The sequence below is a fragment of the Agelaius tricolor genome, unplaced genomic scaffold (genome assembly GCF_023055355.1).
Source record: "Agelaius tricolor isolate 1412-34295 unplaced genomic scaffold, bAgeTri1.0.p SCAF_45, whole genome shotgun sequence".
Taxonomy (NCBI): Eukaryota; Metazoa; Chordata; class Aves; order Passeriformes; family Icteridae; genus Agelaius; species Agelaius tricolor.
The window spans coordinates 3,888,978-3,961,066 of NW_027269305.1; the positions used below are offsets into that span (position 1 = coordinate 3,888,978).

The 72,089-nt window shown below is 42.7% G+C and overlaps 1 protein-coding gene across 2 annotated transcripts; it reads right to left on the bottom strand.

Moving 5' to 3' along the window:
* Positions 1-27,767: 27,767 nt before the first annotated feature.
* On the bottom strand, positions 27,768-38,022 carry SHOX (SHOX homeobox). Of its 2 annotated transcripts, none has more exons than XM_071455181.1 (5): positions 37,749-38,022; positions 34,331-34,539; positions 29,830-29,887; positions 29,651-29,739; positions 27,768-28,013 (listed from the first exon to the last, which is right to left on the bottom strand). In XM_071455181.1, exons 1-5 carry the CDS (start codon positions 38,020-38,022, stop codon positions 27,768-27,770), a joined length of 876 nt encoding a protein of 291 aa, XP_071311282.1. The 2 variants fall into 2 exon arrangements, with proteins under 2 accessions (XP_071311282.1, XP_071311281.1); XM_071455180.1 differs by having other exon boundaries at positions 27,768-28,035; positions 29,643-29,739.
* Positions 38,023-72,089: the final 34,067 nt, after the last annotated feature.

Below are 72,089 nucleotides of genomic sequence, written 5' to 3' on the forward strand. Positions count from 1 at the left end.
ACAAAATCATCTTGCAGGAGTCAGAATAATTGTAAGTACATAGTTTGGAGTGTTCTGATTTGGACTTTTTTTCCCCTAACCTCTCTAAATAATCAACGTCTCCTTTGCTCCAGCCAGTTTTTTTCTGTACCATCAATACAACACTTTGCTACACCTTGATCTTTAGCTCTGGCATAGGCAGCACAACTTAAGAGCTTCTTCATTTAAGTTCAAATTAACTCTCCTCTTTCTGCTCCATTTTTTTTCCCTCAAAGAACGCCTATCAACCTCTGTGACTACTTTTCACATACTTTTTAATAACTTAGTAGTATAGTTCCTGAAACAGGATTTTATGCAGGGGTAGTAGCTCCTCTTGCACTGATTCTTATCATGATGAGCTGGGTTTGCCACTATAATTTTAATCTTTATTACTTTGTGTAGAATCTCCTCCTAAGTAGTCAGTCTGAAACTCAAGGTCCTTAGCTCACCTCAGAACACAGATTTTAAGTTTATTTGCAAAATATACTAATGTTGAACTTCAAATAATTGGAAGAGCGAGTCTGCATCTCCAAATCTCTTCCAGGTTCAGGTTCAATTTACAAATCATCCATTTGAAGTTGAAAAAAATAAAAGTAAGCTGTGAATTCTCTGGAGTGTTCACAAGGTCATTTTCAGTAACAGCAATAAGTGGTTTGCAGTCGATTTCAGCTAATAAAATAGTAATAGCTAAGGCCTCCCACAACTAAGACATGAGGTCTTTTACAACCATGCCAAAGCCTCCTTTTCTATCTGAGCTTATTAACTCTCATTTCCTGTTAGCATCTACTATTCATAAACCACTGGTCTCTCACTGTGACCACTCTCCTGCAAGAAGATTGCACTGAAATCCCAAAATACTGCTTTGAAACACCTGTGGACAATATAGTTTTGGGCATACCATCCTCCCAAATTAATTCCTTTTACTTCTTAGACTTTTTATTAAGGTCAGGCAATGTCATTGTGTAGGAGCATTCTCTATTTATTTATTCAGGCAGCAGTATAAGGCACAATTGTCCTAATGTAATCCATCATTCCCAGAAATCTACTATTTCTTTGTCAACTGCAGTGGTTTCACTGTTACCTATATGTCTTGCCAAATAACCTTCTTTCTCAGGTGTGTTATTTATGTTACAGAAAATTTACATTTTGCTGGCATCACACTAACCCAGCAGCTTTGGTTCTGTTCCAGGATGCTCAGAGCTTCCAGTTATTCTCTTCCAACATTTCAGTTTCTTTTACTGTTTTTCCCATATTAAAATATCTTCTACGGTGCCCCAATTTCTTCCGTGCTATCAAAACTTTTTATTTTTGTTATACAAATGGAATGCTGAGCACAACGTAAATGGAAGTCTGAAGAAACAGGGTTTTCTCAACAAGACATGGAAAACTCATAAAACATGTGCTGTGTTTTTCCAAAGACTTTCCCTGGAATCCTGCTGATACATCCTGCATACAAAATAATCTGATATTAGACAACCAGAAAATTATCCCCTAACTGCTGTGGCTTTTTTTCCTTTATTCATATTTATTCAATTCCTCTTGTCTATCCAGACAAAAAACATTCTGTCCCTCTTTTTCTCTGGAGAGAAAATCTTTATTGGAGGATAGTGTACCCACAGCTCACTCTCCTATGCTTTTCATGACTGTTGGGGTAATAATCTCACCCTTTTTTTTTTTTTTTTCCTTCAGAGGAATGGAATATGAATAGGAAGAGGGACTGGAGGAAGGCTGACTCTCTCCTCTGATGTGTGTTCTGCTCAAAGACAGCTTTCTCCCTAGCTAGTGTCCTCTGATGCTTCCTCAGGTATACTGTCCTCCTGTCCTCTCTCATGAGCACATTGCCCTGATGAGAACAAAGTTTCGACACATTATTTTTTTTCTATAATGAATGCTCTTCTCCATAAAGTTAATACAGACTGTATCTGTCCACTTTATTTACCCTCAAGTTAACTTTAGTTGCTATTATCTTACCCCTGTAAACCTCCCCTGACTCTACATTATCTGCTTCTTGTCAGGAGGATAACATTATTTCAATCAACACACCATCATGTGCACCAGTATCCAATTTAAAATGAATAAATGTCTTACTTGCTTTCAGGGTGATAGTCCATTCATCTTCTGATGAATTGCTCTTATGAAGAATCCCCCAGAGCAAACGGTGCTGTCATTGATCTCCTGTATGCTGCTTCTTACACACTATTTCACAGTGATGTAATCTAGTGCATACATTCTTCCACTTTATGGCTTGTGCTCTTTTCCACACAATCTGCAGGCCCAGATGCTGCTCTTGTAGCACTCGAATTGTAGCTTCATCAAGCATCTTTCTTTGCTCTGTTTTGGATTCTCAATTATGTCCTCTCCTTTATTCTGAACTGGGCACCTGGTTAGTTTGACAAACTCGAAGTACTTTGTCAAGAGTTATTTCATGATGTTCTGATGATTTGTTCCAGATCCACTCACAATCCCCTTTGTAATCAGGCTCTTGCTTCATTAAATTGTGAAGTTTTCTCTTCAGGCACAGACTCTCACTGTTATAAATTTCACCTTCTTTTTTAATACAGCCTGCTTTAAAATAAATTAAAAAAAAAAAAAAAAAAGTATTTCAGAGTAAAATAGGCCAGAACACTTTCACAGTTAATTCTGACTGACTAAGTAACTGGAAACCAAAGGAACCTCTCAGGACTTCAGTACAACCCATTGTATGACAGCTATTATCCTTTAACTGCCTTCCCTTTTGTTAGCAGATAAAGAGTATGGGGTCATTCACATCTTCTGCTATCCCCCACTCATCCGAAGTTTTCTCTGCTGTGAAATTCTTCATTGCTTCATTATTCCACTTGAGATGCTCTCTTGCTTCGTTTTTATTTTCAGCATCATCAGTTACATCCTGGTGATTAATTTGTGTACAAGGAACTGACCTGGTATCCTGCCCGTTTCCCATTGCTGTTGACAGCTGCATCACTTCCAAGGCTCTCTACCAGATTGATCGTCTGGGACCCGAAGCCTTTACACGCCCTGTGGCTTTCCAGTGCAGTGGCTCACAAGTGCCACACTGACAAGGCTGGCTGACACCTTGAAGGAGTTTCTAAGGCACAGAGGTTGCTTTCCTGCCTCAGGGGATTATAGAGCCTGAAGCCATATTAACTGTTGAACAGATTTTCCCCTCAGATACTAGGGTTTCTCACAGCCGCTGGATTTGTCTTCTGCCCAAACCTCACAGAATAAGTTTCCCAAACAGGGAAACATTCCTCCTTCTTGAAGGTCAGTTTTCCTACAGTGAAAGAAATTTCTCTTCTTCCTTCTAAACCCTCAGAAGATCTAGGCAATTCTTCTCGTCATTTCCTAGGTGTGCAAGCCACATTGCACACATTTTTTAAATCATAACAGTTTTTGGAAGGAGTGGATCTGTTGCATGTGCATAGGGTCTGCACACATCCAGTAAACCTGCTGCTCTCAACATGCACAGGACATGGAGCATCTGGTCCTAGATCAGTGGGCCAGTAATAAATAAGAAAGACAAATAAACTCACACCTTTGGTATAAAAGAGAAGCAGGCAAACACCACAACAGATACCTCAAAGTGGGAAAATATCACTTCCCTCTGCTTGTCTTTGACTACATCTTTATCATACACTCCATGGAAACCCCAGGCTTGCTGCTTCTAAAACTATCTCACCCTTGTTCAGGATGACAGATCTCTGAACATGATAAGCAAGGCTGAAACTGCATCTAGGTCCAAGCAGGTTGTCAAACATCTGCAAATCCATTCTATATAAAAGCAGTCTTCAAATTCCATGTGGTTAGAATTGCCAAAAGACAGAAGGGTATCATCTGGAAAACTTGACACAATGTAGTTTTAAGCAGAGCCAGGAGAAAGGGAAAAAAAAAAAAAGGGAAAATTACTTAAGTTACCACTTATCTTGCTTTTTATTTCTGAAAGATTTTTGGATGTGTTGTACACCTCAGTGATATGCAGGTAAACATGAAAGATCCATATGAACATCATAGATAGGCTTATCTGCAAATTATAAAATCTCTGAGGCTGCTTCAAGAGCTGGCACAGTGAGTAGCCCTGCAAATTTTTGTCTTTTTTTCTCCCAACCACATAAATAAAGCTGTTTCTATATAATTACTGGGAAAGATGAGCTCCTGCCAACAGGAGGGTTGTACACAGATTTGGTTAAGGCACTTAACAAACCAAAGCTGAATTTGAAGTTAGCCGACAATAACACCTCTCTGAAAAGACTCAGTGAATTCATACCATCATAATCACTTTCTCCAGGTTCTCATGGCACCTGATTATGACTAAAATCTTTACAATCAATCAGAAACATACTCCAGGACAGTGGAGAAATTTACACAAAAATTTTCATCTCATGGATTCACAGTAGCTGCTACTATAGCTTTGTTCTCCCCACTGTAAATTCAGTAGGATTTACACATAAGGGCTAGTCTCTCATCTGTCTGTGGAATAGTCATGTCTTTCAGGGAAATAAACTATCAGACTTAGCCAAGTTTTCTTTCTCCAAATTCCATGTTCTCATAATCCCTGCAGAGCCACAGATTCCAAGAGGAGTGCTGCTATTATGGACCAATGTGAAGCCATTCTTCACTCAGATTTAGGACTCTGGAAGTACTTTTCTTAATCCAAAACAAGAAGTCAGATTAAATTTTTCCTTCCAACCCTGACCAAATCCATCACTTTAAACCTTCACAGCTTAAAAGTATTAAAGTTTTGAATTTGTCAGTGTTCTCCTGAGTGACCGAGAAAGCTGATTATTTCAGATTGGAACTGCATACACTATTGTGTCCTTAACAAAACCAAAAGAGAGTGGTTTTACTGACATCATTCAAGGTACACTGTGATTATGCTGGCTGAAGATATAGCCATATATTTAGTACCATTTTGACATAAAAACTTGCTCACAATTTTTTTTCTTTTTTTACTTAACTTGAAAAGTTTACTGGCTGGTCACACGTGCACAATTGCAAAATGACTAATCTTCAAAATGAATCTTCCAAATGTCAGTGTTAGTTCCAAAACATATTTGTCATTAAACTGACATGGCACATGATCATTTTTACTGCCAATGGACCATTTTAGAGACTGAGTGAAAACAGGATTACTACAGAGATTTTCTTATCTACTATAAGCAGTTTAAATACAGGATAATTTGTATTCCTTCTTAATTATCAAAAAAACTTTTGCAAAGTCTTCAGCTTAAGGTTAGAGACACCTAAAAGGAAGTTTAGAGCTTTGTCAATTGCCTTCACTATGAAATATTTCTCAGAGTTTGGCTTTAGAAGAAGTTTTTAAAAAGTAGACATTGTATTACATGGTATGGAAAGCCCTGTATTTGCTCTGATGGGGAAAAGGGAAGAACAGTCCTACCAATCCTACTATTACCATCTAACTCCTAGCTTCAGAAGAGAATAACACTTTAGGAAGTATAAAAAAAACCCCAAAATACTGTATGATCTGATCCTTTCTTGTCCATAATGCAATGTCCTTAACAAGAGAGTTTTGGGGTCCAATCTTCTCAAAATGCATACAAGTTGCAAATTATTCCTGACTGTCAAAGCTGTTAATTGTAATACATAGGCAGCACTGACTAACTAAAAGTCCTGTGGCCAGCCTCATATACAGAGAAAGCTGCCTGTGCAGCATAGGCCTTGGCTCATTCAACAATGCCCTCTGAGATGAACCTGGGTTCATGGGCTGGTTTTGATCAATACCAAACTTTTTCTCCACCCTTGCTGGGGTTCTTACAGAAAAAAAAAAAAAATACCATGTCTCCCTACAGGTTTTACTCATTAAAGTATTTAAAGGATTAAGAGTTCCAAAGAAATTTCTAATTAAATACAATAGATGTAGAGGTCTATGACATTGAAGCTTCATTTGGCCATCCATCAACATTTCATAACCTTAAGCACATTATCTTGACCAGCAATGTGAAATGTGAATGAACTAGAACACTGACAAGGTTGAGCCCCAAGAGATAGAGAAAAACAAGAGGTGATGGGAAAAGAGCTTGCTGAAAAGAGATCTAAAAGAAGAAATAGAATTAGACTTTCTAATGTTGGCAAATAAGATAAATGGACATGAGCATTGCAAGTTTTATTATCTTTGAGGTTTGAAAAGAAGAATTTCTACCAGGAGGGAAGAACTGTCTCTATTGTTCTCAGATAATCATATGTTAAAATACAAAATACATGACATAATAAGGGAAATTAAATGGCCTTCCAGTGCTGAAACTATGCCTGAAAAATTACTTATATCTCTGTTCTACCCTTAAGGTAATTTTTCTGAACATCATGATCATAAGTGGTAGCTCCAGGAAGGGAGGAAAGTTAATTCTAATGAGGCTGGGGCCATGGGCCATGCCATGTATGCCAGAGAGAGAACTAAACTATGACAAACCTGAGGAAAACAGGTGGATTTTTGCTTCCAATTCCTAAATTGTCTCTTCTTAAGTCATGTCATATTCCTACTCCAGTCAGTAAATAGCTAAAATCCAGCCCTAAGGCAGGGTGGAAGGCAATGGGTTTTGTTAAATAATAAAATAATAAATATTATTAAATATTTGGATGGTCTGCAGCTGGCAATGTGACCTGGAAAAGAAGACTTCAGTCAAAACAGTCAAAAACACTCCTTCAATCCATAAGGTCTTCAGAAATTTCCAGCTGAGCCTTGGTTTATTAAAAGTGTACCTAGCTCAATAGTCTTGCTAGACAATTCATACAGTTTGCTCACCTAATCCTTTATAAGTGAACAGGGAATGGTCTTCAGACAACAAGATAGTTAAAAGCAATACCCTTTTGTTGTTTTTTCTTAAATCATAGCAGTCTGCCCTCACTCACCTACTTTCCTGGATGCCTCTGAAGCATGTAAGGTTTTCCCTGAGTCATACATGAGTTTAGCAGGGTCTTAGCCAGCCCAACATTTTGGGAAGCATCAGCCCAGGACCCTTGTGTAGTAAAGCCAATATTACGAGCAGTGACAATTCTGGTGCTGCTATAGAGTGGATCCCACTATGGAAGGAGACAGGATGCAGCCTGTGGCCTCCTCTGCTACTAGGAGAAGCTACTTGGCTCATCTGACCAGTGGAGTAAAGCAATATTGGTTTAGGACATATGGAAAAACTAAAGGCAGGAAAAGTATGATTTAATAAAAAGTGATTTCTAGAGTGCCTGCTACAGACGCATTCAGCTGTACTGCATAAAATGTAGAGAAAGATTCCAGATTTTTGTGCTTTATTCGGTTTTAGGTGTTTTCTCAGCCTGCTGGATTTCTCAGTTCAGGTTTCGGTTGCTTTAGAGATTCAAAATTGTGCTTCAATTTTTTTCTTTCTTATATAAATTCCTACAAATGAAAAAGAGGTTTTTTTGTAACAGCATTCTTTCTACAGCAAATATTTTGTTATGTTCATCAGGAGTATGACAGACACTTCATTACTAGTCTCATCAGCTTGAGGAGGTGGGATTTTCTCCCTCAGAGGCTTACATCTAATACAAAAGATTTAAGGCTTGTGTTCTACAGAAACAAGTCTGGCATTTATGTCATTTCCAGGAATCAAATCATATTTCAGCCACATATATGTTGATCTGTTGACCTTGAGGCTTCATTTACAAAAATCAATGGGTTTTTTATGACTTTCAGGCACATGCTTTCCCTCAGAGGAGGCTGATGTGAAGACTATGATGATCAGCCCATGTTTTGTCGGTGTCCTGAAAAAACACTGGCTACCTACCATCCCACCCATCCACTGGTGCAACACAGTAGGTGTCTGTAGCTGTGTCACCAACCATTCCCAAGGTGGGCATACTGTGTTATCTCTGGTAAACACATATTTTGATAACCCTAGCAATTGCCTTATAGCTCTTATACATTTCCATATTGCCCAGGAGCATGCTTAGTGGCCTGAAGCAGATGGAGCATTTCATGTGCTCTCTCAGGATGCTATTTTGTCTCTGTCTCAGTTTCCCCACCTGTAATATGTATTATATTTCCTACTGAAGGATATGGTTGTCATTAATTTTAAATGTGTGTGAAGCATTTTGAAGTTGAAAGGTTTGAAATAGCAGGTTTTTTCTCAAGTTTAGCTTAAGAAAAATTGAGAGTGTGGAGAAGGTGTGTTTTAGCTCCAAGGAGCAAATAAGAATCACTACAGCAATTGTGAAGAGAGGCAGGCTGTATAATGAAAAAGCAGGTCCCTGAACACAGATTCAAGTAACAGCTGGAATTGTATTTTCATGGTATTTGGAACCACTTTAGTGCATTGAATGCAAATATTCATACTTTAAGTAAGAGGTTTTTTGTTTGTTTTTTTTTCAAAAACACTGACTAATATAAACATCCAAAGAACAAATTATAATCCATATTCACAAGATAAGCTTTTTGCACTGTTTATTAAAGTTTCTACACCTTTGATGAACACCACTTACTTACAAAATCAGAAGGAATACCACTGAATGTCTTTGACTAATCCTATATCATATGTCATAGTCAACATGATCAAGTTCCAGGAATTAGTCATGGCACAGTGACTCTGGACTGGAGATTTTGATGAAGATTCAGATGCCTAAACTTAGTGGTTAACGTCATGTGTGACAGTGGTCACAGGGGTCTTTGGATGAGGGAAGAGACGAGGATTTGACTCCATATTTCAGAAGGCTTGATTTATTATTTTATGATATATATATTACATTATAACTATACTAAAGAATAGAAAGAAAAAGTTCATCTCAGAAGGCTAGCTAAGCTAAGAATAGAATGGAATGAATAACAAAGGTTTGTGTCTCGGACAGAGTGACCAAGCTAACTGGGCTGTGGTTGGCCATTAATTGTAAACATCCAACAATCACAGATGCACCTGTTGCATTCCACAGCAGCAGATAACCATTGTTTGCATTTTGTTGCTGTAGCTTCTCAGCTTCTCAGCAGGAAAAATCCTAATGAAAGGATTTCCATGAAAAGATGTCTGCGACGTCGTGGATGGCTACAAATATCAAGGTGTCAATCTAGTCTCTGGAGAGACCTGTGGCAAAATAGCTGCCATTTCTGATGCTCTGAAGTATCCTGCAAGGTGCCAGATATCCCACCAGAAGTTCCTTTGTGTGTCTTACATCAAAACTCACTTGGAAGTCTCATGTACCCTATAACATCTCCCTTTGTAAGTGAGTCAGTCCCCAAGTATCTGTTCTAGACTCTGTTGAGTGAATGAACTCACGTGAGCGTTGGGCTAACACTGAAATATTCACTGTCAACACCTACATGGAGGCCAGGCTGTATCCCATTCCAAGCTGCAGCCAGTCTCTGGGATTTAACTATGTTGTTGTTTACACAAACCAGCTTTCCCAAACTGTGATTATTTGGCCTTTGTTAAAGAATTAATGGAGTATTCATATTAGCACAGTTCCTGGGAACTACAAACTATTCCATTTATTTTAAAAATTGGATCTTTTCACCAATTCCACTGAAGAATACTTTTGATATTGCTAGCGGAACTATGTGAGGTTGGGAGAGTATAGGGGACCCAGTAGGCAGTGCTGGAAACTGCTCTTCAGTATCTTCCTCTGGAAGAAATGGCTCTCCTCCAGAGGAAAAGGAGGTTCTGTTACTCCTGCAAATTTCAATGAGAAAGGGTCCTTTCTGTAATCATAGCAGAGGGAAAAAAGAGCTTCCAGCTCATTCTTCCAGCTGTATAGCAAGAAAAGAAACCTCATTCCTTTGAAACTTCCAACAGGGAAGCAGATCATAATGTAGGTGGAGTTAAAAGCCAGAATGAAAGCTTTTTGTGGTATGACACTGTCTCTTAACTGCTGTCACAGATATTGTTAGTACAAGGCAGACAGAGTTATTTTGTATCCTTTTGGAAAATCTTTATCAATTTCTCTTGTAATAAAGATCTGTTTTAGGAAAGGGGAGGTCAGCTTTAGAGTTCTGAGTGACATGCACCTAACAAGTTGTTTAAGAGGTGTTGCTCTGCTAGCACTGTGTCACTGGCTCCAGGACAGCAGGATAACGTTTTGGAAACACAGCACAAGAAACCTGCCCCTTGAGCCTCAGCTATTCACCCAGTCCCACCCAGCCGTGAATTATGGTGGGACTGTGTAAAGTCCCATTCCTGCTATTCTGCATCATGATACCTTATTTTGGACTCAGAATGTGCTTGTTAGAGGTCTAGTGATACCTGAAAGTAACCATAACTGAGATGAACACAACTTCTCCACCAGCAGAAAAGAAGGAAGTGGGAGAAAAGGAATGGAAATGAGATAGAATGAGAAAAATCAGTAGAAAGTACTGATTTCTACCCAAACTTGTGCTCACTGGAGCTCAGTGGTCATATTATTCAGGCCAACAGGAAAACCTGGAGAAAAACTGTTGGAAAGAAGGATCACAGACATGCGCTGTGCAAGGAGAGGTGATGACTTTTGCCCCTCAGGTAACCTTCTTTTCTAGATATACAAACACCCCAGACCAAAGCATTGAAGTACTTTCCCACCCACAATGAAATCCTGGGTCTTATGTCCAGTGTAACCCACTTTTCCTCTAAAAGTCAAAAATTGCCATATTTTGTTGATGGGTCTCAAAGAATGTCAAAAGACGTGAAAATACTTGTGCAGTCGGACAGTTCCTGAGTGTGTATCTGTCTGATGAGACTCTAGAATGAGACCTAACCAAAGAAGTGCTATAAGAAAAAAAAAACATTTGTTACATTTGCCTGATATGTCATGATATGGGAGGTGTTGTTAGGGCAAGCATTAGACCTAGGATAACTCTCAGCCTATCACACATTTTAGTAGGATGTCAGAAATCTCCAAGAACAACAGCATTGCACAGGAGCTGCTGATAGCTCCTCAAATGCAAAGATTATTCTATTTTTGATGATATGCGTCTGTCAATCTCAGAGCAAAATTGAGCCCTTAGGGCAAAATTCTTCTCTCAGATCCACACATCAATGGGAGTTCCCCTCATTCAGGAAGAACAGACTATTGGAGGTGTGAGCTGCTGTGTAGGTCAGGATAGAAAATTTTGTCTGTAGTGTTTATTTCTGAAATAGTAAATTTAAGATATAAATGTAATTTTCTGTGATAGAAAAACATTTGAACAAAATCTAGATCTGCCCTACCACACCACAGAAAAACATACCACATCCACAAACAAACAAATATTTAGCTCAAGGGTCTGGAGTGAAAGAGAAGGTAAAATTATGTCTTTAGAAAAACTGAATATATCAAATTCTTCCTCTAAATGTTGAATTTCTTCAGAATGAAAACACTCTTTGTTATAACAGACTCACTGGGGACCAGGTGCTTGAAGATTTCTGTAATCCTTCACAAGGTGAGAAATCACATTCCTAGTGCCTTCAGGCCTTTACAGGCTGTCTGGGCACGTATGTAAAGGAGAAAAGCCTCATTCCACCACGCTCACCATGAAGCATGCCCAGCATATAAAATGGAATTCCTTTGTCCAGAGGGGTTGATGAAGAAGAAGGGTCACTAATCTAGAGTAGCCACTCAGCAGCTCTGGAGCCACGCTCCCAGTTCTCTACAAGCCAACACTGCATGTAAATTTTAGGTTAAACATATTAAAATACATAGGTACAAAGAAAGCAGCCTGTCAGGGATTTAGGTTTGGAATTGCTGCCAAAGTGTGTATCTGAGCCAGGTCTATGTTCCCTTTATACATGTCTATCCTTGCACGTTTCTTTAATGATAAAATTAATCCCTTCACAGTGAAATGGTAGAGAACCCATCCCGCCTTTTAATTCCTAATTCTCTCTGATTTCAATTTTGAAAACTAACAGCTATTAAAATAGTGTTTAAAAGAGTGAATTGGGGCATATATCCTACAATGACTCCATGAACTGGTGTGAATTTCACCTGAAAATTCCAGGCTGCTGGTGCCAGGTTTTAATGCTGGTGGTCTGATTCAGTCTTTCTCTCTCACTTCTGCTATTTCATCTCTTTCAACATCCTCCTGCTTGAAAACTTCACTACTCATTAGTCACTATTGAGATCATTAGCATGCAGCCTTGGCTCCCCACAACTACCATAAACAAAGATATAAAGTGCTTTCTCATGTTTCTTGCTGCGGTTTTGGAAGCAGTGTATATTGCAAGAGGGTAAAGGGACCTACAGCTTCAGACAGATACAGTACAAGCAAAACAGCAGCCAGGGACAACACCTAAGGCTTTGGAAAGATGTCATTATTTTGAATTATTAACAAGAAACAATCTAAGTTAGAAACTCTACTAATGTGCCTGTAGGAACCACATACCCCTAACACAAATGTTTATGAATTAGGTAAGCTTTTAAGTACTAGTTAAATAAATATTCAGCTATAACCCATTCTGCCTGTGGACATGCAGCTAGAAATCTTTGTTATCCTGCTAGAGACACCATGGATATAAAATGGTAACAAGGACAGCTATAAAAAGTTTGTATTCTATTTCCACTTGAGAAATGTCAAACTTTATTTTTGTTAGTGTCTCTCTGGAAAATATTTCTCTGGCAGTTTTTTAACCATAACCTGAGAAGAATATTTAATTGCAGGAATAATCACTGTTGAGTCAAAATTAACTTAATACTCATTAGTTTGACTGTGGCAGTACTTCTTAAGTTGACTTGTAAAATTTGTGCAATGAATTATTGAAAAGCCATTATTGAAATAACCTCTTATTTTCTAACATGGCTGCTTGTATTTTCCCATTGAAACACAGCATGCATCTGTTGCCATAGATACCATTATTTTCTGAAATAAACATTACTTTTTTCCTCATTCCTACATCCACATGAAAAAAAGCTAAACTATGACACCTTTTCCAATCATATGTATAGTGGGCACAACAGTTATTTAAATAATAATTTTATTAAGGATAAAAACCTATCTTACCTCAACATGCAGACATTTAAGTGACATGAGAGATGATAATTCTCAAAGTTTATTAAACCAAACACAGCATGCAGATTTACAATCTTTAAAGGAGTGACCTTTTTGGGACTCTTGTCATTGTGCAAAATATGAGAAAGAGTAGTTTCACTAAAAAAATTTGGGGGGACAGGGAAAGATCTATATGTAAAGCAAGTTTTCCACAGTGTGCTTCTTTTCCCTCTGGTGTTCTAATCCTGGGGTCTCTGAACATTTGGAAAGGAACCTTCTATTCCATGGCTGGGATGAATGTGGGTAGTTCCATTTGATTAACTGGCAGTCCTTTTTATCCTTGTTCTCCTGCAGCACAACGAGTTTGGGTAATTTTCAAATATCTCGTGTACAATTTCCAAAAATAGCACTCAGTTCAAGGACTTTAGAAAACTGTCCACAGGGACAAATCTTGTCATGTCTGTGTTACAGTAGCCTCATGCACTAGTTCTGAAGGAAATATGCTGTCACAAAGAAAATATACTTCGAGCAGTAGGGAGGAAACTAAATTCCTAGAGATTGCTTCTCTGTCAACCATTATACATGCAAAGCAGGCGAAAAGAGGACAAAATAAAATAACACCACAGAAAATAAAACACAAATGTCCATATGAGTGAGTAGAAAAAGCATCATACAGGTTTAGGTTTCATCCTGATCCACTCCTGACTATGATCAGGCAGGTGTGCAAAGATAACAAATGCCTATAACTGAGACCAAAAAAGCAGCCTGGAATGAAGAGGATATAAATCAGCAGTGTTCTTGCATCTTTAGTAGAACCACACTGAAGTATGCAAGCAGCACTCAGCCTTTATAGTGTTATAAAAGATATGTGGATATTCCAAACATTTATTCTGCTTTTTAAGAGCCCTTCCTCAAAGTGCAAGCAACAAAGAGCAAAAGCAGGCCAAATCAATCCCCAAGCACCAAAGCAGAGATGTACCTTGCAGCATACCTCAAAGCACAAGGGATTGGAACTATCTTGAACCACTTTAGCAAGTAGTTCCCAAAGGGAACACCTTGACAGCAGCCATCTTTTATACACTGGAAAGTTTTCAGGGTAATCATTCTTTACTGACCAATTGAAACATCAAGAGAGACTTGGACTTTTATGTAGGTGAGTCTGGAGACATGCAAGGCTTTAAATGAAACCAACTTAATCAATATCAACAGAAAACAAACAAACACTTAGTGTTGAGAACAGGATGACTACCAACAAGAAGCTCTAACATCTGGGTCCACATAAGATGTACCTCTATTTGCAATACATTATGGTGTTCTATAGTAGTTTACAGATCCTAGCTAGCATTACTCTCCCTTCACACAGGAATAAAGACACCTAGATCAAGGAGCTGTATCTTGCTAGGCCCTATAAACTCTATAGATTACAGCCCAAGTGGAAGGCTGAGACTAGACTAGCTTGTGACCTAGCTGTGCTGTGGTGCATGATAACAGTTATGGCTGCTACTTTTCAAAAATTCAGTGTTGCTCTGGCAGTGAGGGATTTCCATCACCATTTTTGAGGAAACTGTGAAAATTTATGCAATCTGGCTTTATCTTATTTATAGAAAGACCACTACAAATTACAGTTACCAAACAAAATTGGATCTAGAGCAAGTATGCATATAAAAGGACTAAAGCAACATCAAGTAACTCACTCTGTCACCCAGAGAGACATTGATAGGCTGGAAAGGTTGGCCCATGCAAACTTGATGAACAAGGAAAAGGACAAGATGTTGCACCTGGGGTGGAGCTATCCCAAATACAAATAACAGATGGTTGGAGAATGGATTGAGAGCTTCCCTGAGGAGAGGGACTTGGGAGATGTTCATTGGTGAGAAACTCAACATGACAGAGAACACAATCTTGAAGTCCAGACAGCCAAACACAGCCTGGGCTGCTTCAAAGGCAGTGTGGCCAGCAAGTCAAGGGAGGTGATTGTCCCACTCTGCTCTGGTGAGACCTCACCTGGAGTGCTGCATCCAGCTCTGGGGCCCCATAAAGGATATGGGCCTGTTGGAACAAGCCCAGAGAAGAGCTTCAAGAATAATCAGGGAGCTGGAACATCTCTGCTAAGATGACAGGCTGAGAGACTTGGAATTGTTCAGTCTGGAGAAGAGAAGGATCCAGAGAGACCTTATAGCCCTTTCCAGTACATAAAAAGGGTCAACAAGAGAGCTGGAGAGGGACATTTTACAAGGGCATGTAGTGGAAGGACAAGATGTAACTGGACTACATTGAATTCATTTAGATAATAGAAGAAAATTCTTTTCTGTGAGGTTGATGAGGCACTTCCAGAGACTGCCCAGAGAATATATGGATGCCCCATCCCTGGAAGCATTCAAAGTCAGGTTGGATGAGGCTTGTAGCAACCTTGTCCAGTAGAAAGTGTTACTACTTATGTCAGGGACGTTGGAACTAGATATCTTGAAGGTCCCTTCCAACCCAAACCATTATATGATTCCTTGATTCTGTGAACTAGGAATGCATATAAATAAGAGCTATTAAAAGAATCTGAGAGGAACTATCACTTGTCAAGAAGAGTAAAAGGCATAGATTCCAAGGTAAAGTGAATGAGGCCCAGAAAAAGACATTTACCGTATCAGGCCTAAGAACCTGCTTTTTCTCAGTTCTTCAGATGAATATAATTTTGACAAAGAACTAGCATTTGCACACTTAAAGGAGATAAGTGATTTGAACTCAACAGCATCTTCTCCCTTATTTTCCATTATTCTTGTTCATCAAAATTTCTCCAGATCTCATGTTATGTTCTAGATTATAATTTATTCAGGGAAATATTAATGGAAAAAAATTTCTTCCCTCTTCTTCTCTGTGAATAAAATGCTGAATCCTTCTCAAAAAAAATATATTAGACACCATTGAAGGCCCAGATATGACTTGTTTATAGCAATAGGGATGAAGGGACAAACAATAGCAAGGCATTGATACATGAATCCTGTGCCTCTGCTAAGCAGAAGGGCTCCCATGAACACATCCTAGTTCAAGCCCTGGCTCCCACAACTTCTCCAAGCTGGACTTGCAAAGCCATGGACATCTACCTAAAGCAGCAAACATGCCTGCCCATCACTAGCCAATGAAAGTTATGCACCCCTGTAGAAGTGAAAGTCTCAAATGCTAAAGAAAAAGTACCAGGGTCCCAGAAATAAAACATTCCTTGAAAATCAGACTCAATCCTAATTCTACCATACTGAGAAATAGTTCAATACTTTATGAACACTACAACCTTCCTTTTATAGCAAAGACAGTAACTAAAGGAGGAGCAATAGCAACCTCTCCATTAATAATGGCTGGCATCACCTGTAAACATTTTGTCATGAACAGTAGTTCTAAGGCTCAAATGTACAGAAAAGTCTTTTCATCCACAAAAACCCATACACATTAAAAGTCCTTGGCAAATGTGGTCTAAAATAAATTAAGTTAGCCCTTCAAGAAAGCCTTTATTTTTCAACCAGTGACAAAACATTCATTCATTTCACCCTCTAATGCCAGGTTAGAGTTTGCACATCTAAAGAAACCACTTTAGATTGGTGCAGCTTCTGTATTTCCCAGATGTTCCCCTTGCTTTGAGCTAGTTAGCTTCTTCTTGCAGCCTAGAGTTCTCTACATCCTGAACATTTATATAGTCAGTGCTAAATCCCAAGTGATGATGGAGAACATTTCACAATGTATGGGTCACACTGGGATACATCTGGATGTGCTGGAAACAAAAGGGGACTGGGACTAATTTTCCCAAGTAAAAATACAAATTTGTCTAAGGTGAATGCAGTTTGTTGGCCACAATTATTATCTGTAAGTCTTTTGTATCCATTAATATTGCACACAGACTCAAGTTGCACTGGAGCTTTTGTGAGATGGGAACCTGCCTCTTAACTGATGTCTAATCAGAAGAGGCTGTAAAGCTCTTTCCCTCAACCTTCCCTCACTGCAGTAGGCTCAAAGCCCCATAAAATGGAATCATCTGTACATTTGGTGTCAGTGAGTTTGAGACCCCATCATATATCCCATTTGTCCAAGTGCTGTGTAAGCCTCAGGCACCATCCTTCTCCTCTTATGAGCATAGGTTCTTTTGTAACTCAAGTGACCTCTAGACTTCAGAAGAGAGTCCAGTGTCCCAGTATTAACAGGTCTACAGTGTATGCTGTCCAGCTTTTTATTTTTGATTTGAAAAGGCATGACTATGGACATTGTGTGTGTAAATGTTGAAGGAAAATGTTCTCAAAGCTGAAAAAAATTAGCATTCATTAATTCATTAAACAGCCAAAAGTCAGGAAGTGCCACTACTGGCTTTTACTGTGCTATCATATTCTACTCTCATGTGTGTACACATTATGATACATTCTGTAATTATATAATTTTTTTTTTTCCACAGGACCCCAGCTTTATTCAGTGCACAGTGTTCAGCGAATACAGCAGTTGCCCATGCTTTATCCTCATGCTTTATTTACTGCACATCCTCTGAACATTGCATTGAATATTGAATCACTTGTTGCCTCATGGGTTTTGTGCTGATGCTCCCAAAACTAGTATATCAGTGTACTATAAGGATTAATGAATTTATGGTCACAATCCTCCTATGTACACACTAGGAGAGTGTCACTCCTATGTACACATTAAGAGAGTGTCATTAAACTATTTTATAAACTAAAGCAGAAGGACACAATGATCTGCCTGATGTAAGACAGCAAGTCAGGGGTATATTGCATGAATCTACACTGCCTTATAATGCTGGCTTCCCCCCTGAAGTCCCAAACCTACATTGCTTGTGTTAATTAGAGTCACAACAATCAACACTGGGCACTTCTGTAAATCATACTTCTGGTCTTGTGACCTTAACATCCAGAAAGCCACACATTCAGTGATATCCTGGAAATGTCTGGCTGCCTTCAGTGTATCAGCTTGGAAGTCTGCAGCAGGCTAGATCCGTCTCTCCTGCATGATCACTAATTGTGCAGATGATAAAGTTAACTTACACCTATTGCTATTTTCCTTCATTGTCTACATACAGACACCTACTGACATCTCAGACAAGTGAAGAATACTCCTGGAAGATGTTTTCCCTCTCTACACATCCCAGTTCATTCCTTGAGCACAGTTTACCTCGTGCAGAAGCATAAACAGGGGTCCTGTGACAAGAATATACATGGTAGGTAGAACCATAAGGGGTTGCTTCATTAAAGACTCTAAGGCTATATATGTGGCAATTAAAATTCTGTTAAGTTTTAAGGGACTTGTGTTTTAATTTTTCTTGTATAAATGCATCTAAATCCTTCATCTGAAGAGGTCATTTTGTAACCAGAAAAAGAGGAAAATTGGAAACTCCATGAAGTCTAGGAAGTCTATTGTACAAAGCTGATATATTTAGGAAATATTCAAATACCATATTGAGCCCCACCTAGGGAAAAAAATAAGATCATTCTTTTCCCAAAAACAAAGGAAAAAAAACCCTGTAGAAAAGCAATTTGCAATTTAGTACACTATAATATCAGAAATCACAGTAGGGAAACCAGCTAGATTGAAAATCATAGCAGAAAGGTCATTTGCCTGCTATGCCATCAAAGTGGCATCAGCTACAGTCTTGGGCTACACTTATGCACAAGTAACCCATGTCTACCCTATTCTGCACAGTATTTCCCCAGGATCAAGAGCTTTAATTTCTCAGCAACTCCATCTGTTCTGATAAAGTCAGAAAAACACAGACTGTAGAGTCCTGTGCTAATATATTAGTCACTGAGCCATTGTAAAAGGAAAGCTTCCCCTGTGAAGAAAACAAAGCAGTGGAACCACTGTCCTTTGTGCAGAGGAGGACACACAAAGGAAGCACGTGGAAGAGACTTGTCATGGAATTGGACATGTCAGCCCAAAAAGAGATGTCTGCAAAGACAGTGTCTACACCTGAGCTAGTCTGCTAAGGCACACCTTAATATACTCACCAGAGGTCTATTTGCTTAAAGTATCTGCTTGCTTCAACTGACAAGTTCTGATGTGGCTGGCTGAATTGGAAATATGTGAAGATAAGCAAAATGAAACAGATGCCTAATTTCTGTAATTCAATCAGGCTAGGAAGGGAGCAAGCCTCCCAGCCACAGAGATCTGTCAGGTGCCAGGCACACACACAAGTAGAACACAAGGCACATAGAGAAATTAAATGTGGAAACAGAGGACCTGCAGCCCTCAGGCTTTAGCAGAGTTTGAGATGTAGCCAAGAGTCCTGTGTTAAGGTTTTGGAACTAAGTGCTTAAATTCCTCTGAAGTCTAACTTTAGAGTGAGGCATTAAGTCCCTTTTTTGGATCCAATTTTCTGACCTTGTATTTTTATAGCCTCTTGGTAGCAATTATAAACCAGCAATTAAATGTAAGATTAGGATCATTACCCTTAATCATATTGGTAATGAAGTCTGAGTATTTGATTCAGGGAAATGAAATTACATACATTTCCTTTTGTTCTGTTATCCAATCTCTAGTAATTTACATGTGGTCCTTGAATGTAGCTCTGTCTTTCTGTGGTTGCTCCTGCAGACTTGAGTATACAGATTTCTCTCTAACTTTAACTGGACTTTTGGATATGCAGGCAATATTGGACTGAACCACACATACTGCTAAAATTTCCAGAGTTCAGGGGTATTCATGCCAGCAGATACTCAACCCTGTTTCCTGTGTAGCTCCTCATAATTTTCTTTTCAGATGTTTCAGTTAAAAAAATAGGAGTCTGAGAAAAGCTACTCAAGAAAGAAAGGAAATTTTACTGACAATTTGTGAGGAATTCGTTACTGTGTTTATTTTTATCCAATTAAATTTAGAGTGATCCAGAGACTGTAGCCAAAAATGCCAGTGGCTATAGGGTCAAAGTATAAATTTTTTTGAATTAAAAATAAATTTTCCTGCAAAGAAGAAGAAAAATATACCCAAAGACAAGAGAGAGGAAACTTCCCTCAGAACTGTCAATGATTTCAGAAAGGAATACAACAAGTAGCCGCTGGAAAAAAAAAAAAAGCTAATTAATGAAAGTGGAGAGGAAAAAATTCTCTTCTTAACAACCAAATTGCCAAAAGAACTTATCGCTCTTTTCAACATGTGAACTGAATATGAATAGACAAAAAGTAAAATAATTAAAGCACATTTGTTCCTAAATGGCTAGTGGACAGTCTTCTGGTGAAGCTAATCTTTCAACACACACTGTTATGTTTTGTATTTTTTTCTGATAACTCTTACAGTATGTACTGCTGACAACCATATATCTTTGCCCATGTATCTTTGAGCTACAAAAAGGAAGGATTAATTTTCTTATAATAGCCTGTCTCTTACATAGTTATTGACAGGAAAAACAGGATGTCAGTTTGTGGTGCTGGCTTAGAGAAAAACAGTAATCATGATGTGGGAATATTGCACCAACTGCTTTCCAGTTTTGTTCCATGTCAGAACTCCAATAAATGCAAATACTTTCAGAAAATGCAAGGCTGAAAAAGGTATGTACAGGTTCTGACTTCAGCATACACAGCCAGCTGCAGACAGGAAAGAATAAAGAGATTCTGGGAGAATTTGTGGGAAGTACTGGGATATGAAACCACCCTTTATCACAAGGCTGATAAAGTTTAAATGCCATTTATGTGTCAGATAAACTGACTTTCAAACAAGAAAACTGACTTTCTAACCTGACTCTTGTGACTAGTTTGGAAGTTTAGAACCTAATTCACAGACCTAACAAAAACTTCAAACCAACAGTTTGTTTTGCTGCTGCTGATGAAACAAATGGCACAGGGGAGCAAGAGGATTCCCAAAATATACTTTTCAAGATCAGAGTGCTGGATTACAACTATAAAGAATAAAACTATGGGAGAAAATTACATCTAACATACCAACAAGCAGGGACATGGAAAACACTCCTTAATCACCTGAAAAAGAAATGCCTGATGTAGTGCCTTTCCTATTGATTTGAACAGACAACAGATCAGAGCCATCACATACAATCCCTAGGATGTTCCACTAGGAAGGCTCCTTTATTCCTCCTGACATCAGGGAAAAATTCTTATCTCTTTAAAAACATAGGATACCAAACAAAATAAAACAAACAAAAAAAATCATATTATTATTAGATGGGTACAAAAATAACTTCTAATTAACCATCACTAAGCTACAACTTGCTCTGTACAATTTGCATAAAAGCCAATGATAGACTCATAAGTGAAAAAAATGACTACAGAATAAGATGCACAGCTTTGATTCCTTGCAAGGAGAAAGTGAATAAGGTGCTTGAAAAAGTATTAAAGATAGAAGAAAAAGCTATGTTTTAGCAAGGGGAAATACCTTGTTATTCACATTCCCTTTGGTAGTACTTATTCTGAGTATCCGTTAACACGTGACTACAAATATTTATAAGTTTATTCATATCTCACTTTTACAAGATGTACATTCATATCATGTGATTCAACATAATACACTCCAAAAAATGGAACTCAACATGTCTGGTGAATTCATGTAGGAGCATGCTGGCATAATCAAGACCTAAAAAAAGGTTGTTTGCTTGTTTCTTTTTCTATTCCACAATAGCAAAGGGGTACAACCTTTTAAGATGAGTTAGGTTTGAAGGTTTTTTGTTTGTTTGTTTCATTTTAGCAATCCCTGAAACGTCTGTAAATCAGACACACTGTGAGTACATAACCAAAATAATGCTATGGTACTGCAAATCACACTGGCTGCTCATACTTCTGCAAAAGCAACAGGGTTTTAAAATATAAAAATAAATGCAAAGCATTGTCAAATTTACACTCAACATAATTAAAATAATACACATTTAGAATTTTCAAACAAAAAATAAATAAAACATCCACATACATTAATACAAAGAAACAGAGATATTTGCCTGTCTTTGATGTAATTAATACATACCATAAGCCTAGATTCATGAAAGTATTGTCTTTCAATAAATATCTTCAGCTTCAAAATCTGATATTTTCTACATTCTTCAACTGATTTTACTTATATATCAATTTTCAATATAAGGCGTATGAACTACATTGCATTTCAATTATTTATTGGAAATCAGCAAATTTACTAAAATTAGGAACCAACTTTTAGCATCAAATCTGTCTAACAGAAAGAATTAGAGGGATATCTGGCATCACACCCCTTTTGAAGAATGCCTCAAACAGCAAAGCCTGTGGCCTTCCACTGACCCGGCCAGAAAAGCCAGCCAGCAAAAATAACCAATACCAAATTAGCCACAGCATTACATTGACAGGGCCCATGCTGAACCTCTTAAAGAAGTGAATTTAGAGATGCCATTTTACAAGCACGAGGTGTAAAGCAGAAGGCTCTATTCGCCTCTGAAGGAGAAGAGATCACACTCTGTAGCACATCGCACTTCTTTTTATTTTTTGTTTTAGTTTCCAAGCAATGCCAGGCCTTCTCCAGCCCTATCACATCTAACTGCAATCAGTAGAGATTTTCAAAGGACCAAATGAGAAGCTGTTGCCATGTTATCCACAGCTGTTTGAAAACTTTTTTTGCCATGAAAATGCTGTCACATCAGGGAAAGAAAGCAACTTAATGAGGTGAGAAGGTTGCTTACAGATGAAAAGTGGGGCACTTCAACCATCCTTTTTAAACAGGAACACAAAAAAAATTTCCAACCACATTGGCTGTGTGCATTTTATAGAGTTGTGTAAAATTAGCATTAACAAGAACACCACCTGGATCATTAGCTATTAGATATTATAAAAATAAACACATTTCTAAGAAAGACATGTCATCTCTTTTTCCTATACTTTAAAAGTTGTCCTCAAACTGAAGGGGGAAAAAAGCCTGCCATCTCCAACGCAATAATACCTCCAAAAACTAAAATTATCTGGTTTTTTTAAAAAAATTACTTTGCCTAGCACATTTAAACAAGCAGAAAACATGCGTATTTTTTTTGTCACAAAAAAAAAATCCATAACCTGGGCTTGCCTTAGGGACCTGGATTTCTGTACTACTACATGTCTATTTTATTTGAGTCAACAGTCCCAATGTGTCAATGTTATGTCAATTCAAAATCATGTCTTATTATTATTTTATAGGCAAACATAGGACTAAAAGACATCGCAGATAAAGCATGCAAAGAATTGACATCTGTACACTTGGTCTGTGTGAAAAATTTATAGTAGGGGAAGTTGGAAATCAGAGTTTCCTAGCAATTTGTGCATGCTGTTGGGAACCTGGAAATTTGGTTTTAGTCTTAGCACTGACACAACTCGGCCCCATTGAGTCATAAACAAAACTCCCACTGACAGACAGGGTCAGAGAATTGGACAGTAACTTCATGTTCTGTGGAAATAACTTACAGGCACATTCTGACACTCCAAAACACATTCAAAGTGCCCTTTAAAACTTTTGCTGAAGTTGGATCCAGAGTTTAAATTTCAAGGAGCCCTGGCTATGTGAAAGGTTGTCTACCACCACAAAGCTCATGTCAGATTATGATCTGGGGGATGCTGCTACATTACAAAAACAAAAGTAATCATACTCACTGCTGACAATGGGTGATGGAACCTGGCCCTTCATTTATATGCCTTAATTTCTACAAAAATGGGGACAATAATCTTGCCTAGTTCATAATGGGTGAGGATTAAATAATAGACATTTATACAGTGCTTTACAAATGAACATTATATAAGTGCTAAGTATTATGATATTAACCAAAATGTCACTACATCTATATGACCCTACAAAGCAAAAAAACTTTCAGTATAATTTTTTTCACATATTTCCAAGTCAAGAAAAATGAGCCATGAAGTCAACTGGCTATTTTGGTACAAATGAATGAAGCATTTAAACTTATTTGACAGTATTTAAAAAAAAAACCAGAATCTATTCTTAATCTATTCTTTCCATTATAAAGGTGCCCATTCAAGGCATGATGCCTTTTTTATAGTCTTGCTTATAAACATCATTATTCATTTGGCATTCGTTCAAGTTTTTTTTCAAATACCATACAAATCTTCTGAGAAGGATTTTTTAGCAATCCACATATGCTAAATGGAGGCCTCCTTCAAGGAAATTCTGCTCAGTGGCTGCTGTTTTGATGATCTTGGAAATCCCACTTCTCAAATCAAAGATTACACAAAGATCAGGCTGGATGATGGTGGACAGTAAATGAGGCTTGGCATGCCTGAGAATCTCAAACAATTATGATACTTTTAAACTTTAATAAGCACCTCAGGACCATGACTATGTTTTCTTCAACCTCCAACCTACTTAAGAGAACAATTAAAAGCAAAAACAAAACAAACAAACAAACAAGAAGAGACCACACATTAACAGAGATGGAGTAGATGCTTTGGTCCAAATCCCAACTTGTATGGATCACTGGAGCTCCACATGATGAATGGAGCCACAGTGACTTACACTTAGAGAAAAGTCCAGTCCAGTACATGGTAGGCCAGGTAGGATGCCTCATTTCTTCCCAGTGATGTAAAGATGACAAGAAGAGGAGGTCACCTGTGCGTATCATCCAAAACAAGGCAAAGCTTTTACACCCCCAGCAATGCAATTGGCCCATTCAAGAAAGCAAAGCAGAACCAGTTTTGGCAACAACCCCTACACAGTGCAGCTTTTCATTTCCTTTCATGCTAAATGAAAAGCAAGAGCAGCATGAATCACCTTGGTAGATTCCCAGCAGCACCCTGCCCATCTCCCCAGGCTGAGCTGTGGTACCTCCTTCAAAGCATCCTAAGTTGATAAATCTTTCCACCTTCTTCCCTTCTGTGGTAGAGAGCGAGACTGTCCTTGAGACATCCACTGAAAGCACTCAGAAAAAAACTAAGAATATTTAATTCTGGAAAGATGTATGCTACACTACCAGCCTTGTTTCATCTTAGCAGGGAATTGTATTCATGTTGCCGCTGTGTTTTGAATACCATAAAAAAGTAAAATTTCTGAAAGAAATGTACGGGCATTTTTTGCTGTGTTCGTATCTAGTAGAATAACAAAGGCAGAAAGTTATTCCTTCCCATACAATGTGGATGCATCCTGTATGTGTATCCTGTAACATTTTGAGATTGGTAGCACTTCTCAGCATCTCACTTGGATGTCTGAGAAAATTCACATCCCAACCCTACAACTTCAACAAGTTCACTCTATGGAATTATTTGAGGATAAAAATCACTCCTTTCTGAAAGTCCTGCATTGTTTTGCAGGACTTCAAATTAAACATGTAAGCCTCTCTCAAACTCTCAGAAGAGGATTTGAAAGGCTAACAATTAGATTAGAGGTACAGATAACAAGCAGTCCCCATTCAGTCGATAGCTCTATGACTTTGGTCTTCAACACCATGTATCTAATTCTCCTTCGATGGCTGTGGGTGTCCAGTACAACAAGTTACTTCCTTTAGCCTAAACCATCTTTGTACTAATGTTTATTATTTTTCAGATCTGCATTTTAGAAGTGCTAGAACCACTCCAAATATTGCTCATTCTAGCCAGAATTTCATGCATCATCATGAATAACATTTTACTTTCCAGACAATGTTTTGTTTCAATAAGAAATTGTTAGTTGCCTGAGATTTAGTCTGTATTTCTCAGCAACAAGTATTCATATTCTACCTTCATATTTTGGCCTTGCTTTAAAAAGGTACTAGACTTTCACAGAGAGGTAAAAAAGGCAGGCAACTTTTATCAGCCCCAGCAAATCCAAGACATTAACTACTTCTCACATAATAAAGAGAAGGGAAATGGCACAATTTTGACGTTCCAGAAATTTTGTTTGCTAGAAAATATCAGAATTTGAAGGAGAAAAAAAAAAAAAAAAACCACACAAAAAAGAAGAAAAGTCTCTAAAAATTATCCTAAGCATGAATTTTTGTTCTACAGTAATATTTTGGATTTGATAAATATCAGCAAAAGCCAAAACTAGTAATGGATTGCTAAATGAGACATAAAAAGCAGGCCTAATAATGGTGCTATTCAGAGGATAACCTTCCATGAACACAGACCTTGGTAGTGAAGGCAACAAATAACTATCTTGTTAGACGAAGACAAGACCACTATTTGTACCTTCCTCTCTCCTCCCCAGCAAAAATTTTTTAGAAAACCCAAACCAAATTAGAAGTGAATAACAGAAAATAGTAAAACTGGGGAGGAGGGTCAGTAAACTCAGACGCTTTGGTAATACAATTTAAAGGACTTCCCTGCTCTCCATCCTTGCTGGATTTGTAGTAGTTTCTTTGCTTAAGCATTAGTTTAATACTTGGTGTCCAAATCACAGGCAAAAATTAAAATGGCCAAATATTGAACTTGTCCTCTTCTACAGAGCACTTCTATGGGTTGTTTTAACTTTTTTGGATTTGTTGTTGTTTTGCTTTTTTACCTAAAATCATGTGAAAGTGTCATACAGATTTTTCAGCTTGCTTCTGAGAAATATGGCACATTAAGTTGACTAGAAATCATAGTGTCTCCCTTTTCCCACATGTGATACATATAACTTTACCCATTCCTAGAAGACTCGGACTGTCATTTTGGCAAGGAGCTGCAATGCACCAGTCTGAGCATAAAGGATTTAAGTTATGGATCTTGCAGAATTGGTTAATAATGGAATAAGTACGGCTATTTTTTTTAATCTATAATATTTACAGTATTGCACTTTACTGCACTTAATTGCATCTCACTAAAATTAATGCTGCATCAGTATTATGCCTTAAAACCATATGTCCATCTTTGTTGTATAATTCATTCTTTCTACATCCTGTAAAACAGTGAGAGTCTGATTCAAAGATCTAGGCATTTGGGGGAAAAAATGAAAAACTGACCAGTTTCTATGGCACAATACATCTCTTTGAGTTCACGTAATTCTGGCAAACAGGTGCATTTCTTATTGTTCCCATCTTTCAAGTTATCGCTAACAATTAGTAAATTCTAGTCTCTTTTTTTCTCCTTTCAAAGGACATAGCCATTTGAGACACACACTTTTTTGTTATTGCTGCTCTTTGTTTTTTTTTTAGGAAAGAAAAGAAGGAAAATAAAAATCTGCCTTGCCTCAGATCTGAAATTCCACATTTAAATTCAAACCAGTTCTGCAGCAGCAGCAGCTCCTCAGTGATGGAAGAGATTCATGGCAGTGAAATAATACTGTTGGCAACAAAGAAATGTCATCTTTAATGGAGACCAGCCCCAAGGATTTATTATTTATTATTATTACTATTTGTTTTGTTTAGTTTTGTTCTAATATATTTCTGATCTTCAAAACGTGTTTAGTTTGACACATGCACAAGGTAGCAAAACTGACAGCAGCAGATGACGTTATGCCGGAGCGATCACTTTTGCCAGGGTCAAAAATCCAAAGTGTCCCCAATGTTCACAGATTAACATAATTTAGAGATCGTTTCCTTTTTTTTTTTTTTTTTCTCTTTTTGTGATTTTTTTTTTAACTCTCTTTTCTCTCTCCTCCCACCTACTTTGTCCTCCGAGGAGTCTCTGACTGGCGGGTGCGTGTTTGCTGCTGGCGTGTGTTGTGTCCGGGGCCCCGCGGCGGGCGGAGCGTCCCCACCGCGCCACGCGGCACCTCCCGGCCGCCGAGTCCCTGGGGCCGGCCGGGCCAGCGAAGCGGCGCTCGCAGACCTCGGGGAAGGGGAAAGAAATAAAAACAAAACACAAAAATAAAATAAACCAAAAAAGAGATAAGGCGGCAGGGCGGCCGGAGCGCTCGCTGCTCGCCCTGCAGCCAGGGAGGAGGAGGATGAGGAGGAGCGGAGGGGCAGAGCGGCGGTCCGTGCGGGTCACACGCCCGCCCGCCGCGGGCACCCGGGGCGGGGTGTGATGGGGGGCTCGGGGCAAGCGTGTCAGAGCCCCAGGGCCTCGGCGTGCTTCCGGGCCTTCAGCCGCAGGTCGGCGATGCTGGAGTTCTTGCTGTTGCTCTTGGCGGCGGCGGCCACCACGGCGGCGGCGGAGGCGGACTCCGCCAGGGAGGCGATGGGCAGCCCGAAGGGCGGCGGCGGGAACATCAGGTAGGGCGCGTGGGCCGCCAGGTGCGGGTGCAGGTGCGGGTGCGCGTGGGCCACGCCCTCCAGCTGCAGCTGCGCCTGGACCTGGGCGGCGGGGCAGAGACACGGCGTCAGCCCCGAGCCCAGGGACACACGGACACACGGACCCCCGGGACACGCATCCCCAGCCCCGACCCTTCCCGGGAGCCCGGCGGATGGAAAGACCAACTTGTGAGCGGAGTGTCCCCCGCAATCAGGGCTGCAAACCTCCGCTCCTTGCTCAACCGAGGGCATAGAGACACGCTTAACCATACTCCTGGTGGTTTTAAATAAATAAATAAATAAATAAATAAATAAATAAATAAATAAATGCGGCCCAACGCACGGGCGCCAACAAGTGCTAAATAGCTAATTTTTTTCTTTTTTTTCCTTTTTTTTTTTTTTTTTTTTTTTTTTTTTTTTTTCCAGGGATGTTTATTTATACCTTGCTAAAAACTCTTTGGCCGTGGGTCCCTGCTATACCCGGCTAGTGTTTGCTTTGGAGCTTTCTAGACCTACACAAACACATTGGGTTGACTGAGAGATTTCAGCTTCGGGTAGGTTCGGGGAGGAGTGGGGGAGAGTTTATTTATGTATTTAATTATTTTGGTCCAAATATGTCTTTTAAAAATCAATACAATTAATCTGTCAGCTCCACGTGTCTCCGAGATGGAGAAGGTGGTGGAGGGTCCCTTTGGGCTGGAAAAAAATCAATTCCCCGATTAATTGACAAAAAAAAAAAAATAGAAAGAAAAGAAAAAAAAAGAAAGAAAAATAAAATACCGACGGAGGAAGAGTTACAACCGGCTAGAAGCGGAATGGAATTTCATCGCCCTCGTCCCGGTTTTCCCCAGCGGCCTTCCCCGGGTGGCTGCGCCTCGCTGGGGCACGGACCCGGCCCCGCAGTGGCGTCGGAGTCTGCGCTCCGCCACTGCCCCTGTCCTGGCTGGCCATCAGGGTGGCAAAGCATTTGGGAGCAGGCTCCCCACCTCCGGGGTGGTCACATCATCGGAAAAGGACCGGTCTCAACAGCCCGCCCGGGAATGAGGAGAGGAACGCAAGGGTCCGCATAGTGTTTCCCCCTCCTGGTTTGGCCCAGCGGGTGGAGGAGCCGCCTCCGCCGCGCTCTCCGGGCCAGGAGGAGCCCAAAGTCCCCCGGGTTGCTCGGACCGAGCCGGGCCGGCCCTCAGAGGGCGGGCGGGCTCGTCCGGGCACTGCCGGGCCCACCCCGCCCGGGGAAGGCGCTGCGGCCCCGGGAGCCCGGTGGGGTCTGCGGGCGGCCCCGGGAGCCCGGTGGGGTCTGCGGGCGGCCCCGGGAGCCCGGTGGGGTCTGCGGGCGGCCCCGGGAGCCCGGTGGGGTCTGCGGGCGGCCCCGGGAGCCCGGTGGGGTCTGCGGGCGGCCCCGGGAGCCCGGTGGGGTCTGCGGGCGGCCCCGGGGCCGTGTGCCAGCCCATGGCACGGCGGCGGAGGGCCCTGAGCCCCGCCGGCGCCTCCCGGGCCGCGGGACCCCCCGCTCCGTCCCGAGCAGCGCTGAGCTCCCGAAAGCCGGGCGGGGGCTCCTTCGCGAAGTTTTACAGCCTGTTTTTAATACGTGCCAACTTCTATATAAATGGCACTTGTAAACGTGTCCGGCTTCCTCCCGTGCAAACGAATGGGGGTCGGAGCTTGCTGGGGGAAAGTAAATTAAAACCGGAGCTAGCTACCTGTTGGAAAGGCATCCTCAGGGCTCCCATATTCACATAGGGGGCTACTCTGCAGGCGTCTAAATGGCTGGCGGTTCCCAGGATCACACCTGCGGAGAGACACAGGGCCGGGTGAGAGGCGAAGGCGCCCCGGGGCTCCGAGGCCGCCAGCCCCCGGCCGGTCCGCACCCCTAACCCACCTTTGTGCATCTGGTTTTCCTGCTTTCGGCACTTTGCTCTCCTGTTCTGGAACCAGACCTGTGAAAAGAAAAAGCAAACAAAAACAAAACAACAAAAAAAATGGAGGTGGCCCAGGCAGCTGCTGAGGGAGCATTATCTCAGGAGCTAGGGATGGAGGGGTGAGGCCAGTGACTGCACAGCTTTGCTGAGGTCTCCCCTCGGGAGCAGTCGAGGGGATGAGCTCGGCCCCAGGCGGAGGGAGCCCCTCTCTGTGCTGCTGAGGGGCTGTTCTGGGGGAGCTCCTGCTCCTTGTTGTGGTCCCTCAGTTGAACCCAGGAGTTGGACAGCACTCTCGCAGAGGGAGAGACCGGGAGCCTGCCGCTCGGCACCGGTCCCGGAGGGCCCCGTGTCCCCTGGGCAGGCAGTGGCATTCCTTCTGCCACCCGTCTGGAGCGACACTTACAGTAAGACCACCCGCAGGACGGAGGGGACACTCGTACCCTTCCCAGTCATCCTAAACAGCCCGGGAAGAGCCAGCGTGGGCCAGGTCAGACTCCGGGGTCTGGCCCCCAAGAGACTGGAGCTCCTGCCCTCTCCCGAGCTGGGCTTAAAATCGATGATCTCTGGCAAGATGCGAGACGCTCAACTTTCGTGAAAAGGTCTGAATCATTCCCCGTTCCCTAAATGTTAAAGAAAACAAAATCCGCTTCTGCAGACCTCTGGCCAGACAAGAGCAGCATCTTTTGCAGGCTGGGATGTAAAGTGCTCCTGCCCCTACCCGAGGAACGCCTGTAATCCGATAATGCTTCCCCAATTCCAGCCGTTCTCACTCAAACAATCGAAGAACTTTGCAGTTGCCACTGCGCTTCCCGTGCCTCTTTTCCAGGGGCATTTCAGACTTTCATTACTTTTTCCCTTCTGCCGTGCTCGAATAACAGCTCGCCCCAAAACATCATCAGAAACGCGGGCCAAAATATTTTGCGGATCCTTATCTTTACACCAAAACCTACCGAATATGGACAAACATTGACTTTCACCGCTGATAAAATCTTGTGGCTAAGTAAACACCTACAACCTTTGATGTTCTTGCACTTGCCAAGAGATCATACGGTTAATTAATACTAACTGCACTTCCTACATCAAATTTTCCCTTCAAGCTTTCTTCAATTGCCTTAATGATGGTCATTTACAACGGAGTAATTAGTGCAAAGAAAGGCTTCCGAAGGCATTAATTACCTCGGGTACCTCAGTGATTTTCTTAAGTAGGAATTGGCCTTCTCTGATTTAGCGCACCATTTCTCCTGCCTAGGGTGTCTGCGGGGGAAGCGCGCAGCGGGCGACTGCGGAGCGCAGCGGGTGCGGACAGACAGACCGACGGACGGACAGACAGACAGCCAGACAGATAGACAGATAGACCAGACCCACCCACCAGTCCTGGTTCCTGTCCCTGATGGCTGTCGCCAGCTCAACCCTCCCCGTGCTAAGCGGGCATCGCTGCCGCCCCGCTGCCCTGCGCAGCACAGCGCGGCACAAGCACAAGCCAGCCTATTTTTCCCTACCAGCAACACGCAAATATTAGCAACATGCATCGCTTCTCCTTTTTACTGGACCGTTAGGGATTTATACACATGTACAGATGTATTTAAATATAAGCATGCAAAATATTATCGAGCTGTAGCGACAATAATACATCTTCTTTTACTGTGGTAAATCCTTGCAGGAAATCTCCTTGTATGTATTCCCCATGCCCCCCCGCCTCGACAAAGCAGTGTAAATTGTCAGAAGAAATTTAAGCAGCGTTTAAACAACTTCTCTTGCAAATCAGAACATCTTTCAAACCGAAATTATATTTAAATCTGGAAAACGAAGTGGCCTTTCCCTTTAGCTACGAAAAAATAAGGTTATGAGGAATAAAAGTGATGAATTATCCACTGCATTAAGCGATAATAAATCAGGCTTGGTGTGATTCGCGATCAATTCCAATTAGTCATGAATATGCTAAGTAAAGCACAGTACACTGTTTTAGACAGTTATTTCTTCATTAAGGATCACTCAGTGATTTCTTTCACAAATGCTCTAATCTGATTTCCTTTTGATTTCCATTAGAGACAGTGAATAATGACATTTAATTTAGCCCTGCACCATAAACCCAAAGATATTTGTTGTAATTGAATTACTGCCTGCTCCTCACTATGGTCTCATAACTTTCAATTATAACCCTGACAGCTGGGTGATATGAGTTTCCAGTACAACACTAAAAATAAAAGGTTAATAAGGACTAGCTACCATAGGAGCTTCAATTTATTTACAGCAAATTTCCACGCTAAATTGAAACTATATCCTTTAACAGCAAGGGACAAGAGGTTCAGATAGGAATTAGAGAACAATTCTGAAAGTATTAGGGGGGAAAAAAAATAAAAAACAAACCTTTCCCTTTTCTGCCTTTTCCTTTTTTTTTCTACTTATTGATGGATATTAACTCTGTGCTTATTTCCTAATTAATTATCCATTTTCCCACTATTTCCCCCTTATACCTATTTTATGTATAAGGATTTTTTTAATCCACACAAACCTCTTTTATAAAATTAATAAATACATTTTTTTTAACCTCAGTCATAATCTCCTCCTGATTTTTTGCAGGGCTTTATTTCTTTTATTCTGTATGTGTGTGCTGTTTTAAGATCTGTAAGCACTTGAAGCACCAATTTTCCTGTAACTATGAACATCCTGTTAAGGTGCTCCTCAGTAATAAAGTACTTGAAAGAAAGAGTGCAGAATTCAATTACAAGTAATTTATTTTTATAGAAACAGTACATCAAGGCCTTGGAAAGATATTACAGAGCCCAAGTAAGAAGATCTGGGAAGATGACATAAGAGTTGATGTCCCCTTCAGCAAAAGTTTAATCTTTTCATTAATTTATATGGTGTGGTTAGATCAATCTTCCAGGAGAAAGTAGGCCAGCAGCACTCTGAACCCCTGCAATATTCCCTGCAAGCTGCCATTCCTAAGGCGTGTGCCCGGCACCATCCCTTGCCCTGCTCGGTTTGTACTGAGACTCAGAGGAGCTCAGGGGAGAGTAAAACCTTAAAACCTTGAAAGAAGAGAAAAAAAAAAAAAAAAAAAAAAAAAAAAAAAAAAAAAAAAAAAAAAGAAAAGAAAAAGGGAACGAAAGCAACTTAGGTACTTCATTTATTTCAGGATCTGCCTCCAGGAGACAATTGTTTAAAGCGAGGTAGTGGCTTGCTCAGGCAAATGCTGGCTGAGCAGTGTGCTGTCAGCTTGCCTTCCACACCTAAGGAGGGGCTCCAACAGACCCCTCTCCCCACTCCAGCTCGGGGCCGTGTTTCCCCACTTCCCGCTGTGCCCCGGGAGTGAGGTCAAGGCACGGAGCCTCCGTCTCTGCCCACAGAGCCATACCCTGCCCATGAGTAGCTACCCGCACACTCCTACCCGCAGGTATACGTATACATGGGCATCTCTTATCTCCAGGGTGTCAGGACGTTTTGTTCAGTGGAGGGGTTGCCTTGCTGACTTTTTCTTTTTGAGTTTTAGTTTGGTTTGTGTCTGTTAGGCCAAGTATAGAATTTTAATCCAAGAAGAGATTTCCTTCAGGTTTCTCCTGCTCTGGGCCTGCTCAGAGAGCCACAGGTTGATCTTATTTTTTCTAGGTAGATTTTTTGTTAATTATTTCTATGTTGGGGTTTTTTGTTTGGTTGAGGGTTTTTGTTTCTTTTAATATGACATCTGTTTTGTGGAAGCATTCCCTAGTTGGCTTGGGGGAAGAGGGAGTATTTTTCCTCTGCATCAAACTGAAAATCAAATTTTAAAATAATCGATGTGGAGCCACCCAAACAGACAGCTCTGGTGGCCCCAGGACTACAGCAACCCGGATCTATTTTCAAGATTTCGAAGTCTAATTGGCATTTAGCTGTCTCTGAAGTGGGATGGGAGGGACGGGGGGAACCTCCACCAGATGGGGTGGCATGCATTCATACGCTTGCTGTGCGAATCAGAGCCGGCACCTTTCCCCCGGCTCTGGCTAATCCCGTCCCTCAGCACTCAAACTGTCTAGCCTTATTCAGGCGATTGTTTTCTGGCCTTTTCCTTTTTTTTCCCCCATAATGGCCCCATAATAGAAAAAGTGGGAAGAAAATAAGGATTAAGGGAGAGTAAATGGCACGTTTGCAAGGAGGGAAAAAAGAAATTAAAAAAAAAAAAACAGTTGTTCAGTTATTAGAGACTTGTCAACACTATCACCACCCAACCACCCTACCCTACACATATACCAAAAAAAATTTTAAACCACCTTCCTAGGAAACGCTAGACAGGGGCAGATATTCCCAGAGCAGAATAACTGTTTGGCAGGACAGGTACAGCAGACTTGCAAACAGCTTTCCCATCACACGTGTCACCTCTGCCTTCACCTCCCCGTTCTGCATGAAACGGGGCACTGTGCTAGGATCCGCTGGCAGTTGGGAAGGGAGGCGAGCACATTTCCAGGAACAGAGCCTTTCTCTTACCTGAACCCTAGCTTCAGATAGTCCCAGCCTCTGGCTTAGTTCCTCCCTCATGAAGGCATCCGGATAGTGAGTCTCATCAAAAAGTCTTTCCAGCTCGTTCAGCTGCTCTAGTGTGAAATTGGTTCTGCTTCTCCTTTGTTTAAGCTTGGTCTGTCCGTCTTCATCTTCTGACTTCACATCTTCCCTCTTCTCTTTGCATTCGTAGATCCCTGCCGGGAGGGGGAAGAAGAAAACGACGCTGAGCCTCCCCTCGCACCTCTTCGAAATTCTCTCACACAGGGGTCTCCCTCCTCCCCTCTTCGTCCCCAAACTCAGCACAACTTGCGGGTGCAGCTGGCGGAGGGGGCAGGAGGTCCCCGGGCAGGCCCTGGAGGGCGAGAGGGGCTGAGCTGCGCTACAGGCTCCGCGCCGGGCCGGGGGCAGCTCGCCCCAGGGCCGGAGGGAGGAAGGGAGCCGCGCTGCCTTGCCTGTCTGGTGCCCTGTCAGGAAAACTGTACAGATACATATAATTTTATTTTCTTTCCAGGGTTAGGAGGAAGCCGCTGGTACGGGCAGTTCGGGGAAGGGGTGGTAGGAAAACCGCCGGCCCCCCGATACCTCCAGGCAGTGGGAAGAGGTGGGGGAAGGGGGTTTCTCCGGCGACGTTTTCTCCCAAAGAGGGTTGTGCAAGAAGCTCCCTACCACTGTCATTGTGAAGCCACGATGATAGTGTTTGTCTCGTAAAAGAAACTTTCCCTGGGCATGAGACAGAGACCGCCCGTCTGTCTCCTCCTCAACACCCCTCTTTCCCCCAGAATACCTGCCAGCGGCTCGAAACCCCGGGGGAGGCGGTCCCTGTGCGGGACAGCGGGCTCCAGGGCCATGGGTCACCCCCAGCCCCTCCGGAACAGCAGGAACCCTCCCAACCTACAGGGACTCCAACAGGGCTCTGCGACCAGAGGCAGCCGCTGAGAATGCTTGTCCCGGGCAGAGGGGAGGCTGTGGGGGCAGCGGTAAAACAGTTCCCCTTTTCTGTCTTGGGTAGGGAGATTTCTTTTGCTTCGCCATATTATTCCCTACGTTTTTATTATTATAATTTCCCCGCCTTTTCCTTAATGCCGGGAGGCCTAAGGCACTGTCCTTCTTTCAAACCCAGCTAACGAAAACAGGAAGGGATGCTGGAGCGAGGGACACCACTTTAGGCTGAACCGGTTCCTCGGGATCCCCTGCCTGCCTGGGGCGCCCGCCGGGTGCGCATCCAGCGGGGCACCAGCGGAGTCCCGGGACGAGCCCTCCCTGACTGCCTCCTTTGTCCTGCCTCACCTTCTGGGTGGTATGGATTTCGGGGGAGTCGCATCTGCGGATGATCCCGAATTAATTCCCTTTTTCCTCACCAAGTACACAGGTATTATATACGTATATACGTATGTATACACACACAGAGAAATGTGCTCATGGACATATATTAACCTATGTACTTAGGAGCATCCCAAAATGCAAATTATAAACTGCAAATCGTTAGTTAGTTAAACGTAATAAAGCGTTCTGAATCTAGGCTTAAGTCAGGCCGGACCCAAGCCGAAGCATTCGTTTTCACTTCCAAAATGAAAACTGTCCCTGGCCGTGATCGTTCCTCCGGGCTCCGGGCTGATACTGGCTGCATAAAACTTTGGGGAGGGTCTGGCCTCCGGATGGGGAAATTCGCTGGTTGGTTTTAATGGCGTTTTGTTCTCATTTCTCCTGTAAAGGGAATCCCTATGAAAAGACGAGGGTGCTAACCCAGCAAATGCCTAGGGAAAATCAGGCGCGTTCAAAAGCTGTCTCTTTTCCGAGGCTACAGCATGTCCGTGATAGGTATAAAATATTAACTAGCATATCGGTGGGACTGAAATCACACGCCGGAATCAGTTGAAATTAGACTGAAACCTGGCATGAATTTAAACTGTCACAAGCATCTCAGCTCTTTCCAACTCCTCCCTTCCATCCCCACCCCCAGCCCCTCTCCGTAGATTAGATTAGCTAAATATACAAGTCAGAATTTCGATTCATGAGAAAAAGGGGAGAGTAGTAGAGGGGGCTTTTTCGTTCTTTCTCATTCTATTTTTAATTCCTGAAGCATGCCCTGCTTTCATTTTTTTTTTTATCATCTCCTGCATCGAATTATTCCCTTAAACTGAATCTCGTTTTTCAGTCTCTCGACCAGAGAAGGAAAATAAGCAGAGCTGAGTGGTACTGGCTTGTGCAGAAATATGGGTAATATTCGGGAGTACGGGATTATACCTCGTTCTTCTGTTTGGGGAGCAGGTAGAAAAGAGAAGGATATTAAACAAAAGTTTGGGCTGTAAATTAAATCTCCCAGTGTTATATTAAACAAGATCAAACAGTAGGAAACAGCTGAAAGGCTGGTTGTTGTTCCCCAACCTATTAACCGGTTTTTATTACCCCAAGCTAGCCAGTAGCTCCCCAGGCAGGTCCACCTGTCTAACTTGCCTAGAGACACTTTCTCAACTTTCTAATCCCCCCGTCCTTTTAATTCTCTCCTTCCCCTGTGAGTCTGTGCGGGATTTTTAGCTGTCTTGGTTTAAAAAATATATATTTTTTAAATTGTCGTTGTCGTTGTTGTTGCTTAGAGAAGGGATGGGGTCGGCGGGGTGCCGTGCTGCCCTGGCCCAGGTGAGAGGGAGGACTGGCAGGGGACCGAGGGACCAGTCGGCCGAGCCGGCCGGTGCCTCTGGCCGCAGCGAGGTTCTGTCTCAGCGGCTCCGGGCAGCTGCCCCACAGCCAGGCTCCTCTCCTGCTTCTCGTCCCCGCCGGTCGGAGCCTCCGAGTAGGGACAGGCTGACCGACCCAAGACAAAATGTCCAGAGAGAGCCCTCTCCACCTCCCGCTTTCTCCCAGAACGAGCAGCAGCATCCTGACGGCCCGGAAGCAGGAAGAACAGGTCTCCCAAGGCATTAAAACTCCCCGGACAAGGTTTCCTCGTACAAAAATACACAGATAGAGACAAAAACGTCTGACGTGCTGCGCTGCCCCCTTCCCCCAGGCTAGAGAACGCCTAACGCACCGGATCGATTTCGGATGTGAACGGGGGCTGGCGGGGGGGCAGGACCGAAGTTGTGACTTGTTTTTCGCGGCTACGCTCACGTTGTGCATGCAGGAGTACGTGTTCCTAAGCCTGTGTTCCCGCCGCCGCGGGAGGCAGGCAGGCAGGCAGGCTGGGAGGCAGGCAGGGAGGGAGGCAGGGAGGCAGGCAGGGAGGGAGGGAGGTGGCCGCCGCAGGGACGCAGGATGCGGGAGCGATCCCGCTCGCCCCGCCGGGGCCGCACCGGGGCCGCGGTGACCGAGCCGCCCCCGCCGCGGAGAGCCAGGGGTGGCCGCCGAGGGGACCGGGGCTGCCGGCGAGAAGCGCGGGGCGAAGGGCTCCCGGCCCTGCTCTTACCTTCCGCTGTCCTGCCCGTGTTGAACTCCTTCAGTTTGTCCTTGTCGCTCTCTACGTGGTCTTTGAAAAGATGCACCGGGCAATGGTTGCTGCTCTCGGTCATGTCCTGCAGGTTAGAATCAGAGTTTCCAAGCTCCCTAGAGCGAGCCAACCCACTCTCCAAAACTTCCCTGTACGTGATGGTCTCCTTCTTGTTGCCGCTGCCACTGCCGCTGCTGCTCTCTTTGCTTTTCTGGTCAAAAGATTTGGATACAAAAGCCGTAAGTTCTTCCATGGCTGCCCGGTGATCTTATCCACAGAGATCCACTTGTTTTCAATCGGAGATGTGGCCGTCCTCCGCACGCTGTTTTTGCACGTAGAAGATGGGCTGTATAGGGTTAGATCACTCCTGCTGTTATTTATGCCTTTCAATTTGAGATCACACTATTTATACATGGCTACCTCAGCCCAACCCCCAGCTCTCCCTGTCTCCAGCAATTACTGACTGCTCCATAGTCGCAGGCGGACTCCGAGCAGCTATCTCCCCCACCTCAGTCCAGCAATTGGCTTTCTTTTCATTTCATCACTCTTTGGCATCTTTGCACCTTGATTTAGGGAGGCAAAGAGGCAACAGCGAAAAAGAGGGGGAGAGAGGGAGACAGAGAGAGAGAGAGAGAGAGAGAGAGGGAGAGGGAGAGGAATAAAAGGGAGGGAGGGGGAAAGAGGAAAATATGAAAATAGGTATCTACATTCTGTAAATGGGTTGCAGAAATGAGAGTCGAGGAAGACTTAATTGATTTTAAGGACATCCTGTGCGTGGCAACACTGTGAGTAAAAACGGACCCACAGCTAACCAAATAACTGAGCTCCTGCAATTAATTGTATCGCTGTCAAGAGGAAAGGAAAATGAGTGTTCAATAAAAAGGTAATGAATAAAAAGCCGGAGATGTGCATTTTTTTGTAATCATTGGAAATTCTACCTGATTTGCTATTTAGCTAATTTATCTTAAGTAAACGGTGGAAATAATCGGCGAAACAAAAATGCTGTTTTAAAAGTGTTGCCTGTTCTGGCTGGCGGTGGGTGGGTGGGTGCACGGCGGGGGACGTGTGCTGCAGCTAAACAAGTTGCGAGGTGCCTCGGAGGTCCGTGTCGGTGTGTTCGGAGGATGTGGAGTGGGTTGTTTGGCTGTGGGGTATCCATAGGTAGGGAGTCTCTCCAAATGTATGTGAACGTTGCAGGATCTGTCTCCTTGTTTATTGTTACTATGTTGTCTGAAGGTACTGTAGGGGGAAATTAAAATCTAAAATGTTTCTCTGGATATCGAGCTATCCTGCTGCATGCAGCAGAGGGATAATTTGATAACATGGGACTGTGTACACGACAAACAGAGCATTAAACCTTTTTTTTTTCTTTTTTTTTTTTTTTTGCCCCAACGAAACATACCCTGCCGGATTTAACATAGAACTCGCAATAATTTTCCCACCTTGATCTTGGCAGGCTGCAGTTATTTTTGTGGTACTCCTGGAATAATTATTATTCTGTGCGCCTGAATAGCTGCCTGAAATTCGTCTCCAGATAACAGCGCCGGCATTTCCAGCGCCTCTCCGCACCGTTTGATCCCCATGCGGAGCCGACTTCCCAGCTATTTATTTCTGTCTCTTCTCCTCGGGTTTTAACGCGAAGGGTTTTTCGCTATTTGGAGGAATTTTGTCTTCTGGTCGTTTAGCTTTTTACGTCCTTCTCGTTCCCCCGCCTCGAGTTTGAGATAATCAGAGCTCATCATCACGCCACCCTCTGCTCTGAATCACAACCAAAGCAGGCTCCTTGTTGGAGCAAGGGGCCATTGTTTCTTTTCCGGGGGAGTGTGGGACTGTTCTGAAAATTAGCAGAACATTAAAACGCTAAAAATACATTTAATTAATCCAAAGGTGCCCCCAGCACCAGAGTTAACACTTCCACAGGAGGAGGGGGAAAAATAATAATCGAGGAAGCAATTAATAAAGAGCTTAAAAAAAAAATCAATCTCCCCCTGTGCGAATTTAAAATGATTATCTAGCGGGCAAGGATTGATCATTTGATCTCGGCACTGCGGATATCCCTGACATTTATTATATTGTCGTGTCTCGGTGGCATCCTTCCTCCAGAGTTCGTTTAACAAGTGAGGGAGCGGAGGAAGCCTTACAACTTAACAAACAGGTCTTGTCATCGCAAACGCCAATCAAATCCGAGGCTCTAATGTATATCACACGGCACCACATAAATAATAAAGGCAAACGATAGACGGGGAAGTAACGTATGGCTGAGGAAAGATCCCGGCACGACACGCTGCTTGTGCCTCTCTCATGCGCGTGTAAGGGCTCGTAGAGGATTGTCGCCCAGGCTGGTGCGTGCTGCCAGGGTGTCACGGACACGCGGGGACACCGGCGCTCACTCCCCCGTGGGAGAGGCTCCGTACCAGGGCCGGCCCCCGCCGCGGAAACTTTCCCCATCCCTCGGCTCGAACGGCACCGATCCCCACCGTTCCCGGTCTCCCTCTGCCTCCCTCGCAGCCAGCAGCAATCAAGGATAAATATTTACTGACTCCGCGTCCCCAGCGCTGGAGAGGCGCGGTGCGCGTCGGCTTCCCCGAGCTGCCGGAGTTTGCACCAAGTCCGCCGGATCCCCCCTTTCCTCCCTCTCGCCCCCGTCCCGCTCTCCTCCCCGCAGCTCCCCCCTGCGCCCAGCCCCACGCCTGCAGCCCCCGCCAGCGCCGGCCGCGCTCCTCCCGGAGCCCCCGGGCGCCTCCTGCCACTGCCGGGCTCCTGCCCCCGAGGACAGGGGCAGATCCAAGCCTCCTCAGATAGAGGGGGGGGGAAAGCTCTCCTGCCTGCTCCACATCCCTCCTTCCCTGCGTCCCAGCAGCGCCCGATGGGAAGGTTGGTTGGCCCCGCTTCCCGCAAGGCGCGGGGCACAGCTCGGCGCGGGGCAGCCCGCGGGGCACCTCCACCGGGCGGCCTCGACGGCAGCGGGGAGGGCCCGGGGGAGCCTCGCAACTCCGGGGGAACTTGCCTCAGACTCGCTCCGAAAGAGAAAAGCGAAACAAAGCACCGGAAAGGGAAAGGGAGAAAGCCGGGAAAATAACAAAAACAAACAAACAAAACAGGACCAGTGCAAAGCTCAACTCTCCCGGGGATCCGGCCTCCACCCTGCGCCGCGGACCCTGGCGGGGCGGGCGGCGGGGGCGCGGAACCGCGGGCATTCCCGAGGGCGCGCACGGCCCGGTGCGCAGCGCGGAGCTCTGCGAGGGAAGCCGGGCCCGTCCCGTCCCGTCCGTCCCAGCGGCGCGGCAGGGAGCGACGGGAGGCGGGGAGCGCCCCCGGGCCCCCCCCCGCCTCTTTGAGCAGCCCGCGGGTTTGGGGGGACTTCGGGCAAGGTGGTGCAGGTGGGAACAAAACTGGGGGCAATTTTGTCCCCGCTACAAACTTTGATGGCGGGTTCAGAGAGGAATTACCTTTATTGCTGCTCCTGATAAATGGGCTGGGGGGAGGGATGCAGGGAGGGATAAAGAGAAGCAGAGAGAGAGAGAGAGAGAGAGAGAGAGAGAGGAACTGCCGCCCAAATATTCCATTCTCTTGCAGGAACGGAACTCCTGGGACCCTGTCGCAAACCTAAAAAGTCACCAGCGCTCCTCGGCACTTCCCTCTGCCCGCGGCTCCCCGCGGCACCCTGGGTACCTCTGTGCGGTGCCACAAGCCACCCCGCTGTCCCCGATGGCCCCTCGCAGGACCGCCCGTCAGCGGCACATTGAGGGCTGTCCCGACTGCCCGGCCCACCTGAGGGCACCATGCCCCAAATCCTCCTCCTCCTCCTGCCTCCCTACTGCCCCGGGGCAAGGACAGGAGCGCTCTGCCCGTCTGGGGGCTCCTAGGTGGACAAAAGGGGTGGCCCGTTTATTCTGCGCCTCTTCCTTTCCGCACCGCCGCCCCATCGGGGCTGATTGCTCCCCACGGAGCCGAGCCCGCCCCCCGGTGCCCTCTCCCCAAAGCGAGAGGGGGCATCTGCGAGCAGGGCAGGCAGCCTGGCAGCGGATAGTGCGGACCTTGGGCTGCAGAGAGAGGAGCGTTTATTTAGCGTGGTACCCATCCATGTGTCATTTTTTAATTCCTCTTTCAAAGGAAGCTCTTGACCATTGTGGTTTTTCTCCGAGTTAAACGAGAGGAATAATCATGAATGAGTTTAAACGTTGCATTAGCTTTAAGCATTTCCGAGGCAAAGTATTGAATTTCATATTTATAGGAGGAATTTACGTTTGTACATTTACTCGTGGTATGACGTAGGGCGAAACTGATTTCCTCCCACCCTCCCCCCTTCAGCTTATTTTGGTCGGAATGGGGCAAATAAGTAAGCAGAAAAATCATCAGTTTAATCCACGTTTTAATAAGCGCTGACCCGAAGAGCAAGATTTTGTTGAGTAGATAACTGAGTCCTCTCTCTCTCCATCTCGCTCCCTCCTTCCCTCTCTCTCTCGTGATTAATTCAGGGACTGTAATCATGGACATTGTACATCAAACCTTTCTGCTCACGCTACAGACTCCTGCAGATCTTTATTGGTTTACATGAAAGCGAGTAAACATATTTCAGAGGATGCCCTTTCAATCTGGCTCCATTTCCACAGCACATAATTCCAAGGACAATTTGTTTTAATAATAAGAATGGATGCAGTGTTAATGGTTTTCAATTTGTGTTAAAAAAAAATTAAATATTTATAAGTATCGATCGAGGGTTTCAGGATTTTACAGACGTCTTAACACATTTCATAGATGGGATTTTTTTTTAATTTAGAAACCTGCGTCGTATTCTCTTTTATGCTGTTTATTGATTTAAGCAGCATCCGTGTCTCAAGCGAGAGACTAATAGATTTTCATTAAAATAGGCTCTCTTAATCCTGATTGTGAATGGATATGATTGATCCATCCAGCACACTACACATCTATAATATTAATAAAGGACATTATCATGGCAGGATTTGCTTTTCCGTCATCAGGGTACTTTTGTTTTTTCCCCTTCCTTGCAACCTTAAAGATTTATTTGGGAGCTGTAAAACAGCCCACAGGAGGGAGACGCTTTGAGAAGAATACATTTTTTATATTAGATTTTTTTTGGTGGTGGTTTCAGTGGAAAGATTTTTTTTTTTAATTTACAAACTGCTGTGGCAACATATGGTGAAAATTAAACTGTTTGCCCCGCAAATCTAATCTTAAAACATTTATGTTGAGTTTTATTTTTAGAAAAACATTTTTAAAGGAGAGGAAAACAATCTTGCATGAGAAGTAAAATAAAGAACATTTGAAAGGCTATAGTTTAAACTAACAATAGCCTACTTCACCGGCTGACGCTGCTGGACTCGTATCGTACCTGATGAATATGTTACGAAGTGGTCGGGACAGCAGCGGCTACAGTAATTAATGGAGTGTGACAGAAATGCTAAGGGCTTAATTGTCTTTATTCCGACTTGTAGTAACGCAACCAAAGGGATACATTAATTCAGTACAAAAACACATAAATGCTCTGCTCTCTCCCAGACCAAGGTACAAGCAAACACACGCGCTCACACACGCACATCTCTTGTATTTCACATTATTATTTTTTTAAAATATATATATATAAAGCTGTATCTTTCCAGCAACGTTAATTACTCATATATTCATTACAGGGAGCCTAGACGTGTTCAAATCCTCATCTACTTTTACTTCTGCAAAATTAAAACATTCACGAGGTGAATTACAATAAGCAATTGCCTTTGTGTGTAATTAATTACGATGCAGTGGGCCAGCATAATGGGCGAGTAGTCCCCGTGCTTTCAGTTGCCCTGGATAACTCGAGCAGAATAGGAAGAGTCTGTGAGGGGAAAGAGAAAAAAAAAAGGAAAAAAGTTTAGAGCTGTAAAGTTTGTACTGAATTTAGCAACACGAAATACACACAGAGAGAATTGTTTGCCTTCTCTAGTAATGTGTGAGGGACGCTGCAATTTTGAACTCTGTAATAATGATTAATAAGTCAAAAGGGCATATTTTTCTTTTATGGTATGCAGAGCTCAAGGGAATATTCCGTGTATGTCTTTAAAACGAAGTAGGAATATTTACACACATGCACAGAGTTAGCAACAGCACCAAAGAAAGAAAAAAACCACGAATATTTCAGTGAACTATTACATTTTTTCAATTATTTCCCAATGAGTATTTCAATGAACTGTTACATTTTCCCAATTCACAAGGAAGATTTATGGGATTATTAAGATTTCTAGTGGAAATATTATACAGTGGAAGTTTATCGTCTCTCAGGGATTGTACACCATTTGATATCAATTTCCAGATGTTATGATCTTTTTTCAGAAAATAATTGAGTATATTAACTTCTTCCCTACAGAAGACTATTTAGGGCTTTATTTATTTATTTACTTATTTACTTATTCTGTTAAGGGCACAACTACTTTCCTCCCACCCCTCCCTTACAGAACTAAATTGTTGAAACATCGGAGTAAACTTCAATCAGATAACAGTTTAATACTCAAAGGAAGGAATAATTTATTTGCCACTTTATTGCCAGCAGAATCCCGTGAATTTAGCCATGTTTCAATATAGAAACAAGGTACATCCGAGAGCCGATTTCGGTGCCCCCCGCCGCGGGCAGGGCGGGAGGCCCTGCGCGCTCTCTCGGTGGGCGCTCGGCCGGAGCCTCCGCGGGGCCGCGCCGGGGACCTGAGCCCCGCCAGGGACGCGCAGGGGAGGCACGGCAGGGAGCCCACGCGTGTTTCTCAGCGCCACGGGCGTTCCTGAGCGCCACGCGTGCCCGGCCGGCCCGGCGGGTGCCCGAGCGAGCCCCGCGGGGCGGGCACCGCGCACACGCGCGCGGGCGGGCCGGACAGACAGACACCCGCCGGACAGACAGGCAGACACCCGCCACTCCCGCGGCCCCGCTCCGCGGCCCGGCGGGGCTCGGCGACAGCAGCGGGACGTCCCTTCCTCCCATTCCCTCCCTCGCCCGCCGCTCCGGCCGAGGCTCCGCCGGTCCCCGCTGCCCCTGCGGCAGGCGAGGCGGGATTCTGCCCGGCCCGGGGCTGCACCCGAGCCCGGCCCGGCTCGGCCCGCCGGGGAAGCGGAGCAGCAGGCAGAGGCTTGGCAGCTGTGCCCAGGAGAGGCGCAGGGCAAACGCTGCCCTCCTGCCCTGCCCCCAGTTTTGCAGCCTGCGGCTGGCCGGGTGTCCCTGGCCCTGAGCTCTCCCTCGAGCCCCGGGAGGGAATCGGTGGGTGTCGGGGTGTTGCCGTGGCATCTCCCTCGAGGAAGGGTCGAGCTGGGTCCCCCCGGTGCCCGCTGAGCTGGTTCCGGCCCCGGCCGCCGTCCCCGGCAGATGCGGCCCTCGAGATGCGGGCAGAGAACCCCCGTGCCCGGCCGCCGCTGGAAGAAATGGGGCCGGCCACAGCTAGGTTTTACCCCAAAAGAAAGAGCTTAGGGCTGTGTCGAGCTTCAATGCCCCTACAAGGCGAGGTGGGGAGCGAGGGGGCTAACATTTCACAGGTTACATCACCTCGCGTTTATCGGGGTAGTTAAAGGGAATAAAAGAAGTGCGGGAGAAGGAGAGAGAAAGAAAATCAACTTTAAGAGACTCTGGGTTTAAATAGCAGCCTTTGATATTTTGACAGTAAAATGGAAAACACTTAACAGGAGTCAAGTTTTGATGTCTGAGGCTGGCAGCGCCCCCTAAAATTATATTGTCCTGCCTGCTGCTTCAAATTGGACCCAGGACCTTATAACGTCTCTCCAGGTTCTTTATCTGCAGCCTTTCTGATTGCAAAACCATAACTGTATCGTTTTACACCAGTCAACTAAGCAAGTGCCAGTGGAATAAAATCCACAAAGTGCACACACATACCAGATCTACGGCTAAAGCAGTCTGTTCTTTGCAAGTTGTAAAGGCCTGCAAATTAAATACCAATTACTGGAAGCAATAAAATGTTTTTTATTGCACGAAATCTACTTAAAACAGAAAAGAATAGTCGTTTTATTTTGAGGAGGGGGACAGGGGGGCAGCTCACGAAGACATATATTGGCAGAGAAAGATTATACACAGCGCCTGCATGAGGCCACAATGGAGACATTCTATGGCCAGCAGCAGGCCGGGCTTCTCCCAGCAATGTGCAGAGGGGGGTTCTGCAGAGGTGCTTATGATAGGGATTATTGTAGGTGAGACTTGGGGAGGTGGGAAGCCGGGGAACAGTAGCTCTAGGTAGGAGCAAGTGGTGCAAACAAGTTATATGACAGCAATCCAATGTGCTTCTGAGGTCCTTTCCAAATGAGGTATTAAGGGGTTGGTGATGAAAACTACCTGATGTCTCCTCCTTCCCCTGCCCACTTTTCCTTCCCCTCTTTGGAGAGGAACGAGTTACTAGCTTTCTGTCTTATGAGCATCAAAGGAAAGGCTCCCAGTCTCCTACTGTGCTCTCTAGTGGGGGAGCCCTCTGAGAGGCAGCAAGGAAGGGTGCAGCTCCCTGGAGTTATCATTTCTGCCATTTTCCCACAAATATCTCAACTTTCTGCAGAGCAAAATGAAGCCAGCAAACCTGCCAGTGGGAGGAATGTTTACACAGACACCTTCAGCTTTGCCTGAGTTCAGGTCATTCACCACAACACAGTCCCATGTCTAGCATGAGGAAAGAAGAGTGGAAGTAGCCAAGAAGCCATACTCTGGCAGAGGAAAAAAGTGTGATAAGTGATATTAAAAACTTCACTTAATATGCTCATCCCTTGAACTGCACATCGAAACCTCTCTCCCATACGTGTGTCCCACTCCTAATTTCCCTACTGTTTCATTATCCCAAAATATCCTGTCCTTGTAGCTCACTCTTATGCTGTCCCTGTGCTTCACCTTTGGCTTCTCTCAATGCCAGGAACTCCCCGTGAATGGGACAGGACAGCCCTTGGGACATCACCTACCACACATGGTGGGTCATGACATTTGTGCTGGTGGAGGTTTGCATGGTACTGCTTTAAACAGGCTTTGAATGAGTGAGGTTTATTTTTTTTCCAATGACAAAAGCAATTTGAGGATTGCAAGCTTGTTTCTTAATATGACCTCATTCTGAGTGAACTAGATTCTCCCACTAACCAGAGTGTATCATACACAGCCAGGCTATGGCAAGACCTTCCAAGCTAATTACCCACAAGCGTGCAGGCTTTCTGTGGATGAATTGGATTTAGAAATGCTTGAAGACTAGATTTGACTAGACTTAGAAACACAGGGAAAGCTGAAACTCTGCCATGTGGTTTATGGCCACTTCAAAGCTTCCCCATGCTTGCCATGTGAAATCTACAAGTTTTGAAATGAAGGATTTAAGTGCTCCACTGCTGCTTGTGCTGTAAGGAGAGCAAAGGTGCAGGCAGACACTTGGCCTGGCCTAGAGGAGCCATCACCACGAGAACTTGGGTGATGGAAAGGGCCCTGGAATGGTGCTCATTTCCAAGGAGCCCCCAGAGATGGTGGTCCTGAGGTAATTGGGACGTGGTGGGGTCTACCTCCAGCACCAGTGGAAAGAGTGATGCTGCCGGGCCTGCTGGCACCAGTAGGGCAAAAGTGAAATATTTTCTTTCCTCTGTTCAAAATGGGGGAGCCTTGGGTGTTATTTTCCCAGGTGATAGTCTTTTTTTCTCAGTTGAACTTTCCCTACACCCCTGAAGCAGGAAGTGCCCTGCCTGTGGTTGCCCAGGGTTCACTCACAAGGGCTCAGTGGCTCAACAGTAAAGATGTGGTTTTCAGATCTAGTTGGGTCTCCTGATATCAGCCCCAAGGAAACAGAGGCCCAGGGCTGACATCTGCAGATCCCTCTGCTGCACTGGGCCCTCATTTAATGCTGAGTGAGAAAAAGCTGTGGGGAGCAAAAGATTTAATGGCATAGTAATGCTGCTCTGTTTGGGGCAGGGGGGTGAGAGTCACTGTTAGAGACAAGAGTATTTATTCTTTTTTTTTCCTTGAAGAGGGGAATTCTGCCCTCGGCATTGCTGTATAAGTAGGACTTAGGCTACTGCACACCAAAATTGCGGCGTGCGCTCCTGTTTACACCCCTTGCTACATGTCCACACACACAAATATTCACCCATTGACAAGGCTGTGGAGGTTTCTGGTTTTGTTTAAAAATTGGCTGCCTGCAGCCTCCCCTTAGTTCCTCTGGGTATGCATGAGCAGCTGTGGAGAGCTGCAAGGCTAGCCAACAGACCTTGTAGCCCCCACAGATGTCAATTAGCTTCTCTCGGGCTTCCTTTGGATACACCCGGGTCTTGAGACCTCCATGTGCTGACTTATTTGTAAAGCATGAGTTATTCACTAACTCCGTGTTACTAATTAGAAGATTATCAGCTCTTGGTGGTTCGCTTGCCTGCTGCAGGGAGGTTCCAAGGAAAGCCTCGTACAGACCACGCTGGAGGAAAGCTTCCATTGATTACTGTGGAGGAACACTCCTGCTTTACGCATTAAGGAGCAACTGGAGGGATATGAAAGGTTTTGGAGACCCTGAGTGCCTTTCCAGGCTTGGGTAACCCAGAAAGCAGCTTGCTGCAGCTGCACCACGCTGGATTGGTGAGAGCTGGCTAGCTGCTAGTGGAGTCCAGCCCAGGTATGGGGGCCAAAGATTTTGGGAAAACATGCAACAAGCCCGTGTTGGGCTGTAGGAGGGGGGGAAAGCCTGCATAAGCCCTTCTGGCAGCTAGAAAAAGACAAGGAGCTTGGTCCTAAATGTGCAAGGAGGAAGAGAACAGTTAAATACATTGCCTCTAGACACTGCAGCTTTTTAAACTAGTTAAACTGACTGCACTCCTCTGGGAATCCGTTTTAGAGGAGGCAAAATTGAGTGCATCTTTGATTTGCCTAATTTTCCTCATCCTATGTATTTTTGGATCCTCCCTGTGCTAATGAATCTTTGCTGCGTTCACGGGGAGTGAAACTTGTTAATATTAGCAGAGGTCACCGTGGCCTTTCTGGGAGCCATCACTGCCCTTCCCGTGACTCGACCAAGCGCTCACCAGGGTCGCGCCGGGGAAGGAGGAGGGTCAGCTCAACCTGCCTGAAGTTTAACCACTTGCCTTTGATAGAAGGCACACTTTGATCTAAGGTGTGGCATGAAGTGCAATATATAGTTAATATTTATAAGCTTATGTACAGAAAAAAAAAATAAAAAGAAATAAGGAGGCAGTGACAGGAAAGTGTTGGTGCAGATAAAAACCACCAGTGTAAATTAGGAGACACATCTGGGAACAAAAGAGGATTTGGTGATGCTGCTGCTGATGTTCTGGAATAGCTGGAGTTTGTGAACTGTGACCATGCCAGGGATTTCTTGCGTGCAGTGAAGTCACTTCTTCATCTTTGTCTGCCTCAGTTTCCCACCAGCAGTGTGGGAATTAAATAGAACATTTTGTTTTCTCCTAATTTGTCTGCATTATCTACACAATCAAAAACGTTTAGGGCATTGCTTCTATTTTTGTTGTGTCTACTGCTCAACAGTTTCATCTTCTTTGGGATCCTTAGGCATTTTCCACAGCACAGATAATAAGTTTAACAGGTTTCTCTCTCTCTTTTTTTTTTTTTATGCCTTTGGCCACAGAGCTCTCATCATATCTTGTTCTCATAAGCCAAATGCAGGAAACTATCTTCAGAGCATCTCTGTGGGATATCTGCTCCTCACTGAACAAGGTCCTGCCAGATTACAAGGAAATGATGCTTAGTAATTGCAGCTGTCCAATAGACTGATCCATCACATCTGTTCTGCTTGCCAGATGAGTCCAGACCACCAGTGACCCAAAACCAGCTGCTCTTCCTAAGACCGCTCTGAAAAGCAGAGGGGTTCCTGTGATTTTTAAAGGGATGAATCACAAATAGTGGACCCATTTGGGATGTAAACTCCATACTTGCACAATGAAGATGCACAAATACTTCAGTGGGGTGGCTGGGAAGAGCAAAGCCCCTTTAAAAGTGGCTTAGTCATTTATGTGTCTCCATTCCCTCTCTAATTTGAGACATGTTCACATTTGAAACTGTGGTGTGTCTAGTCAATTCTTGTTGTCTTCAACCCTAATAAGTTAAATACTGTGCTCTTCAAAAAGTCATGTCCCTCATATCTCATAAATCACCAAAAGGTGAGTCACCTCAAATTAGAGAGTACATTCAAGAGGGTAGGTTTAAGTAATTAGTTGGGGTTTTTTTTCCCCATTGCAGGATATGATCAGATTAAATCTGGCAGACCTAGCTGGAACCGTTTTAAAAGTTACCATCACCAGCTGCTTATTGCTGTTCCTCTGCCAGAGGTTACCTCCATCCCCCACATGCAGAAAGATCAGTGAGACCTCAGCCACTGATATACAGGAGTGAGCACCTTAAAACAGTCTTGCTTTCCCTTCTTGTGCCTGCATGGCAGGGTATGCAGGGAATAAGTGTGGAGGACTACTATAAGCATAATTTGGGCCATCAAATGCATGTGTAAATGTTTGGAACTACTAGTTCCTACTTTTTATGGATAGGTGAATAAGATTCATTGGAGTGTTCTGAATAATTTTCCCTATTAAATTTTGATATAATAGCTCATGTGATTGTTTTTCCAGAAGTCCACAGATGTAATTAATTCCAAACACAACTTACTAGTAATAACAACAAACATGGTTGTGTTTTTTGTCCCTTACTTTCTAAAATATTTTAAAGTATTTTTTATCATTGTTGTTTTGTTTTCCCATGGCAAATATTCAGGCTCTGTGGACACAGATTTCATGCTGCTTGAGAGAGGAGATATAAAAATGATACTTTCCTTTAGAGAATTATAATGTGAATGACAGACAAGAAAAATTCCTTTGTGGTCTATTTGTGCATTACCAGGCAACATTTTTCTATGCTTCAAGATCCTTCATGTTCAGATGCATCATTCTTTTATAATAGATTGGATGAAATGCCAAATACAATTGAGAACAATTCCTATTACTTCTAAAGTGATTATAATATAAAATAGGCCCAATGGGAGAAAAATTGTGTATATTTGCTAATCCTATATTATAGTTAAAGAAAGTTTTTGGCAGGGGTTATTGAATAGGTATTTCCTAACATTGCTTTGTTGTTGAGGGTTTTTTTAAGACAATTGATCAGTAAAAAGGCTCAACAGTAGCCTTTTTACTCCAAAGTAGATGTGTGATACAAACTGGTGACTTTGTGTGATTTCCCTTCTTGTCAAGGTGAAGAAATCAGTCAGGTCTGCTACTGAAAGCCATTTTCATCATAAAGAATGACAAAAGCAATGACTTTTCAAAATTATTATCAAAAATCCCAAAATTTGTATTCCAAGGAAAACTATTTAGAGGACAACAGCAATGATTTCTCAGTTTATTAAGATTCCACTTCTACAAATAATATATGATATAGCTTCATTAAACTATACCTACCCTTTTCTTAATCAAAGTATATAGTACAGGGGAAAAAAATCAACACTCATCAACTGTATACATGACGTATACAGTTGTAAATGCATGTGGGTAAGTTTCAGAGCTGATGCCATTTAAAGCAGGACTGGGTGGCATACTGTGGTCCTTTTCTACTTGAATTTTCCTATGACCCTAGAAACCACCGCTCCAAATCATGTTTCTGCCACACATGCGGGCCCTAAATTCCCAATGGAAAATTTGAAAGCCTAGTGTTAGCAGTGCCCTCATGCTAGAGCAGCAGACTACACTCTGTCCTGGAGTGAGACCCTCCTGGTGTCTGTGGGAAATGAATTTAGATGCATCACCACACATGAAACACTTAGTAATTGCCTGCCTTCTTCACTAGGTGTTTTCAAAGGCCTGACCTTGGGAGATAATTTCCTGGGTTCACATATCAATCTCTGCATTTACGTTTAGGAGTCCAAGCTCAGAGTCTGGACAGACATCCACACTGCTGCATGTACCACCACACTTAAAGCTGTCATTTTTGAGGCTGGCATCACTGGCTCATTCCCATGCCCAGGGGTAGGAGAAGGTCCCTCAAAGGGTTGATTGAAAGCATCTAATTAAGGGTCTTTTCTCAATCTCTCCCTAACAGACAATATCTTCATGCAGAAAGGCTACAGCTCTCAGCCTACTCATGTCAGTACTTAAATTAGGAATCTACTATAGCCCATACAAACAGTTCTACCCCTCCAGTCATAATCCCTCTCCCCTCCTTCTCCTCCTCTCTGCTCCCAAAGAAGAGGATGCTGTATCCAGGAACTGCCAGACTTTGGGCAGATCAGTGCTAATCACATAAATCCGATGACTATGGGGCAGAACTGGAATCTTTGCACCAGGAGCTGACTTGGTGCACAACAGTGTGATTACACCTAGACCAAAGTCCCTAGAATGCAGATGATGTGGGTGTTGGGTTCCCAACACTATTTTCTTCCCAACACCATTTTAATTTCATCCCAACATCTCCTCTTGGGATGGGCTACTTGCCAGCATGGACATCACCTGGATACGCTTCCCTGTTGTGCTAATACAGATCCCTCTGTCATTTCCCTGGAAGCAGACAAAACTGAAGTTCTTCCCCAGAGTTTCTGCATGAAATACTGAAGACTGAATCTGTTATCCCTCACAAAACTGAAGAAATATAATTTTTTATTCAGACATTCTGATTCCTACAACCACAGTTGCCCTGGCTTTCAATGAGTCCAATGAGCAGTGTTATCTTGTGCTAAAGACAATTGATGACAATAAATAGTGGTCCATAGTAGAAAAATGAACTAATTCTCCACTATATGAAGTAGACAGAGGATGCCAGACAGGAGCAAAGCTCTTTAAAAGCTTGTGGAGAGATATCATACATAAAAACAGCTAACGAATGAGAATTTAGATAACAATAAATTAATGACATTTATTCTTTGCCAATACAACATCCACACAAAAGTGGCAATTGCACTAGTAATTGCTTTCTTTGATAGTATCAAGGTGGTGACTCTATGGACAAGAGTTAATAAAAGATATCATGAGCAAACACACTCAGAGCTCTTCTACTGATGATGACAAATACTTGTTATATTTAAGTCTCCTTTTTGTAAAGAGAAGAAGAGACCATCAAGGACATTCAGTCTGTCTCTAAACATGTGAAAATAAGCCAGCCTTGTTATTGATAGGGCTGCAAACCCTCATTCAAAAGCCTTCAGTAGTCAAGGCAAGAGCAAAGGAACAAGCAGTCAGACTGGAACAGATTCACTGATTGTCAGATTACTGCTCCCAGCACAAGATATGAGAGTTAAAAACTTGAAATAAGGAATGGATCTCCTATAGAAATAATTCCTGGGGACCACCACAGTCTCGTACAGGTCTCTGTAATCCTGAATTTGTAGAAATCTATGATAGGAATACTAAAATCAGCCAGAATGGAGATAATTTAATGTAGGAACACTAGATAAAAGAAATGTGGAAGGGACATGTGTCTTTGACACCTAGACTTAACAAGTCATTAAAATTGTGCCAGATCTACCTGCAGATTCTCATTTTTGAAAAACAAGGGCAAGAAGACAGGACTGGAGCCTCAAAGCAGTCAGAAAAATTAAATGAGAGAATAAATCTCATTTATGCCAGAGGTTGGATACAAAGGCAAAAGAGAGGAAAGAGAGTAATTGTTGAAAGAAGTGGGTACATGGGAAACCAGAACATTACCACAACTCTAAAACACCAAGAGATGTAAAGAGGAAGGTACACCAGGCTGTAGCTGTTGCCTTGTATGTTACAGAATCAGTAATCTGGAAACAATGGCTGGGCTGTGTGGACAGGCTGAGGGCATGGGGGTGTGTGGGTGTGGGAGAACGGGGCAGACAGACTACTTCTACTGTAAAATGAAATTACTTTTCCTTCCTGTAAGAGCTCACCTTGAGCTCTGCTGCATTGTTGTTGCAAGGCTGCAATAGTGTACCACCTTAATTAACAGAAAAGGGAGCAAACAGACCCAGATTTGGCACAGGGATTTTAAAGGGAAGTTTTTTTCGGGTTCCTGCATCCCACAGAAAGTACAACTAAAGGATGGAAGCAACAGCTGTGGTCAAAGCCAAAGCCAAAGCCAAATCAGGCATTTCTTCACTCCTAGCAGCAACATGCTGCAAAATTAAAAGGCTGATTAATGAAGATGACATTACAATAGGCAGCCCTTACAACTCCTACATAATTCAATGGCTATGTTGGGGTGCAGGTATTGATAGCTTAAACACACACTGACATGGAGAGTGCTGAAGGGATAGTGGAAAGAGGCATTTATAAATGATGGAAACAAGCCATTTCAACAGAGTAGCTCTCCACTGGAGGAGAAAATGCAGACCCACAGACAGCCAGTGATACACTGGTGCTAAAGGGGATGGGAGCCAGAAGAGACTTAGCTCAATATCTGAGGAGGCTTTAGACCATCAACGTGGGTTCAGGCAGCCACAGCCTCCAGGGCAGGGGTGAGCACTCAGTGCTCAGGGACCTGCAGATGCTGGCATTCAGATTTTGAAGCTTCTGCACAATTGGCCTCTGTCAGGGACAAAGAAGGCTATGGACCAGAGGTGTTTCTGGCTCCCACTGCTCTGCTCAGCTCCAGAATGCCTTGTTTTTAATGCAGTTTTCCCTGTGTATTCATTTTTTTCATATTTAACCTTTATAGAGATTTGTTTTGACTATTGGGAGATGGGGAGTAAGCTCAAGCAGATGCACGGAGATTAACTGAAGCTTCAATATGCTTGGTTATGTATAGGTATGTTTAAAAAAGGGAAAAAAGAAAGAAATTGAAAAAAAATGCAACATAGTGAATGTTTTAGTCTTAGGCCATATGTCCTTAACAACTCTCTTTTGCACAAGTTATTGGAAGCAGTCTGGACAAAAGAGTTTTAAACTGCTGAACCTGATAGTGAAACAAATGAGACCTAGAAATGGAATAAGTACATACATTTTTAATATTTGTCTGTAATCTTTTTGTTCTTGTAATTCACCAGTAAGTAATTCTCTTTTTTGTTTTTAAAAAGGTATTTAAATTTTCAACAAAGACCACCTGAAATATGGTGCTGAGATGTTTCATTGGTCTTAGGAACCATTAGATGGCTGATATAAACTGTGGTTGGAAAGCGTCTGATAATGATTCAAAAGCATAAACAAGGCAAGAGAGTTTGGTTTTGGTTTTGGTGTTTTTGTGTGTGTCTGTTTATTTATTTAGGCCTCTTCTTACAAAACTCACCTTTTCAGTACCCTCTTTTTCTACAGGTTTCCCGTTATTTGAGCCCAAATGTCATTCACTCTGCAGCATTTCCCCGTGTGAATGTGTTTTTACAAAGCTTCCAGGGTTCCACACCTTTCCAACTGCTCATCTGGGGGAAATAAAAGCCCTAGCTATTTGAACAATAGCAAAAGCCACAGACTTAAATTTATGTGAGAGAGGTGTGACAAATAAACAAGCAAGACTCCTCTTTTGAGTGCCTAGGAAAAGGTGTAATGAAATTCCACAGAAATAAATGGAATTACTTCACATACAGACTCCTTCAGGAGGCCACAACCTGATCCCCAAATGGTTAGACTAACCCCTGGTTATTCTGGGAGCATGCCACCCCAGTATAAAGTCATAATAACAGTGAGTTCAGGAAACCTGTAGCCATTTTTATAGCAAGGACTTTTCCTCCCAACACGTGGCTGGTTGATAACACCCAGTGGCAGCAGCGGGGCCGGGGCGTGTGGACCGCACACACAGCTCCCACTCCACATTAAGCCAGGACATTGTCCTCAATCCTCAATCCCTGGTTGTTCCCTGAGCATGGCAGAGCTGTTCTTCAGCTCACAGCCCTTGGTTACTACTGGCTGCCACCTGTCACCTGCATTCAGCGTGCCCAGCAGGCAGGTTGAGCCAAGCACACTGACACAGCATGCCCACCTCTCAGCTATGTAAAATATAAACTATCAAAGTCTCCCATGGGGAAAGCCCAAGGAGCCCCATGCCACATAATGGAACCAGGAAGGGGAAATTATTACATAAAATGTTAGGCTGTTTATTTTGCCTCAACTGGGTGAAACATGAAGACTAAATTGAGAATGTAGCTGATGAAAAGTGAAGTTGATTTTAAATTAAATAATTAATTAATTAATTAATTAATATAAATTAAGCACATTTTAAAACATAATGTTGAAGGTATTGAGTAATGAGACGCAGAACTGCATTTGCATCACTTAAGTTTAGTTATCTAAAAGATAGGTGGCCAGTTTAAGCTGGTGGTGTTGGGTTCCTCTCCTATACTGCATAAAGGGGCTACTGCCTCAAGGGGGAAATTGCCTCTGTTTCATTTGTATCTCCAGTCTCAGCTCATGCTGTGTGCCCCAGAAGGATAGCTCTTTTTCACCTTCTGAAGGGCTTTCTTTGTCAAGTCCAGAAGAATCCCAAGCAAATCTCTGAGAGTCATGCTTAACACTCAAACAAAATGAGTCTTACCCTCCTTATGCACTACTACGGACTCAAGAGTTATTGCCTGTAATCTTCATGATTTTTCACAAGTAGCTATGAGACAGTTTTATTCTGGTAAGGATGAGCATAACTGTGGCCCATGCACTACTGACAATAACATTCCACATTTTGGAAACAAACCCTTTCAGGTGTAAAAATACCCGTTGCCTTCTACTGGACTGAATAAGATTACTCATGCACGTATCAGTCTCTATACTTCTAACTGCTTCTGCATTATTCATACACAGCTTACTATCTGTACATGGACATATTTAAAAAAATTATTGCATTTGCATACCTTTGCATTTAAGTGTCTCAGAATGTGAAAAATATAAAGACAGCTTGCACAGTATGGACTAGTAGTTTATAGTTTGAGGATATCAAAAAAGCAGGGTAATTTTTCTTGTGTTTTTAAATAACAGCTGTTTCACTGTCTGTGTGGCTTTATCTACCAACTAGATTGTACTGTCAGATATCACTGAAAGGATAGCAGCTTCACTTATCCTGTCTTTTGCTACAGCTATGGTTTACGATAAGGAAAATATTAAGGTGTGTGGCTCATTTAATCAGCAATTTTGCAAGTGTTTTACTTATGTCAACAAAGAACAAATTGTTTTTAGCGTCTGGTATCTAGAATGCGTCTGGTATCTAGAATGCAGCATAAATTATTCAAATCAAAGCAACATAAATCTTTGTACAGCAAAGGCAAAGCCTCAGAATTCATTGGTGTGTGTTACAGCTTAGGATAGGACAATGACCTCTAATCAAAACTCCTCAGTACAGTCCCTACACTTAAGATGCCAACTTGCCACTAAGGACCTGATTATCTATAAATTTATGGGAAGCTGCAATAACTGGTGTTTGCCTCCTGATAATGTTTTCTGACACACATCAGGAGATTCAGCTGATCTGTGTTAGAGATTATTGTACAGAATCTGCAGTTTATTCGGGCAATGAGTAGACAGAAGGTCCATTTGAGACCTTTAGCTATAGACAAGCACATAAGGAAAACTGTTTCCATAGAAACATGCCCCACAGCTGTAGTTAGTATAGGAAAAACAGTTTTATGATTATTTCAATGAAGTTCTATCTTTTGTTTTCAGTGGAAGATGTATACAATGGGCTGTTTCATAGTGTGATCTCACTGTAGCTAAGGTCTTACAAGAGAAATTCACCCTGAAGAGAGAGACACTACCTTTCCTTTATGTGTTCTTAGAGTTTTATTAGATTGTGTGGACAGTGTCCATAGAAGAATGATTTTTATATAAAACAGTATTGCTTTTTAGAATTTATTCTCAGTACAATAAATGCTTACTTTTACATGAACTCAAAAAAAATTGTAAATAAAATTCTCAGATAAAAACAAAAGGACCAAATAAGCATCCAACAAATCCAGGGGAGAGATGTCCAGTAATTCCAGGGAGGAATGAGTCAGGCTGAAAGAGAGCTATAGGAAAACAGAGGATGGGCATGAGTAATTTGCTAACAGGTTTGGCAATGCCTTCTTTCCATTCGGGTAATTTCTGATTTAGATGGAAAACTTCCAAACAGTCCCCTGGAAATGACAAGGTTGGTGCATCTCCAAACTAGTTAATCCAAGCCACTTTTAAGAGAGCTCTTCGTTCTGCTTCTTTGCTTGTGTGCAAAAGCACAAGACAGAATCCATCTTGTGGTGGTAAACAGACAGACCTGCACACCTAGTTGAGATTTTTCTCCTTTTCATTTCAAAAGTGTCAACAAGGCTGCAAATTTCCCCTTCCTGCCTGGCAGAAGCATGGACTTTATTAGCTGTTTCTGTGTACATATGCAAAGTGCAGAATAATGTGACACTTGGATATTTTCTTAATGAGTTTGAAATTAGCAGAATTGCCCCAAGTCACACAAGAGGCTGGGAAGTGGATGACTAGGAGCTGGATTTTGTGCGTAAGTGAACGAGCCCAGTAAACAAGAATTCAGCACTGAATGTATTGAAATCTGTTGCCATGTCAGCTGTGGCACAGGTTTGGTGTGCTTATTGTAATGAGTGGTTATTTTGTTTATTCTGTCAGTTCCAAACAGGATTGAAATCACATCCTCCTGGACGAATTTTGTTTGTGGGCTTCATATCCAAGCAAAATCAGGGCAAGTTGAACAGATCTGTCTTAATGTCTTTGAAAGGTATATTTTCCAGAAACCACATTCTGTACAGTGAAGGAAGACAGAGCCAGATGAAAGATATTTAGATGATAGGATGTAATAACTTACAGAGCAGGAGGAGAGGTTCTTAGGTTAGATATTATCCCACATACTGCATAAAGGAGCTGTGTTTCAGGGGTTCCATCTGCCCACCAGTGCTCTCCTATGATCCTAAGTGTTAAAGTTACAGGCTTAAGTTAGAGCTTAAAAGTAGATGTTGTCCATACACCTAAATGACTCAGTCCTTCTTTAGAAGTGATGTCTGACAACCCACCAGCTCAATAAAACTCATGTTTGTAAATTCCAGGCAACTGATGCAAAAGCTGCTTTTGTGGAACCCATATCATTTCTGCCATTTTAGTAAGAATGGTAAGAAGAGGCAAGAGGTGGTTTTATACTTGCTGATTGTACAAGATCCCACAATGGCACTACAGAAAAAGGAAAAAAGAAATAATTGTGTAACATTTTGTGCACTATTTTAGCAATAACATAGTAAGATCATACCAGTATAAATTGGTTTGGCTACAGAGGATTTGAAAAAGTACTTTAATAAAAAATAACTTAATAAACCACAATTCACATATATCAGACAAAAAAAAAATCTACTCCCACATGCCTCCAAAGCACTTCCAAAGAAAAAATTCTTTCCAAAACAGGAATAACTAGCTTAGTCATTTTCTTTTTAAGTTTGCAATATGAACCATCTTGGCTTCCCAACAACTGCAGCAAGGCTTCAAGAAGGTTTTCCTCATAGCATTTAATTTGTTAATAGGATTTGCATGCACCCTTCCAAAGAAGTATCAAAATGTATCATTGTTCATGATGTCCAGACAAGGGGAAGAATATTTGTGTCATACAAAATCTATCCATGTTTTCCCCACTGAGAAATAATTACATGTTCAAAACTTAGAGAGGTGGAAGAGTCAGCTCAGATTCCACCTAAGTCTGTAGGATTAATCTCCATGTCAATTCTAATGGTACAAAAGATCTGAGTGTAATTTCCTCTTCTGCCTTGTGGTATACCAGATTGCAGAAGATTGCATGCATTATTTTAAGGTTCTCCAGAGAAAATTTCTCTGGGCTTCCCTACAAGGACTTTCAACCACAGTACAGCTTTTAAGGGGAAAAGCACTGGAAGAAACAGAAACCAAGAACTTAAGGAGTATAGGAAGCAAGTTTCAGAGCAGGCAGAGGTGATAAAATAGGGAGCAAATTCATGACGATATCTGAAAATGACAGAGGAAATCTTGGACTGATTAAAGGAAAAAGCAAAATTACCACTGACTATTCCAGGAGCAAAATTGTGCTGCAAGGGAGAGCTGTCAATAAAATCAGGAGTTTGAGATACATCAGTAAACTGACTTGCCACATTTTCATATGAACTTGAGTACCACAAGCTGATACTGGTAGATGCACAGAAGAAGGCAGCTGCAGAGAAAAGGGTCAATATAAACAACTATTGCTGGTGGCAGAATCACCAAATACAAACATTTTGATAAATGTGAAAGCAGAAATCGTTTAAACTTGGAGATTCTGAGTGGAGGCAAGGCATAATCTTCAGTCCTCACTGTAAGCTGACAGGACTGCAGGAGCTGCAGGGTAAGGTTTCAAAAAGACCCACCCTGCTCAGGAGCCTCAGCCATTGGTCTGGGCATGGCTGAACCTTTTGTTCAACGCACAGGAGCCAGAAACACAGCTCCAGCCTCTCCAGCCTAAACAACTCTTCTGTCACAACAGAAATATCTTTGGCTGCTTCTTTTGGGGGAGGATCATGGGGGGTCGTTTTGCCTTCTTTGTTTTCAGGAAAAACATGAAGTGTTTTTTCCCTCCCCCCCCCCCCATGTTTTACAAAAGAAAAAGAAAAGAAGAATGAGTTCTGTAAGTTGAATCAAAAAGCAATGAGTATTTGTTAAGCTTCTGAAATCACTTGAAGCATTTGGGCAAAGCTAACACAGCTGGAGGCTTCTTAGCCACAGCAAAAGGGGACTTTACCCCCATCAGGCACATGCGACAGTTCCCCACCATGGGGAGAGATGGGAAATGGCCACCAAGTTCCATGGTTCTTTCACCAAGCCTTCCCCTTGCTTTCTATTTTGGCTGTGTTGCAGGGGTCCATTTTAACATGCTGGTTTTACTGTTTTGTTTTGGTTTTTTATTTGGACTGCTCTCCAGTGCCTGACTGCTGAAGAGAGAGAGACTTAAGAAAGGCAAATCCATTTTGCATCAATAACAAAACATCACATTTCTAAAAGAAGAAAAATAACTGCCTTTTAAAAACCAGGCTGTACTTGTTTATCTGTTGGTTCATATGGAACAGTTATCAAGCCAAAGGAGCCCTGGTGATAGTGTTCTGCCAGCACAGAGAGAACAAAGGATTATTAAAAATAATATAAACTGATGACATATGTTACCAGTATTAAAATTGATGCACATTCCTGTGTAACTTAGGGGGAGCTAGGAGCTGGATTTTATCTTTAACAAAGTCAAAAAATAAAAGCAAGCCATTTCAGTTGTATAACAGGGAGGTATTTCTCTCTGTCTTCTTGGAGAGGAGAGGTTGGGGAAAGCAAGGTTTGGTTTGGATAAAACTCAGACAATCCACTCAGATCCAGTTTGACACAGGTACTTCTGTGAATATTTTCCCCACTAAAAGGTTATGAACTAAAGCCAGGAGCAACCAGGCATCTGTCAAAAAGTAGCAAGATCAGACCTACCATTTTCAGGCACAAAACCACATTTCATAAAACATTTTAATATCAAGTATTGAAATCTTTCAATAGTGGTTGCATTTAGATGTTGCAGCCAGAAATTAGCATCTTTTTGTCCCAGTCATAAGAAAAAGATTGCGCAAAAAGCCATCCCTGCTTCAGAAAGCTCTCCCACCTAGCCTTTGATTCCTGTACCATCACAAGCAGTTTGAAACTGCTCACTGAGCTCTTTCCTCACGTTGCCCCTTAACTCACCCTCACCCTCACCTTTTTCTTGGTCTGGGAATCTTCAAATGAGCCCAGGTTTGCAGTTTTGCTTTACTCCTGACCTGATGGTTCCCACAAAGCAAAGGAACTTGTTTGTAATGCTCACACATTATGCTGGGATGGTGCCCTGTCAACACATGCAGCGTTATGGACTGGAAAATCCAAATACAGTCTGCAAAGCCATTGGAGGCTTTCCACAGAGTACTTGCAAGGGCCTCTCCTAATTGAATTTGCCAAAATTCACATGAACTCAAATTTAATCCAATCAGTTCTACATCACATGTCTTTCAACATTGACAAAATATTTTTTTCTAATTGCGAGTCTCTTATGGAACCAAATTAATCAGAAAGGGATTTAAATGAAAACCAGTCCAGATTGTTCTACACTTTAACCTTACATCTGTGCTTAATTAGGATGTTCAATTTCCCTAAACTCAAGTCATAAAATGGAAGTAATCTGTGGCCTGTTTGTCAGTCATTATAGGGCAGCAGACCTGCAAATCAGGGCAGGCTCAAAAGCACAGGATCCTGTTCAACATGGCCATTGAGGGAAACACAGGAGATGTTATTGTGCAGCAGGCTGGAAGGAAGTCAGGAGAAAAGTTTGCTGAGAAAGACATTTGTGAATTACCTGTGTGCTGAGAATGCAGCTGAAAACGTGTGATTGTTTAAGCTCCCCCATTCTGGCCACATGAGGCTCTTACGGAAGGCATGACACTGGACAGCCACAAAAAAAGGCAGCAGCCTCTTCTTCACATCTAAACTCCTCTTTTAATAGTGCCAGCACCTTTGGCTGGTATAACCTTTGAGGGTGTAATTTTGAGATGTTGCAAAGTCCTCAGTGGTTGTACCACTACCCGAGCCCTGCTCTCTGGTCCTGGTCCTGCACACCACATGGGCCTCCCAACTTTCCTGCCTTGTGCAGTCATGTGAGGGGCTGTCCCAAAAAGCTGAGCAAGTAAAACTCCCCATAGCCCTTGCCAAGGGATTTTCTAAGGACCAGGATTATTTCCCTGGCTCAGTCTTGCAGTCCACTCCCACATACTGAAACACCAGCTGAGACTGCAGCAGAAGGCTGGCATCTCCTGGAAAGGCTTTGTCACCAGTGATCTTGCTGCATAGAGCAAAGTCCTTGAACACCTTGGCTCCTTGCAGGCAGCAAAAGTAGCTGCAATTAACCCCCATCCTTAAAAGTGGGAGAAAGGCTTCTCATCTAGAGTTGTTAAAGATGCACTGTCCAGGGCTGTGGCAAATCACTGGAGGAACAATAAAACCCTACCTCACACACCAAGGTCTGTCATCATTCATTTCAAACATGCACTTCAGAGTGTTGCTGTTATGTTGTTTTTTGACATCTTGAGATCTGCATGAGAAATCCCTGTGGATGTGCTGTAAATCCATATCTACAGCAGTAAGTTTTCATTGCATCAGTGTTATTAAATATATATATGCACTTATATATATATTATTTGGCGATGCTGAATGAACAATTGGCCTTTAACTCCTCCTAGACTATTAGGTCGTACTATAGGTCAGTGAAAAAGTAATTTTCCCAAGATTTGTAATAAGGTCTGGGATTTGACCTCTGACCCCAATGTCACAAGGTATTCATTATCTCCACACAGATGATATACAGGCAAAGAAACATATATTTTTTATAGAACTGGGAGAATTATATTTGATGGATATATTTTATTAGATGGATTTTATTACCTGGATAAACTCAATTAGCAGACCTCATTAATTTTGAAAATGTAACTTATTTACATTGAGTTATTCTTCTTGTGGCCATTAGCATTCAAAACGTATAAACTGCAGCTCAGAGCACAGCTGAGTTTTTTTGGTTCAGTGGCCAAATGAAAAAAAAACATGAGGGAAGAAAAAATCTCCTAACAAGAAGAGAAAGATTATTTGTGTAAATGCAGAATGCTTAATTTAACATAGTATTAAACCTTTTTTTCCTTACGTTAGTATTTTCTCTTTCATTAAAAAAAAAATATTAACTAACATTCAAAATATCATCTTCTAATGAGAACCTGAAATGTTTTGCTTCCAAAGCAAGAGAAACTAGCACTTTTGGGGTTTGGAGGTTGTTTGCTTTATCTTTATTTAGTAAATAGTTTCAATCTCCTGCCTGTGGACTCGGGAAACAATTTCACCAGTCCATGAAAAACTTCCGCCCACACTGAATATCCCTATTTGCAGGAAAATAGTAATGACATGCAGTAAGCAGAATGTAAAAGGCTAAAGACATAATTGAAAGACATCTGCATAAAATATATCCATACCAAAACAGACAGGCTGCAGGAGTTTTTGAGAGGTAAAGCCTGAGTCTGTGGACCCCTTGGCCATACAGTATTGACCCTCAGCTGATTCCCAGGTACAATTTTGTCACAGCCACAAAAATCCACCCTCTGTATGGCAGATGCCTCTGCCTCTCTCCTTACCATGAAAGTGGGGGGGAAAGACCATCAGCAAATTATGAGGTTCATTTTCTAATCTTAGGCTTCTTAATTGGGTGTCTGGATTGAGCTATGATTGGAGAGAGATAAAACTCCACCTGAGACCAAGCCACCACACATGGCAGTGCAAGAGTTGGAGGGGCTGGAGAAGGTGACCCCCATGTTGGGATCCCTGCTGCTGCCCCCAATGCAGGGGGAGTCCAGGCAATGTGCCCAGGCCAGGTGTTGTCTTACATGCCTGTGGTTAGAGTCAGCTGAGGTGAATCCCACCCACCTGCACCCTGGACAATCAGCATTGATGGCGTTGGCACAGAGGTCAATATCCAGGATGAAGCTCCCCCACGCTCACCTCTGCCAGTTCCTGTAGCCCAGAGCTGCTGTGAGCAGCAAGGCGGGAGACCCTCAGCACAGGGAAAACTCCCAGGTGTGTACAAGGTCTGATTGTGGCTATATTAGGAAAAAAGGGACACAGGACAATGGTATTCCTGCTCTATTCTGCTGCAGAGCACCTCCTCTGAGAGCTTCTCTAGACTGCTGTAGTTAAGAACAGGCATTAGTGGCCACTGGCTTGGCTGAGGACTGGCAGTGGGATGACAACACAGCAGGAATAACCAACCTTCTGATGCTGAGGATCCAGCCCCTAGAGCAAGGTCCACTACTCTATTGTCAGCATCATAAAGCAGCTTTTATTTTGAGACTGAACTACTTGTGTGTCCATCCCCTGAATTTCTGCTAAAAGACTAAACCTGCTTGGGGATAAAAATCCATTACAAGCGAGAAGCAATTTACAGTAGAGAATTGACCTATAAAACCATTGCATTTCCATTGCACTAATCCAAAACATATTTCAGGTCTGCAGTCTGAAAAAAGTCTTGTTAAAATGACCGGGCTGTTAAAATTATGGTTTTAGTGCAGCAAGCCTGTATATTTTAACTGAATTTTCCTGTTTTGGGCTGTAGTCCTAGGAAATTTTCTAATACAGTGACCTCACTCCTCAAAAACAGTGGGAGGTTTAAAAGCAAGGAACACCCCTGGGACTTCAGAGTAAGTAGCTTACAAGTCTCCCTGCCTTCCAGATTTCCTCCCCTCCTGCTCATTTCTGCATCATCTCTCATACTGTCCTTTACACCTGGAACATTTTGGCCTCTTTTTATCTGCCAAATATTTTCCCTTCTCCATTTTAAATTCCTCCCTAACTCACTAACTCACTTCCTTCTGACTTCTTGGATCTGGGGCCCCATTTTCCCACACTGAAGCTCACTCACTCAGAGGGAGAAAGACAGACAGCCAGTGCATGTGGTCTGCAGTCGCCTCTGAAAGTTCAGGATATGTGCACACATGCACAGGGACTTGGAAAGATGACTCCCAGCAATCAGGACAGGAGGGTTTCATGTTCTCCAAAAAAAAAAAGAGTTTAATAATCTGGGATGAGTCCGGACCACTTGAACTAGGATCCTCCAGTACTCGTGTAGAAGTCAGAGAAGGGAAGAGCAGCATCCAACTTTTTAGGAGAGTCGGCTTCAGTTCCTGAGAGTTCCAGGTCCTGTTCCAGAGTCCACTGAGCTCTGTGAGATTAATTCAGTGGGTTTTTGGGTACTATAGCATCTCAGCACAGAATCACAGAATCACCCAGAAAGAATGAATTCCTGTCATGCAAAAGAGTTCTTCCCTGATAAACTGAAAACATCTCCATGAGCTGGAGCTCAGTGACCCCTGTGTATTTGTGCCTTTTTTATTCAACCAGTATAGAAATGCAACTTCAATTTAAGTCTGCTCCTCTTATTAAGTATGTTGACAGAATGAGAACTGGAGTAAAAATAAAGCTAGCAAATCTTTAAATGTTTCCTCTTCCTATCCTCTTGCTTCCAGAGGTTGCATTCATCAGAAGTTCAGACATTATAAAAGGTGGTAAACATGAAACATTTTATAATAAAACAAATCATGAGTGTGACAGAATACTTCATAGCAATCTATTTTATTAGCATACAAATTATAGCACAAGAATAAGACTCAGCAAAGAGGCAAAGTCACCTGTGTCAGCCTTGTCTGTGTCCACTGTCACTAATTCACCCTTCTACCACTTAAGTGGTAGTGGTTAATTCACACTAACCGCTCTGCAATGGGCAAACATTTTCCTTGTTCAACATTTTGCTCCCATTGTGTCTGGAGAGATCTTCCCTATTTTTCCCAATGTCACTTGGAAGCATTATCTCTGGGCAAGGCTGGGTTTTCCTGGCACCATCTCTACCTAGTTCTACATTCCTCTGCTCTACTGCATCCCTGCTTCCACCCTCTGTATGGTGCCTTTTTGCATTGGAGATCCACCACAAGCACCCTGCTTGCTCAAAGGAGCCTTCTGATGTCTTAGTAAGTACCAGAATAAAATGTTCATTTGCTTGGAGAATGCTTGAGAGCATGTGTCCTTGAAAGCATGTCAGCTTTTCTGAACTCCTCTGCCTTTCAGAGTTGTGTCCACTGGGATCTCAGTTACTAGCTTTCTAAAGAAGCTGAAATCTGCTCTCCTAAAGTCCAGCATCCACTCTCTGTTACTCTCCTTCCTCACCCCACCAGTTTCAGGTTCACACATCCCCAATCCCTCCTCCCTTGTTGTTGAATAGCAGAGGTAGTTATCCCCAGCTGGCCCTCCTTGTGCTTATTTCAAGAAGTTATCCCTGATGCCCTCCAGAAACCTCCTGTACTGGTGGTGTTCCACAATTCCCTTCCAGTAGATGACAGAAAGGTTAAACTCCTCTGTGAGAAGCAGGGTTCTTCAGCTCTCTCCCCCAAACCACAGGCTCTTCACTATCCATCATGCATCCCACTGAAGAGGTCCTTGTACCCAGGCTAATCCTTCACAGTGACAGCAAGCCCCTTACATCCTCATCTTCCTGCCAGTCTCTCCTGGAGAGCCAACACCAGCCCATGGCAGCCACCCCTCGTGTGCAGGCTGACCCACCACTTCTTAGTTATTCCAACAACATTGCAGTTAAGTGGGGGGAAAAAAAAAGTCTTCTAGTTTTCAATTTTGTTGCATGGCCTTTGTTTCATTTTTAGGTCTGTACCTGCAGACAGGGGCTCAGGAAACAGAAGTTCCTGTGTGCTTGAGCTATGACAGGAGGTCCCAGCCCCAACCCCAGCTCTTGTGGCCAAAAAGTGCTTTGAAGAAAGCACAGACCAGCAGGCACTGGGAGCAGCAGGACATGGACAGTGGCACTCTGCAGGGATCTGTACCTGTTCCCCTTGCAGCTTCCCCACAGTTCCTTCATGGCTTTGCTCCTCTCAAGGGGGATAAGGTTGGCACCAAGATGCGTAAAGCTGGAGAAGTCCAAGAATGTTCAGAGGCAGTTGGAGAGCTCATTTGCTGTATGATGAGAATCTGGGACTGAATAATTCCAAGCTGACCAATCTGCTGGAGTCAGGAGAAGCACAGGCTGTACTATCAAACCACTGTTTCCTCCACACTCCAAAGCATGCAGTATGCCTTTCTATCAAAGAGCTCTGAACGTCTCATCCTCTCAAATGGCTAACAAATGTGTTTGATTATGTAGCAAAGCAGATTTTCAGATGTTGACAAAGTCTTGTTAATCAGAAGAGCAGAGCTCTATCTGTAGAGATACACCATGTACAAAGAGAAATTTCAGCACCTCATTAGAAAAATAAATTATTGTCTTCTCTGAGATTGTGGCATGGGCAAAACATATCCTCATATGGTATAAACACTTGGTGAGATGAGCATCATAGCTTTACCATGATTTCACCCCACGAGAGTAAAATGGCCATTCCAAACTGACACAAATCAAAATTTTATGCTACCCTAGGGCATGTTCTGCCTCCCCTTCTTCTTGTGATGATCTCCATCAACCATCAGATCATATAATTTAACATAACACAAAATACAGACCTCTTGACACAGATCACCTCCTGTACCCGAGGAGGGACAGTTCTAATTTATACCAGATTGCTTCAGACTACAAGAAACACCATGTCAGCAGAGAGCTAGCCAAGCACAGGTGTGCCTCACACTGTCCAAAAATGCCTTTTCCTATTCTCCTTTTTTCCACCCAAATGGCAGAAGATGTGGGAGGCAGCTGGCAGCACCTCTCTGCACCAGCTGAGAATGATGCCAAGCCCCAGTTAATGCACTCAAGGGTCACATCCAAGATGTTCTGTACAGAAGTGAAAGGAAAAATAATCTGGTATTTTACTTTAAGAAAGAGTCACACATTATTTTACTTTAAGTGAGAGTCACACATCAGTAAGGAAAAAAAAAAAAGAAAACTTCAGAATTAATGCATGAGAATGTTTAATATATTGCCAGAATGTCAACGAAAATTAAGCAAATTCCAAGGAATCTAGAGAAAATGATCCCTTTGAGTCAAACATTAATGAAAGTCTGCAGTGATATAGGAATGATCTCATGCTCATGGTTATTTCCCATTCGCAATTTTTTTCTTGGTACAGTTTTGTGGGGATTTTTTTAAACTCCCAGATGTTGTAAAGTTAATTACACAATCGCTTGTGTATTACAAAAAAAAGCATAAATAATACTGGATACATGAGTCATTACAGTGCAGCACAGAATGAAGGAAAATGATTGTCAGAAAAAGGCAATTTCTACATAGTTTCAGTGCTGAAATTCTTCAGTATTCTTCAGGTAGATCCTGCTTTTTTGCAAGGAAGAAATTTTCAGCTCGGTTTGAGTATTGCTGTGAGCCTCCTCTGTGCACAATCTGGAAGAGCAGCAGAACCCCACCTGGAAAGCAATGCTTGCCAGTGAAGGGCAGTATAAATGCAGACACATCTAGAGGATAGTCTTTTGCAGATCAGTACATCAAAACACCTCTGCTCACTGTGCAAGGCAAGGTGTTAGAAGCTGTGTCTTTTAAGAGCCAATTGTTTTGGGAAGCACATTCACTTGAGTACTACTGGCATTCATGAAATGCATAACTGTGCCACCAGTCTGCTGCTGAGGATGTATCAAGTGACTCAGCACTTCAAATTTCCAGGATTTGAGTATATAAAAATGTGTGCACAAGTTCACAGTAATATTTGGAAAGTGTAAGTGTTCCTCCCCTTTTTAAAAAAGTGATGCATTAAAAGTTACTTTAAAAATACATACAGCTGACTTCAAAAGAAGTTGGTTCCTCAGCCTGCTTCCCTCTTCAAACATATCCATGTTCCCTTCCTCAATGGAAAGAGGATACCTGTGAATAAAGACCAAAGAGATCAGGAACCAACTTATTCACTTTAAATTAAACACTCTTCTTGCTGAAAGACAGCCAACCATCCGGGTTGGGGCTGTGCTGTACATTGGGTTTTGGGCCATAGCTTATGACTGAGTCTCTTCCATAAGGATCCCAACCAGGCCAGTCACTAAATACCTGTCACAGTAGACAGGGAATGATTCTCAAGCTGGAATGTGGTGTCACCTGCCATTGATGGAGAGGTGTTTGTGTGTAAATAGCAGAAGAGAGGACAGATTCCACATAAGTCAAATTCCAAATGTAGATAATAGGGATCCGATGGTAGCATCTGGCTATAGCATGAAAATTAGGGGATAGTTTGTCTAATAAGTACTGGTGAAAGCAAAGAGATTTCTAGGAAATAATAATTCATAGATTCAGAGAACTGGAGGCAGAGTTGTCATTTCATTTCTTAACAACCATTTTCTCAGCCTTCTCCTGTCTTTCTTCTAAAGGCTAATGGGTCATATTTTGGCACAGAGGATGACAGTTCACTACCTCTGACTATTTGTAGTTAACTCTTTGACTCTGCCTTAGGGTCTTGGGGGATTACTTTGTAAAACAGTTTTTTAAAAATATTTCCTACTACATTTGTCAGGTGATGAGACATTTTATTAACTTTCTTGCTATGAATTTTTATCAGGCCAATGAGGAATATTCATTCCTAAGGGGTTTAAACTAATAAAATTGTAAAATGAAAAGCTGTAACAAGTGCTTCATCTCTTGATCACTATGGTTTTAAAACTGAATCTCATCTTGTAACTAATCACAATTATTTCTGCTTTTGAAAATACTCTAGGTTTTCTTTGTTGCACTGTGTATTTTAAAGTCCTGATATCTGAAATCCTGTGAATATGTAGGAAACAAAGTTTCATCTCAAAACCAAAATGAAATTCTCGGAGTGTTTTGTAAAGAAACATATAGACCCATGACTGATGTAGATTCCTAAACTGACCAGTCTTAGAGCCAAGAGGAATTGTTGTGATTGTCTCACTACTTTTCATAGAATTGAGCCTCCAGAACTTTCCTATATTAATTTGTGATTCAAGATTAAAAGCTGTACTTGCAGCAGAGTAGCTCTTTAAAAGAAATGTTTCATTTTGATTTTAAAATCTCCATTAATGAAGAATCCAGTACAATTCCTTATAAATCATTCCAAATGATTAATTATCCCTGCTGTTAAGGATATGCACCTTCTTTTTTTTGGCCTGAATTTGCCTCACATCAGTTTCCAGCCGCTGGTCTTATTAGTCACTGTACCTTTGTCTGCCAGACTGAAAAGCCCTGTATTACCTACATCTTCTCCTTGTGGAGGTACTTACAGGCTATGATCAAGCCACTGCTAACCTTCTCTCCTGGGAAGCTGCTTTCTCTATTAGCTATCCTTTAATTATTCTCAGAGCTCTTCTCTGAACTCACACCATTTCTTTTTACAACCTTCTTGAATTTTGAGCACTGGATCTGGACATAGGACCCCACCAAGCACAACCCCAGTAACAAGAACAGCATTAGCTGTTCCATTAGGAACAGATTTAGCCCTTCTGGCCTTAGTGCCATGCTGGGAGGTCATGCTCAGGTATACAAACACCACTTCCAAAATTTTCTACTTCAAGCAGAGCTCTCCTGGAAGTGCAAACTGCATGTTCTGTTCCCAGATTGGTCATCCACATTCTGTCATCCCAAAACACTTCTGCTTTGAGCAGGTTCAGGATTTTCTTTCTCTATCAGTGGCTCTTTCTCCACATCATTGTCTCAGCTGTTAGGAACTCCATCTTTGATTCTCAAATTGTTGGTTAAAATGGGAAGCAGCAAGAAAGAGAAAAAAAACCCAAAACAACAGGGAATTCTTGATGGAAACTCCCTGTTTACAATCAGATTTGGATACACCAATGAATTACTTTCAGTCTATTTATTGTATGACATTGAATTTATAACATTCTGATTTGTTATTCAAGATATATAGTCCTATATGCAATAATGCTGGAATTTTATTACACTGCAAATGCTATTGCTTGTATAAACCAAACTTGTAATCACATTAAAATTTATCCTGAGCTAGTCTGACAAGATTCTTCTATAAATAATTATTAATGACATTTTCTTCCTTTAAATGATTAATAATCTGGTCCCATATATGGTCTTCCATTACTTTGTCAAGGAATGCTATCCAGCAGTTTTGATTACTTGAGGTACCTCTTCTGCTTTTTCTAAATATGAGTGCATCTGCTTTTTTCTGAAATCTTTCTATTTCCCAGAATTTGCTGAAACTCAGAATTAATGATCCATCACGCTTCTTAGCTCACAGCCTGAAACTCTTGGACATGATAATATGAAAAGTACTATTTTGGTAACTGTAATTTAACACCATGTACAGACACTGTGAGAGAGGGACTTATTTTATTATTATTGCATGACTTAAGTACACTACCTGTTTTCTTCTCTCTTCCTCCAGTCAGGATATAGAAAGGTTTATTGAATATTTCAGTTTCTTAATGACAGTTCTGCCATATTTAAGTCATTAGTGAAAGAACAGTTTTATTGAGATTCCTTTTGCTCTTCAGATACTCAAAAACTCCTTCCACTGCCTTACATTCTGCTGGCTATAGCTTTCCCTTTGAATCCTTTTTCTTTCCTCATCAATTTTCCTAATCTCATAATTATCCTTACTGCTATTCACTTTTCTTTTTTCCATATACTGTTTTTAATTGCTATGAATGCTTTCTTTTCCCTTATGTACTTGGCTGCTTTTAAACCTCCTTTTCTGACTTTATGCCTTTAGCACTAGGGTAATTTATAAAAAAATTATAAAATAATTCAGTCTTTCATATTTTACCTTTTCAGATCTTCTAAGCTGACTCATATCTGTGTATGACACAGTCTGTGTATGACTACACTTTTTTTTCTGGAATGGGACACTCAGAAACTCTAAGTAAACTTATTGCTAATATGAACTTTATGTTGTTTGCATAAATAGACATAGTAAATCCAAGCCTGAACAGCTGCTGACTTCTCAGCTCAGCTTATGCCTGTTA

What these genes read in the sequence shown, in the direction of transcription:
- SHOX (XM_071455180.1), bottom strand. Translation starts at nt 38,022, where the DNA reads ATGGAAGAACTTACGGCTTTTGTATCCAAATCTTTTGACCAGAAAAGC. An exon ending in TATCTGAAGCTAGGGTTCAG is followed by an intron (nt 29,888 to 34,330) that starts GTAAGAGAAAGG and finishes TTCTTTTCACAG; the next exon opens with GTCTGGTTCCAGAACAGGAG. An exon ending in GGAAAACCAGATGCACAAAG is followed by an intron (nt 29,740 to 29,829) that starts GTGGGTTAGGGG and finishes GTCTCTCCGCAG; the next exon opens with GTGTGATCCTGGGAACCGCC.